Raw genomic sequence first — 52,705 nt, forward strand, 5'->3', positions numbered from 1 at the left:
CGGCTGCCACCCTTCTTCAAGCCGCCTTTTCCCGCTGTGCTCGACAGCCTTCTCCGCCGGTTGAGTTGGCGCAGGCGCGGAGCGCAAGACGCGTGCGCAGTAAGAGTGGAGGGGGGCGCTCTTCCTTTTTTCCCTTCTCTCATCTCGGCTCGCGGCTCTTTGGGCGTGCGGTCAGCCGCCTGCTCATTGGCTGTTCCGTTGTTAGAGTGTCTGGCTCGGTCGACGGTTGAGGCCTAAAGTTCTGCGCAGGCGCAGAACGCCGCTAAGGTAACAAGCCTCGCGCTCGTTCTGACGGGCCTCAAGAAAAAAAAGAAGGAAACCCGCCAACTCGCCGTTGCCAACGCGGTCGCCGCCGTCTCTGTGAGGGGGAAAAAAAGAGAAAAGAAGGCCGGGGAAGACCTGGAACGGCCGCCGCCGCCATCATGAGCGTGGAAGCCTACGGGCCCAGTTCGCAGACGTTGACTTTCCTCGACACCGAGGAGGCCGACCTGCTGGGCGCTGACACGCAAGGCTCCGAGTTCGAGTTCACCGACTTCACCTTGCCCAGCCAGACTCAAACGCCGCCCGGGGGAGGCTCCGGGAGCGGAGGAGGCGTCGTCGCGCCGGGGACCCCGGGACTCCCGGGGGTTGGCGTCGGAGTGGGCGCGGGGGGGCCGCCTTCCGTCGTCACGCCGGGGCAGCTAGACGCCCAGGTGAGGCCTGCGAAGTGGGAGAGAATTAGAACCGCCAGGCGGGGAGGGTGTTTAAGTTTAAAGGCCGGGATGTGTGTGGGGGGTGGGGGAAGGGACGAGTGGGAGGCGAACTTTTTAAGTCCACGTCTTGTCTGTGTGGCACTTGGCACTGGATAAAAGGGCCGCTTGCAGGTCCCGAGTAGGAGAGGCAAAGTGCTTCTATAACCTGTAAGTAAAGTAAGTGTAAGGTTTCCTGTCCAAGCAGGGGATTGGATTAGAAGACCTACCTCCAAGATCCCTTCCACGTTAACATTATTATCACTATTATCATCATTATTATATTCACACAAAAACAGTAATACATAGCAAACGAGATTCATATGCTGGATTTTATCACAATATCACAAGTCAAACACTACCCAAGTGTCTAGGACTGTGTGATTTCTATTATTGTTGTTGTTAGTATTATTATTAAAATTAAATTGCCCCACGAAGATATACAGAGTCTAGTAGGAAAACCTGTAACTTTTTAGCCTGATGCTTATTGAAAAGAATATGCCTGGTACATTTGTATTTTGTTGCTCAAGGTGGCCTTTTCTATGAAGGAAACAGATGGGGGACGTGGATGAAGCATTTATCTGCTCATTTATCTGCAAGCAACATGCATGGCAGAATTATAATGCCCATGCATGATATGATTACGTAATGAATTGCTTCCTGTTATGTTTGTGTGTGTGTATAGTTGTGAGTTTGGGGTTTTTTCCTGTAATATTTTGAGTGTCTTTATTACTCGGGGAATAACCCAAACTCACAACAATACATATACCCATGAAAAACTACAAAAACAAGCAAATATATATATATATTGCATAAAAGTCCAATAAATATATGTATGTATGTATGTATGTATGTATGTATGTATGTATGTATGTATAGTGTTTCAGTTGGGTAACTGATTATCAAAACAAAAGGGCCCAATGATACCTTGAACCTGTTTGCTGGGCCAGTGACTTTCAAACTCTTTCAAGCTACGGAAGTTGCTAAAAAATTTTTTTAAAAAAGCTGATTCAGAGGCAAAGTGAGAGAAAATGGGCTGTGTTCAAACTATCTGGAATAGGTTGATCAGATGCTAGAATTATAATGGCTTTTCGATGAGTCTTAGTGGCAGCTAAGTTTGATTTGAGGCTGGTGTGTTAAGTCATTTGTCTTCGAGCTGTTAATAACTAGTACCTTGGTACGCTTTAAAGTAGCATTGTCTGCACCTGTTTGACAGAAGACTGCATTGAAGTCAGTGAAGCATTGAATTTGCATAGTTGTTTCCAAGAAAGTGGTTTGAAAATTCTCAGTTTCTGTGACTTTCATGCATGGCCTTTTTAAGAGTTCCTGTAAAGATGACTTGTTGAATCATCTTTGTGACAGATTGTGAGATATGGGTTTAAATTCTAAACTTGTTAGTGCTTAAAGCAGTAAAAACACAATTGAGGATTTTGTATATATTTGGGAAATGGGAAAATGTATATGTATTGTGATTAAAGTATTTTATCATCCTAAGGAAAATGGGAGTATAAAGTGTGTTGGCTATCCTGGGTTGACCAAATTTTTTAAAAGGCAGAAAAATACAATTTTAGACAAGTGGCAGTAGAAGAGGTACCCACAGAAGCTCTTCATAGATTAAGGGAAGTTTTATATCTCAATTAAGGATAAGGTGTTCTATCATAGCAGGTATTAATTGTAGCTAGAACAGCATAAGATAGTACTTTAACTTCTGCGTAATTGGGTGGGGCCTCAACTGGGGGCCAAGGTGTGTACAGTATATGTATAATTAAACCTTTCCCAAAGAAATGCCATCCTGTTGATGATTCCTAGTCTGCATTTTTGTCTTTTCTACTTTAACAGTTGAGTGTAGTACTCCTCAGTTTTGCATCTTGGGTCAGGTTTCCTCCAGTGTGAGTCCATTAGGTGATTTAACTTTAATCCTCTTGTTCTGGACAAGTCATTTGAAGTTTTGCAAATATGCCTGTAAAGATATAATTCATTTTAGTATAGATGTGAATTTTCAGGATATGCCATAGGTTTGTGGTGCCTTTCTAAGAATTTCCTGTTCTTTAGTGTCACCGCTGTAATGAAGGACATTGCCTTATTTTCTTCACTATATTTTATTCTCAAATAGAAATAAAATAGGAATTGCGTTCAAAACATAGTATGGTTGCTCAGTTCCTCAGAAGAGAGTTTTCTTTCAAATGTATTGGGGACTTCAGAGTCAAGAAGAGATTATATGTAGCATATTCTATTTCTTGATTTTCTCTCTCTAAGATCAGTTTCATTATTGAAATTTAACCCATCATAAACTTAAAGCAGTTGTATGCTGTTTGTGGAAAGTCTGTTGCTATATTAATAAAAAGGGTCTTCAGGTTGGCTAATGATGAAAGATGTATTTTTAAAGTGTTAGCAACACAAGACGTGGTGGTGGAAATCACCTTTGTCTTCATTAAATAGTTTTCTTGGGCAGCCATACAGAAGTGGCTTGTCATTGCTTTTTTCCAGGATGTTTGTTTTACTTCCAAGGCTTGCCCTAGAGGACTGAGAGATGCTAGCCAAGCCTAACGCTGCTTGGTTTCTGTGTTGCCTCCTACCAAAACAAGAGTTTTTACTCTGTGAATTGGATGAAGGGACATATTGTCACAATATGGTTTCTGATGTTGATCTGAACAAATTTTCCCATCCCAATCTTAAAATCTCTTTATCTACTTACAAAATAGCTGAATATGGAAATAAGGAGGTCCCCTGCCTGGGCTGTCAGAACATTTGGAATGTGGAATTTGTTTGCATTTAAGTAATTTTTCAGTCATTCATTCTGGAAATGTAATTATCTCAAAGATGGGGGGGGCTTGGGGGGGCGGGGAGACATCTGTGAAGATTGAGAATTGGATCATTTCTGCTTTTGAAAGTCTTCAATCTATCTTTTCCAGTATTTTTTGATATGAGTACTCCAGACAAAGTTAGGAATGGGTTATGAATACTGTAATCTTAAAATAATTTAAAAAAATAGAACCTGGTTACTTTAGGGTGATAAACATACTGGTGTTTGATTTACCTAGCAACAGCTGTCTCTGCGAGATTCAGAAACTTAAAACTTCTGTTTTCTGTAACTACATCTTGTGTAAGTAACAGTACTTCTGCTTGTCCTCTGCCTTAACATGAAAAGAATTAAACATATTGTTATATTTGCTGGCTTATAAAAATGTGAATGGAAAACCCAGCAAGTAAAATACTTATGCACACTGCTTTCTATTCAACATGTTATATCAATATGTCTCTTGATCTTCTTCAGAATTTTTCAGTACTGGAAAATCAAGTAAAAAAACTACTTCAGTGGCTTTTTTATACTAATAGGCTAATATTCATGGTTAGGGGTAGGTTGGTGTAGGTCACTTCAGATGCTGAGGCTTTAAGGGATGGTTTTGACCAATTAGCTGTGTACTAAGGCATCTGATATAACCCTTTAAAAATCAGATGGCAATATTTTTACAAAATGTTCTTATTTTAAACTAAAAATATTACCCTGAATTGCATATTATACAACACTGCAATATTATGTGTATGACCAAGAAGAACTCTAATATTGCTCTCCACTCTCTTTACCTAACATAACAGGGAAAAATAATTAGGTTTTCAAGTTAGAATAGTTTTTTATTTTAGCTTTACATAAGATTAGAAAATTTGTTTCTAAGTATGGCTTTCTTAAACAGATGGGGGAAAGCAAGCAATTTTTATAGACTACTGTTCATCATGAAAGAAATAGGCAATCTGTGATACTGAATTCTTCTTTGTGGCCTAAAGAACCCAATCCAACATGGGCTACTCTACTATTTTGACAAGAAATTTAGATAAAATTTGTAACATGAATCTTAAAATAGACTTAATTATATTGGTAGAGTCAAAGTGATCCAAACATCCTGCCCACCATGTTTCTTAATACACTATCCAAAAATGTTAACTGCAATCTAGGATTACCAAAAAGTGTTCATCAACTATATACAGCAACACATTGGGAACCTGCTCACCAAAAACTAGATTTTAGTTTATTTTTCTTATTTGTATAAAAGGAAAAGAGTGAGCCCCATGTTTGAGCAGGTTTTTTCTTGCTCATGCATGTAATTATAGTTTATTTATAGAAATTATGTATGGAAATTAGAGTTACATATGCTTACATTTGTATTCTTCAAAATGGATTTGTCAGATTATTGTGTCTTCTGACTAAAGATTGGATGGGCTTGAGATATAATTTTGAACTTGTGAATTACCTAGTGAACCAGTAAAGTATCACTTGTTATTTTACAATGTATTTTGATTTTGTTTTGTGCCTGCAGACTTGTAGCTATTGCAGTTGCTAGAAATGGAGAGATTATTATTATTATTATTATTATCATCATCATCATCATCATCATTATTATTATTATTATTATTATTTATTAGATTGTATGCCACCCCTCTCTGAGGACTCGGAGCGCCATTCTGAATCTCCTGGATCACTCATTGTCTCCCTATATATGATTATGTATATTTCTATCTTATACCCAACTTTTGTGGTGCTGTCTTTTAGGTTTGCCTGCCCAAGGAACGATAAAGAGTTGCTCTATAAATTGTTCTTTCTTGCTTCTTTGCAAACTTAATATGCTGTAAGTGTTTGAGGAACATATTTATTTAGAAGATAGGTCAATTTTTTCCTAAGCAAATATGTGTTAATAATAATAACAACAACAACAACAACATTTATTAGGTTTGTATGCCGCCCCTCTAAGGATTCGGAGCGGCTCACAGCAACAATAAAATACAATAGAATACAAATCCAATATAAACTATATTAAAAAACACGTATTGTTCAAAACTAGCAATTCTAAAACAGTCACACTAATCTCAAGTGTTTAAATCAGAAAAGGTGAGGGGGGGAAATTAATTCCCCCATGCTTGGCAGCATAGATGGGTCTTCAACATATTGCGGAAGGCAAGGAGGGTGGGGGCAATTCGACTCTCACGGGGGGGAGTTGATTCCAGAGGGCTGGGGCTGCCACAGAGAAGGCTCTTCCCCTAGGTCCTGCCAGACGACATTGTTTAGTTGACAGGATCTGGAGAAGGTCAACTCTGTGGGACCTAATCGGTTGCAGCATTAACTTTTAGGAATTACTATTTTCTAATTCTATTGTAGTTTTATTCATAATGACATTTTTTTCCTAACTTACTTGAAATAGTCTGAAAAACATTGAACTTTGAAACTGCCAGATCTACATAATATATTTCAATTTGACAGCCATTTATTATTATTGATTTTCTTAATATTTTCCTGAATTGGGAAAACTTTGTTAAAAAAAAAAAAGCTATTGCACAATCCGCCTTGCCATAAGATTTTATGCACACCACCTTGTCCAGAACAGTAGTCCATGTTGGTTTTTAAATCTTCAGTAATCATGTTCTTGGGGAAGGTATTAGAAAATTTAATAGGACTAGAGTTATATATGTAATAAAGTAAAATGATATTTAAGTTCATGTAATTTGGTACTATTGCTGCGGCTTTGATTCTTAAAAGGATACTGTGCAGTGAATTTTTGCTACTTCCTTTTTTGAAGAACATATTTAAATGCTTCCCAGTATTATTAATGAATATATGTAGATTTGATCCTGCACACCTTAGTGTGACTTCATCTAATTGGTATTTACAAACAAGATTGATAACCATCACTTTTTAAAAATAATAATGCATATATAGCCTATATAGTACCTAGGGATATTTTACCACACAAATATGCTATTAATACTTGTTTAATTTCTTAAAAGATACATAAATATGGAGGGGTTTGGGCATTAAAGATGGCACATGTTGGCCTCACATTCAAGATATAACAATTTAAATGTGTGTGTGTGTGTGTGTGTGTGTGTGTGTGTGAGAGAGAGAGAGAGAGAGAGAGAGACGTTAATGCTTTAGCCTTTGCTTCAGTCCTGTTAACTCTGACTTACCAGACAAAAACAAATTACACCGGACAAATGTTTAAACAAATGCAGATGTTCCCATGCTTGTTTAGCAGGCAAAAATGTTCCCATCTATAAAATCTGTGGGTGGATTTCAGAATTTTCAGTGGTGTTATATCATTGCTTAGGAAACTTGTGAATTGAGGCTTTCCAGATAGCCTTGTGACTGGGGTAGATCAAAGCAATAGAATTAAGGTAGAACCTGGTGAAGTTTCATTCTGTGATTTTAGAGAAGGATGGGTGTTTGAAGAGACTGTTTTTATTTTAGTGCCATAGCTCTTAGTGTATTGTGGATACTTTAAGAAAAGGTATGATTTGAAACTGCTGATAGAAGAGGAAATACAGCAAAGGGGTAGTGATCAGAACCAGATGTGGCTACTGTACAGAAAACTTTTTTACTTGTTTAAAAAATAGCATTCTTAAAAAGTCATCACAATTCAAGATTCTGTACCTGTGCTTGTAAAGTGGTATTGATGTATGATGTATCCTTTTTTTAAAAAACCTGTACGACTTGCTTTAAAAAAAAATTAGTTGCATATGTGACTTTTTTAAAAATAAATTCCAGGTAAATGGACCAGATGGCATCCTCCAGAATGGGGCAGTGGATGATAATGTGCCTAAAACCAGCCAACTCCTTGCTGAGCTCAATTTTGAAGAAGATGAGGAAGACACTTACTACACCAAGGACCTTCCTGTGCATGCCTGCAGGTGAGATAGTAGAGCCTGATGTTATGAGAACAGAGCATCAATTTAATAGACTGGTGAAGCTTTCTCCCTGTGGCTAGGGAGTGATTTACTTTTTCATTTCCCATGCCATTTTGCCATCCTAAAATAATGGCATAGGACCAGATTATCTCCGAGACCGCCTTCTGCCGCACGAATCCCAGCGTCCGGTGAAGTCCCACAGAGTTGGTCTCCTCAGGGTCCTGTCAACCAAACAATGCCGGCTGGTGGGACCTAGGGGAAGAGCCTTCTCTGTGGTGGGTGGGGGGGCTCTCTGGAATCAGCTCCCCCCAGAGATTCGCACTGCCCCCACCCTCCTTGCCTTCCGAAATAGTTTAAAAACTCATCTTTGTCGCCAGGCCTGGGGTCATTAGATCTTTCCCCCGACCGAGTGTTTTTAGTGTGATTTATTGAGTGAATGTTAATGAATGTTTTAAAGTTAGAATTTTTAAAGATTTTTAATTATATTAATTGGATCAATTGCATTATTATGTCTTTTATATATGCTGTGAGCCGCCCCGAGTCCTCCAAGAGGGGTGGCATACAAATCCAATTAAACTAAACCAAACTAAAATCAGTATCTAGTGACTCTTCTTAGGCTTCTGGGATATATTTATGGCCTCACATAGAACCTGGGCAAGTATGCTGGGATTGAGAGAATGGTTTTTATCAATTGATTAAACGATTTACAATAGGTTCCTGTTAGATATATTAAAATTAATGATCTTGTATGAGGTCCAGTCTTTTTATCAGATGGGATTGCTGTTGCTTTTTCTTGGATCTAAAAGCTTTTATCCCATATTTTATGTACTTCTGTATCTGACTGTTTAAGGTTCCTTAATACATCAGATCAGTTTTTTAACATGTTGCTTCTGACTCCCTAAGAATATTGCATTTATGCTTTTCTGCCTGCAGAAGTTGTGAATGCTCTAACACTGGAGATTTTTCAGAAGAGAATGAATAACCATTTGTCTGAAATGGATGGCATAGAGCAGTGATGGCGAACCTTTTTTTGGCTCGGGTGCCAAAAGGATGCGCATGCATGCCCACAACCATAATGCAGCGCCTTCTCCCTCTATACTTACAACTCCCAGGCTGCCCCACCTCACGTGTGCACAATGCCCACCCCCCGCGCATACGCACAGGCCTTACTGAAGACTCTGGACATCTGCTAGGGCCATTGGGCTGTTTTTCGCTCTTCCCCAGGCTTCAGGAAAGCCTCCTGAAGCCTGGGGACGGTGAAAATGGGCCAGCCGGAAGTTTCATATTTCATTTCATTTCATTTTATTGGATTTGTATGCCGCCCCTCTCCGTAGACTCGGGGCAGCTAACAACAGTGGTAAAAACAACATGCGACAATCCAATACGTAGCTAAAAACCTTTATTTTAAAACCAATCATACATAACAGACGTACCATACATAAGTTGTAGAAGCCTAGGGGGAAAGAATATCTTAATTCCCCCATGCCTGATGACAGAGGTGGGTTTTAAGAAGCTTACGAAAGGCAAGAAGGGTGGGGGCTATTCTAATCTCTGGGGGGAGTTGGTTCCAGAGGGTCGGGGCCGCCACAGAGAAGGCTCTTCCCCTAGGTCCCGCCAAATGGCATTGTTTAGTTGACGGGACCTGGAGAAGATCCACTCTGTGGGACCTAATTGGTCGCTGGGATTCGGGCGGCAGAAGGCGGTCCCGGAGATAACCTGGCCCGGTGCTATGAAGGGCTTTATAGGTCATTACCAACACTTTGAATTGTGACCGGAAACTGATCGGCAACCAATGCAGACTGCAGAGTGTTGGTGTGACATGGGCATATTTAGGGAAGCCCATGATTGCTCTCGCAGCTGCATTCTGCACGATCTGAAGTTTCCGAACACTTTTCAAAGGTAGCCCCATGTAGAGAGCATTACAGTAGTCGAGCCTCGAGGTGATGAGGGCATGAGTGACTGTGAGCAGTGATTCCCGATCCAAATAGGGCCGCAACTGGTGCACCAGGCGAACCTGGGCAAACGCCCCCCTCGCCACCGCTGAAAGATGTTTCTGAACTTCCAGTTGGCCTGTTGAGTCATTTTTTGCCATCCTGGTGAGAGCAAAAGTGGCCTAAAAGAAGGCTGAAAACCAGCTGGCCAGTGCGTGCATACTCAGTGCCTCGCGTGCCCTCAGATATGGCTCCGCATGCCACCTGTGCCATGCGTACCATAGGTTCGCCATCACTAGTATAGACTTTCCTACTAAAAGACCTTCAAGGCCCACTCTGTTTTTCTGCCATATTTTTTCTTCCCTAAAAGAGCCTGACAATTTGGGTGCGTCTTTTACTCCAAATGTAGCTTTTTGGAAGCTTTTTCCCCCCAGCCCTAACTAGGTGCTAACTATCTTCCTGGCTTCCTACTCTCCCTGAAGAAGGCTTTTTCAGCCTTAGCTGTGCTAATGAACTTCCTGGTTTGCAAGCATTTATTTTTATTCCTATTCCCCATGAAGCAGTTTTTCCTTTCCTAAGTCTTTGCAGGCTTGTTTTCATTCCTACTCCCTCTGAAAAAGGCTTTTTCAGCCCTAACCAGGGGAAAAAATAATGTGCTGAAGCTGAACAGACTAAGGACACTAGCCAGTTGAATGATTGGTAGATAGACCCCCCCCCCCACACCTATTTTCCACCTCCCAAAATATATACTCTGGAAAATACGGTAAATTGATTTGATCATGCCATACTCTGCAGTGTTTAGCTGAATAAATTGTATTATCTAACAATGCATTGTGAATGTTTGAACATACTTTTTAAGCTGCAGTGCTTACATTGGCTGTATTGCTACTATTCTTCTCATCCTTCCTATTACCTATCTCCTACTTATGCCTATAATCCTGTTGCTTGTATCTTTACAATTTATATTGTTTTATTTACTTTCCTAGTATGATTTGATTGCTTATTTATGTCTATCACTATGTTGTATCTTATGATTCTTGATGAATGTATTTTTTATATACACTGAGAGCTTATACACCGAAGACAAATTCCTTGCGTGTCCAGTTACAATTGGTCAATAAAGTACAGTGGAACCTTGCCTAGCGAACGCCTTCGATGACGAACATTTCGGATAATAACCAAAACTTTGATTAAAAATTTGCACCGGATACCGAACAAAAATTTGGATACCGAACAACCACGTCCATTCTCCGTCACTTCCACCCTCTCTCTTTACCTTTTGCCTTCTCTGGCCAACTTCCCAGCGACTGGCTGGAGGCACTGGGTGTTTTGGGGGATGGCTGCTCAAGAGCCCCTCAGCCGGGCTGGGCCTATTTCGGGTAACGATTGTGGTCGTTAGCAGAGATTCCACTGTATTCTATTCTTTCCCATTCCCTATTCTATTGTATTTGACATTGATCACAAGGGGCTATATTGTCACACATGGCATGTTGTGATAGTATAAAGTCCAGAAAGTTAGTAATGCTTCTGCCAGCTTTCAGAAGCAGTGACATAGTAGTCTTTGTAATTCTTTAATCAGTTTGTATGGTAGGTGAGTGTCATTGATTTCCTATCCTTGAAATGGAATTGATTTACAGCTATGATCCCTCTTTGTTTTCCTTAGCTATTGTGGCATCCACGACCCAGCTTGCGTGGTCTATTGTAACACCAGCAAGAAGTGGTTCTGCAATGGACGTGGGAATACCTCTGGCAGGTAAATATTCACATCCACAAAGAAATCATATTTCACTTCTGTTAAATGTATGAACATAGAAAGTTTTCAGGTGCTAATTCAAATTTGCTGTTAGCAACTATCTAAAATATTGAGGGAGAACTTGTGCCAATTGAGCTCAGGTCTCTGCTGAATAGAAGTGCTTGTATTCTATTGTTGAATTATGGGACTTTCTGTTTCTTCAAAAATTCAGTCTCACTTGAAAAATGCTTTCTACAATGTGGCTTAAATCTTACCAACATTTTAGTAGGGCAGACGTGTCAGATCTAAGTCCACATAAAGTATTTTCTATTATGTACACAAAAGTCTTAGCATTTCATAAAATACAATCCCTTAATGTACACTTCTCAAAAGAATAAAGGGAACACTTAAACAACACAATATAACTCCAGGTAAATCAAACTGTCCAAGCAACACTGATTGACAATCAATTTCACCTGCTGTTGTACACATTCTAGCATGGTATGTTTGTGTGAATGTTTTGCTTTTAAATAAGGGGTTCTTAGATATTTTTAAATATTAGATTTGTTACTGTATATTGTTTTTATTATTGCTGTGAGCCGCCCCGAGTCTGCGGAGAGGGGCAGCATACAAATCTAATTAATAATAATAATAATAATAATAATAATAAATAACATTCAACTTGGTACAGAACAAAGTATTCAATGAGAATATTTCATTCATTCAGATCTAGGATGTGTTGCTTGAGTGATCCCCTTATTTTTTTGAGGAGTATATTATGAATACAATATAGGGAAATAACAATAGCAATAAGAATTAGTAATGAATACTATTTGACTTAAATACAGGTAGTCCTTGACCTATGACCATTTAGCAGCTGTTTGAAGCTACAGCGGCATTGAAAAAAATGACGTGACTGCTCATTGTCCTTATAAACTATTGCTGTGTCCACATGGTCACTTAATCAAAATTTGAGCACTTGGCAACTGGCATATATTTATGACAGTTGCAACATGTCAGGTCAGGTTGCCATTTGTGACCTTCCCAGCTGGCTTCTGACAAGCAAATCTAGGGAGGAAGCTGGATTGAATTAATAACTGTGATTCATTTAAAGACCATAGTGAAATGGTGGTAAAATTGAGCATGACTCACTTAACAATTGCCTCATTTAATAATTCCAGACCCAATTGTGATCACTTGTGTCATGAAACAAGTTAAAATTAGCAACTTAACAGACTATATGTATCATGTAGTAGTCAAGAAACAACACAAAGCAAATAGTTTTTTGCAACTATTGAAAACTTTGCAGAGATGGGGGAACATACCAGTTTGTACTAGAGCATGGGAATTACATTAAAAAGCCTCTTTTTTTCAACGCTATCAAATTGCTAGTATTAGCACTCTACAAGGGCCTTTGTGAAGGTTCTTAAGAGCAAGACACTTGATACAAATGTAGATGGCCTGAGTAAGCTGGGTCCAGGCAGTTATGGTTCTAAAGATCAAAAACTTTGAATTGGGTCTGAAGATACATGGATAACCAATGCAATTGATACTGCATTAGGTGTCACACAGTTTAGCTGCTAGTTTTCCATGAACAGCTGAGCTAATTGCATTATGCATGATGATGAATGTTTTAAAATCATATTAGAGGTTTCTAAAGTCTTTTTAGCCATATTAATTGGATTTTAGATGTATTTGTTATATTGTTTCTGATATGTTGTGAGCTGCCCCAGTCCTCGGACAGGGGCAGCATACAAATCAAACAAACAAACAAATAAATAAATATTATGCACTACTTCCAAAGGCATTTGCAAGTAAATTCTGTTAAATAATCTGACTTGAATGGTGGTAGTGAAAAAGCACCTGAGGAAAAGTATATCTCTGGAAGGTTTCACCTGCCACATTTTGTTTGTTTATATTCTGGCATTATTTTTATAAATAACTCAAGGTGTTGAATATCCAGTATACCCCTCACTTCTATTTCCCCACAATAGCAACCCTGTGAGGTGGGTTGGTCTGAGAGAGTGTTACTGACTCAGCTGGCTTTCATGGGTAAAGCAGGACTAGAACATGGAGAATCAGCTGACTGATATATTTTGCTGATATAGTCCTATCTGCCAGGAAGTTCAGTAAGACCTTCACATTGTTTCTAGTGTTACCCAGAATGGATGGGTTACCTAACTCCACTGTTTATTTGCTGCCCTGAGTTAATTCGTAAAAATTACAAAGACAGGATAATATCCTCTTTACTTGAATTCTAGTGAAAAGAAGAAAGTCTGCTGAAAAGAAGGACTGGGGTGCTATGATAGCAATCTTCCAATATTTGAGAGGCTGCTACACAGAAAGGGGGGGGGGGGTCAACCTATTTCCCAAAGTACCAGAAAGCAAGACAAGAAACAATGGATACTAATCAAGGAGACAAGTAACTTAGAACTAATGAGAAGTTTCCTAACAGCACAATTCATTGGTGGAATGGTTTGCCTTCAAAAGTTGAGGCTGCTCCATTACTGAAGGCTTTTAAGAAGAGACTGGACAGCTGTTTGTCTGAAATGGCATAGAGTCTCCTGCATAAGCAGGAAGTAGGTCTAGAAGACCTCCAAGGTCCTTTCCAATTCTTTTATTTTGAATTGCACTTCATTTTGTTTTTCCAGTATGAATAAGGGGTTTTGTGTTTACATTTCAAAGGAAACTTTTGTTGTGCAAAAATCATTGTTTTTGCAATGTTTCTGTCTTTTGTCAGTCACATTGTGAACCATCTTGTGAGAGCCAAGTGCAAAGAAGTGACTCTTCATAAGGATGGTCCTCTGGGCGAGACCGTCTTGGAATGCTACAATTGTGGCTGTCGCAATGTGTTTCTTCTTGGTTTCATCCCAGCCAAAGCTGACTCCGTGGTTGTTTTGTTATGCAGGTAAGAGAATTGTTGCTTTTTAGAAATAAATGATTTGAATGAGGATCACAAGAAACTATTAAGTATATATTTTAATGTAGTTTTTAATTGAGTAATGGTTTTTGTGTTTGTCTAATATACTTCTCTCGTATCCTGATTGTGCAGGCAGCCTTGTGCCAGCCAGAGCAGCTTAAAGGACATCAATTGGGACAGCTCACAGTGGCAGCCATTGATTCAGGATCGCTGCTTCCTTTCCTGGCTAGTCAAAATTCCTTCAGAACAGGAACAACTGAGGGCCCGGCAGATCACAGCTCAGCAAATTAACAAACTAGAAGAACTGTGGAAGGTGTGTTTGAGAGATTCAGGCTGTCCATGGAGATAAAACGGGAGCTAGAAGATGTCTCTATGTTGGTTGAGGCAGGCAGGATTCCCTTGGGTACCGTTTGTTGGGGGTCAAGGGAAAGGGAGGGTTTTGCCTCCTCTTTCTACTCAAGATCCCCATAGTACATAGGTGGGCCACTGTGTAACACAGAATGCTGGACTCGATGGGCTTTGGCCTAATTCAGCATGGCTCTTCTTAGGTTCTTATGTCATCTAGACATAAGCAGATATATTTGGGACAGACAGACAATATTCAATTCAGAATTCAGCTTCCTGAGTATCCTTGGTTTCTTTCTAAATCAAGTTTTTTAACTGTGAAGATACTCCTAAAGTTTTGAATACTAAAGCCAGCAAGGTGGTTGAATAAGATGACCAATTGTTGGGGGTTGAAGCTTTGTCTAGATTCATACCTTCCTCCTAATTGACAAAAGATGAATTATGTAAATTGAGCGGAATTTGCACAATCTCTACAACAGTATTTCTTTCCCATAGTATATACTTAGGATTTCTGGGTTATTTTGACCGAAGGTGAATATGGTCTGTTATTATTTGCGGTATCCTTACATTTAGTAATTTAAATGGTCATGCTTTGCATTTCATTGTTTTGTGACTTAAAATATGTGATGAGATATTCCTAGTATTTAGTTCCCTCATCTTGAAAGGATTCCCAGAAACCAGCAGGAGAAGTTGGGTTTAGCATCCCGTTGTCTGTGATTGCAGGAGAACCCATCTGCCACTTTGGAGGACCTGGAAAAGCCTGGGGTTGATGAAGAGCCACAGCACGTCCTCCTTAGATATGAAGATGCTTATCAGTACCAGAACATCTTTGGTCCTCTGGTCAAGCTTGAAGCAGACTATGACAAGAAATTGAAGGAATCTCAGGTAAAATGGATAAAAGGAAGCAACCCCTTGAAATAATTTGGATTGGTGAAACTGAACAGTATGCTCGTGGTAGGAGAGGTTGTGAGAGTAAGCTTCTGAAAGACACTATAATTCATAAGTTTGGAAGGCATTTGAAATATAGTTGATACAAATATTTTAAAGCATTTGAACCGTATCCATAGTTCCATTAGTCATTCAGTTCTGGAGTTGGTGTTGGGTACTTAACTATGTTTCTCCGATATAATTTTTAAGCAGAAGACTGTTTAGTTACTAAGTTATGTCCGATTCTTCATGACCTCTTCCAGAGTTTGCCTCCATTCATGTTCATTGCATCAATGACACTATCTAACAATCTCCTCCTCTGCTGCCCCTTTCTCCTTTTCTCTTCCATCTCTCCCAATATCAGAGTCTTTTCCAATGAATCCTAATTTAGTGGCCAAAGCATCTGAACTTCAGCTTCGGTATCTGTCCTTCCAAAGGACAGTCAGGGTTGATTTCTCTTAGGATTGATTGATTTCATCTCCTTGCAGTCCAAAGGACGCTCAAGAGTCTTCTCCAAAACCCCAGTTCAGAAGCATCAGTTCTTTGGTGCTCTGCACTTCCTTAGGGTCCAAATCTCACAGCCAAACATTACTGCTAAGAAAATAATAGCTTTGACTATACAGCAAGTACTTTTAAACTTATAGCCTGATAGATGGATATGTCAACTTAGAAACATAGAAGATTGACGGCAGGAAAAGACCTCATGGTCCATCTAGTCTGCCCTTATCCTATTTCCTGTATTTTATCTTAGGATGGATATATGTTTATCCCAGGTGTGTTTAAATTCAGTTACTGTGGATTTACCAACCATATCTGCTTGCACTGGGCATTGTAAATGATTACATGTCCATTTCAGCATCATGAATACATGGGCTTCTATTGGTAGCATCAGCGTTATATTTTCTACAGATTATTTTTGTTAAAGTTGAGCTGCTTTCAATAAGTGATTTGTTGTGAGAGTTATTCTGCATTCTTTGAAGATTTTTTTCCGAATTATTGAATTTGTATTCTGTTCTATCTTAAAGTCTCTGAGTACAGAGAGAGTGATATATGCATGTATTGTTCTTCAGTAGAAAGCAACAGGCATGGCAGCAAATATAATCTGGCAAAATAGGTGGGCTATTAATAGATTAGAAGTGGGCGGTCTGATAGTTCTATAGCTGCATGTGGATTCTGTGTGTTTGCAATAATCATATGAGACAACAACTAGATGGTGAATAGGGAAAAAAACAGTTGTCTACCAATCAGAAACAACTCCACTGAATTAATCAGATTAATCAGTCCCCTTAGTATTGTTGTAACCCAGTGTTTCCCAACCTTGGCAACTCAAAGATATCTGGACTTCAACTCCCAGAATTTCCCAGCCAGCATTCGCTGGCTGGGGAATTCTGGGAGTTGAAGTCCAAATATCTTCAACTTGCCAAGGTTGGGAACCACTGTTGTAACCGATGCATTTTAAATCTTCCAGGAAGCACTGAATTGAACATATTTCTACAAAAAAGTCAGCAAAGACAATTACAAATCTGTTTATATAAGTGATCGATCCACTGGAATAAAATAGGAGTTAAAAGGCCAGATCAGCTTTGATTTTAGTTAAATAATCAAAAAGCAAAGAATTACTTATCTTTATTTTAGACTCAAGACAACATTACTGTGAGATGGGATCTTGGTTTGAACAAGAAAAGGATTGCTTACTTCACCCTGCCAAAGACTGATTCAGGTAAGACTGGAATTAGCAATATCAATAAGTTTAAAATAGTAGACTGGGTTAATAAAAATCAGTAGGCAGATGATACCATAATATAGTGCTATCTTCAAAAAATATTCCAAGTTATTTACTGTCTCCTCAGATATGCGTTTGATGCAAGGGGATGAGATCTGCCTGAGATACAAAGGGGACCTGGCCCCACTGTGGAAAGGAATTGGCCATGTGATTAAAGTTCCTGACAGTATCCTTTTTAATTCCACAAGATGGAGGAAGATGCAGAATGAGAATGTACTAGCTGGCAAATGGATTTACTGCCAGATTTTTGCAGTAATTATGAATAACTATCTTTTTGCTTAACTTTTTAGTTTTGTCTCTGTTAACATTCAATTTACCCATAATTCCCTCCCTGGTTATCTTTGCAGGCCATTAATAGTGGTAGCAGATTCTAGTAGTATACTATGAGCCTTCATGTAAATAAATTAAATAAACTTAATTTTATTGGTTGGTAAACTTCTGTAACATTATGTACCAATCTATGTGCAGCAACGAGAAGGCACATAGTGCCTTAGATTTTCCTGAAATTACTGCTTAACAAGCTTTTGTAGATTACGGTGATGAAATTGCCATTGAGTTGAGAAGTAGTGTCGGTGCTCCTGTGGAAGTGACTCACAATTTCCAAGTGGATTTTGTATGGAAATCAACATCCTTTGATAGGTTGGTGGAGTTTTATTTAGGGATAGCTCTTGATTTTGCTTTTTTTGGGGGGTGGGGGAGACAGTGCCAAAGTGCACACGTGTGCCTCTCTTTTTCAGAATGCAGAGTGCGCTAAAAACATTTGCGGTGGATGAAACATCAGTTTCTGGCTACATCTATCATAAACTTCTGGGTCATGAGGTGGAAGATGTTATAATTAAATGTCAGTTGCCAAAGCGCTTCACAGCTCAAGGACTTCCGGATCTCAACCATTCTCAGGTTTGTCCTGTTCCACAGCAAATCCAGGAATTGAAATGAGAGTTTCAGGTGTTGGGTTTGCAATCTGCTTGACTTCACGGTCTTCTTTAACTTTGTTCTCAGGTGTATGCAGTGAAGACTGTTTTGCAGCGTCCCTTGAGTCTTATCCAGGGGCCCCCTGGCACAGGCAAGACTGTGACATCAGCCACAATTGTGTATCACCTGGCAAGGCAAGGAAATGGGTAAGAGAGAAAGGGCACGTCAGCTCACAACCCAGAGGGCAGAATAGATTTACTGCAATCTGTGATTAAAGGTTTGTCCTTTGGAATGTGGATGTGACACTGGTAAAAGGATCTGGGACTTTGACCATGCAGCTGCCATCTCTGACACCCTATCAGAACTTTCAAAAAGTCTAATGTTTCTTTCCAGATTTTAGCAACTGTTAAGAAGTCAGAGATGGGCTAAGACCATAGTTCCCTCTAAGCTGAGCAGTGAGCAATCGCTCACTTAAAGATCATCATCAACTCAGACTTTTCCAAACCTGCCCAGAAGCCGAGAGGGAAAGAGTGAGAGGGAAGGAGAGAGAGAGGAAGAGAGAGAAACAGATAGAAAAAAGAGAGGAAGGAAAAGAAAAAGAAAAAGAATGGGAGTAAGGAAGAGAGAAAGAAAATCAAAATCTAGTTTGAAAGTAGCTCAACTATTTAAGTGGCATTTTGATATTGATAGAGTTGCCCTATTATGAGCTCACTGTTATAGACACACAGTACAGTATTTTATTTTGAAATTCTCTGAGGCAAAACAGGGTGGGTTTCTAATTTGTTTGTTTGTTTGTTTATTTATTTGTTTGTTTGTTTATTTAATATTTCTGTGCCGCCCAGTCTCGAAGGGACTGCCGCTCAGACACTATACTTTTCCGCCCACCCCCCAAAAAATTAGAGGGAACACTGGCTAAGACTGTAGTTCCTTTTTTTGCTCAACCATAAATCTGTCACTCTTCATTGTGGACGCTTGTGCTGTCTTTAATAAGAGCCAGTCATGTGTGCTGGTTTAGGAGCTGGCCTACAAATCAGGAAGTTTATTTATTTATTATTTATTTATTTATTAAATTTGTATGCCGCCCCTCTCCGCAGACTCGGGGCGGCTCACAACAGTAACAGAAAGCAATAATTAATACAAATTCAATAATTAGAAAGCTAAAAACCCATAGTTTAAAAAACAAAAACATGCACACAACATACCATACATAAACAGTATAGGCCTGGGGAAGATATTTCAGTTCCCCCATGCCTGACGGCAGAGGTGGGTTTTAAGGAGTTTGCTGAAGGCAAGGAGGGTAGGGGCAGTTCTAATCTCAGGGGGGAGCTGGTTCCAGAGGGTCGGGGCCGCCACAGAGAAGGCTCTTCCCCTGGGACTCGCCAAACGACATTGTTTAGTCGACGGGACCTGGAGAAGGCCAACTCTGTGGGACCTAATCGGTCGCTGGGATTCGTGCGGCAGAAGGCGGTCCCGGAGATATTCTGGTTGTGAGTTCTGGTTCCGTTATAGGCATGAATGTTGACCAGGTGACTTTGGGCCAGTCCCTCTGTCAGCACATCTCACAGGATAGTTGTGGGGGAAATAGAAGGAGGAAGAAATAGGATATACTTTTGCTGCCTTGCATTATTTATGAATTAATAAAGGCAGGGCGAAAAGCTAATATTGGCAGATCTGTTTTTTGTAATCTCTGTTATCCCTTTGTTTGCATTAATATTACAGTTTTCCAAGCCCTATTTCAAATGTAATAAAAGAGGTTTTGGTTGGATGGAATTACTTGCTCTCAGTTTTTCATCTAATTAGAGTTTTACACTGTTTTCAAAGGCCTGTGCTGGTTTGTGCCCCAAGTAACATTGCTGTGGACCAGCTGACAGAAAAAATACATCAGACGGGGCTGAAGGTGGTGCGCCTGTGTGCAAAGAGCCGCGAAGCCATTGATTCACCTGTCTCTTTCTTAGCCCTGCATAACCAGATCAGGAATATGGATAGGTAAGTTGTTACTGGAAATGGTCTCGCCGGTATTTTTTATTTTTGCATTCATTCTGATGGATCATAATTTCATATTTTCCACAACCTTAAGCTTTAGACATTATGCTAAGAGTTCTTTGCTCTAGGTTTGAGTTTATTAAAAGGAATGAAGTTCTTTGTGTCTGCAGGTTAACTTTGAGACAGAAGTTCACATTTATTTTTGTCTAATACTGCTTTTGTTTCCTGTTGTGGCTAATGCCTCAATGTTTGTTCTTGTTACCTTTGAATTGTGATACCTTAAAAGCAGGCTGCAGCTTGATGAAGCAAGGATAATTGTAACATTTCCTGCACTTACAGCATCCTAAGTAGTCCGTATTTTGTTTCTCAGCATGCCAGAGCTCCAGAAACTGCAGCAACTGAAAGATGAGACTGGGGAGCTGTCATCCGCTGATGAGAAGCGCTACCGAGCACTTAAACGGACAGCTGAGCGGGAATTGCTAATGGTAATCATTTCCTTGTACCTAGCTGCCGCCCTGGTTCCTCACAGTACTTGATACTCTGTGTTCAAGATTGCCCTGATGCAGGTAGTTGAGCTGTGTCCTTATTCATCTTCAGAGCAGCAAAAAACGAAGAGTGATCCTATCTCCAAACATTATTCGGCAATTAAACCCTGGTGGATACAGCACGCAAAGCAAGGAAGCCGTATCGTAGCTTAGTATAGAGAGTCAGGGGAGCAGTTGGTAGTAGCAGTGCCATATGTTCAACAATCCTGAAACTTTGTGGTTTTATCTCCCTTAGAATGCAGATGTCATTTGCTGCACCTGTGTTGGAGCCGGTGACCCAAGACTTGCTAAAATGCAGTTTCGTTCCATTTTGATCGATGAAAGCACACAGGCCACTGAGCCAGAGTGCATGGTGCCTGTTGTTCTTGGGGCAAAACAGGTAGGCTGGGGCTGCTTCAAAAATTACATTTTTTAACATTTTAAATCTTAAACTAAACTAAACAATGTCGTTGGGCGGGGCCCAGGGGAAGAGCCTTCTCTGTGGCGGCCCCGGCCCTCTGGAACCAACTCGCCCCGGAGATTAGAATTGCCCCCACCCTCCTCACCTTTCGTAAGCTCCTTAAAACCCACCTCTGCCTTCAGGCATGGGGGAACTGAGATACTCTTTCCCCCTAGGCCTTTACAATTTATGCATGGTATGTTTGCTTGTATGTATGATTAGTTTTACAATAAGGGTTTTTTAGTTGTTTTAGTATTGGATTTACATGCTGTTTTTTATTGTTGTTAGGCGCCCCGAGTCTACAGAGAGGGGCGGCATACAAATCCAATAAATAAATAAATAAAATTCAGTATTGCCATGAATAAATTGTATATCTCCCAGAGCCTATCTGCGAGGGAGATAGGCAGTTAAGAACTTTGAGTAAATATTTGGAAATTCCATATTTTTATTTTGAGTACTTTTCCTTTTGAATTTTTTTTGCACTGAGCAAGTTGGTTATGTGTGTGGGTTTTGTTTTTGTTTTTCAAATGGGGGCCTGCGTGAAGCTTCAGGAAGAGAATTCAGTTGGTTTGAAATGGAGATTTTTTAAAGATATGGAGGCACAATGTACAGTTGCTCACATGCAAATACTAGATTATTGTGTTTTAAAGTTTCTGTCTAAACTAAAATTTGGTGTGCTGCTTGAGAAGGCTTAGAAGGGGAACCCAGAATGAGGCAATGGATGAAGTCTGGAAAAAAAGTATGAAACTGGATAGAAAGGGGAGAAGAAAAACCTAAAAGCTATGGTAGAACTCAGATGGTTGTTTTGTTGTTGTTGTTGTTGTTGTTGTTATTATTATTATTTATTAGATTTGTATGCCGCCCCTCCTACAGTTGTAGGAGAAGAACAATAAGTAGCTTATTCTTTTAAAAAATTATATGCTGCCCGTGTCTGCACTAAGGTGACTCTGTATCTCTAAATCAGGAGATTAAACAGGCATAGGAGAATGCCATATAATCAATGGCTGAGGCATTGGCTGACTTACAACTATTAATTTAATGACTTCAAAATTACAACATCACGGGGAGAAAGTGATATTTCTGGACCTCACACAAGAGTTGCAGTCACTCCCAGGATCATGTGATCCCATTTGCGACCTTCCCAGCTGCCTTCCAACAAGCAAAGCGGACTGGGGAGAGGGGGAGCCAGATTTTGCTGAAACAGCTGAATGATTCACTTTAACACCTGCAGTGATTTGCTTAATATTGTAACAGAAAAGTCTGTGACTCACTTAATAGCCACCTTTCTTAACAGTGGAAATTTATTGATTTATTTATTTGTAGCATTTACATGCCGGCCAATTCCAAATGGGCTCTGGGCGGCTTGTAATAAAAATAATATACAGTACAGCTACTATCATAAACAAGAGTAGAAACACTATAAAAATTAATATCCCTACAAAGCATGCATACTCTCAATTATGGCTGCCTCAAGGAGACAACGGCCCCAGGCCGGCAGGAAAAACAAGGTTTTAACTGTTTCCCGGAAGACTGGCAGGGTGGAGATAGTACGAGTCTTTGGCGGCAGTTGGTTCTAAAGCATCGGGGCTGCCACAGAGAAGGCCCTTCCCTGCGGCCCTGCCAACCAACATTGTTTGGTAGACGGGACCTGGAGAAGGCCAACTCTGTGGGTCCTTATTGGTCGCAGGGAAGTACTGTATGAAGTAATTCTGGTCTCTGTTGTGGACAGAAATTGAGTACCACTTGTAAATCAAAAGGCAGACGAAAAGAAGCTCCTCCCTTTCCTAGTTACCGCTTGGAAACATGGACCATTCAAAGCTGTTTTCAGCCCTTGCCTTTCAATTTGCCACCTGATATTCAGTATCTAGGCTTTCTGCAGACGGCAGGTGTGTTGCGTGCATTGACCGGATCTCTGTTTCTTCTTAGTTGATCCTGGTGGGCGATCATTGCCAGCTCGGCCCTGTCGTAATGTGCAAGAAGGCAGCTAAAGCCGGCCTGTCGCAGTCCCTCTTTGAGCGACTGGTGGTGCTGGGCATTCGGCCCATTCGCCTGCAAGTCCAGTACCGCATGCACCCGGCCTTGAGTGCTTTTCCTTCCAACATCTTCTATGAAGGGTCTCTCCAGAATGGTGTCACTGCAGGTAAATGGTTTTTTTTTAATATTTTGGATGTTTGTTGAGAGGGGGTTTAGATTCCAGGCAATTTAGGTGTATTGGGCAGTCTTTAGTATCCAAGAAGCATCTCTGTCAATTGTATTTACCTGCGTTTCTCAACCGTGGAAACTTTTAAGAGGGGTGGACTTCAATTTCCAGCATTCCCCAGCCAGCTGTCAGTTGACGTTCATCCCTGTTAAAGTTCCCACGATTGAGAAACGTGGGTATTGACCTTGGGATACAGTTGATTATTGGAGGGAGGGGGTTGATGCAGCCGAGGTGCTTCTTTGAGATTGAAAAAACCTCCATTTTAATCAAAATAAATAGGATTCACTGAAGACCTTTATACTGACGAATGAGTCCCATCTTTCCTGCAGCAGACCGTGTGAAGAAGGGGTTTGACTTCCAATGGCCCCAGCCAGACAAGCCCATGTTTTTCTACGTGACCCAAGGGCAAGAAGAAATTGCAAGTTCTGGCACTTCTTATTTGAACAGGTAAAAAAGATCAGTAGCAGTCAATACGTGAGAAAGAAGGGGAGAAGTTCAGTTGATTTCTTGGTAGGCCAAGCAAGGCACATCTCTCTTTTAAAGTTTAAATAGAGTCCCTCTATTCAGAAATAGGAGCAAGTGGTTAAGTCAGTAGATAAAGATTAACATTATTAACAGCGAGAGCCAGTTTGGTCTCATGGTTAAGGTGTTAGATTAGGTTAAACTGCTGGACTAGAGGCCAGGGAGACTCTTGAGTTCTAGCCATGAAAGCTGGGTGGGTAACCTTGGGCAGGAGAATGTGTATTTTAATAGCAATAGCACTTAGAATAGAATAGAATAGAATTTTTATTGGCCAAGTGTGATTGGACACACAAGGAATTTGTCTTGGTGCATATGCCCTCAGCGTACATAAAATAAAATATACATTTGTCAAGAATCATGTGGTACAACACTTAATGATTGCCATAGGGGTCAAATAAGCAATGAAGAAGCAATATTAATAAAAATCTTAGGATATAAGCAACAAGTTACAGTCATACAGTCAACATGGGAGGAAATGGGTGAAAGGAATGATGAGAAAAACTAGTAGAATAGAAGTGCAGATTTAGTAGAAAGACTTAGACTTACATACTGCTTTACAGCCCTCTCAGCCTATTGCAGTGATGGCAAACCTATGGCACGAATGCCACAGGTGGTACGCGGAGCCATATCTGGTGGTACGTGAGCTGTTGATCTAGCTCAGCTCCAATGTGCATCTGTGTGCTGGCCAGCTGAATTTTGGCTCACACAGAGGCTTGGGGGGCGTTTTTTGTTTCCAGAGAGCCTCTTGGGGGATGTGTGTGTGTGTTTTTAACCTCCCCCAGCTCCAGGGAAGCCTTTGGAGTCTGCAGAAGGTGAAACATGAGCCTACTGGGCCCACCAGAAGTTAGAAAACAGGCCGTTTCTGGCTTCCAGAGAGTCTCTGGAGCAGGGGGAAACTGTTTTCCCCCTCCCCAGGCATTGAATTATGGGTGTGGGCACTCACGCATGCGCGATAGCACGCACCCACATTCTTTTGGCACCTGAGGAAAAAAAGGTTTGCCATCACTGGCCTATTGCCCCCAAAAGTCTACGTCTTAATTTTACCGACATCAGAAAAATGGAAGGCTGAGTCAACCTTGAGCCAGGTGAGATTTGAATTGCCAAATTGCAGTCAGTCAGCAGAAGTAGCCTGCAGTACTGCACTCTAACCACTGCGCCACTGAGGCTTAACCTATTTTAGGCATGAAAGCCAATGATTTTGGACCTCTTCCTCTCTCTTATCCCATCTTAAGTCACAGGATTGTTCTGGGGAAAATACGGTAAAATAAAATAAAAATAAAGTAAAGTAAAATAAAAGAGGGAAAATATAATAAATAAAATCTCGTCCCTTTCTCATTTTAATATTTGGGAAAATACTTGCCTATTTGAGTAAACATGCAAACTTTCTACGAGCTTAGATAAGAAATTGAGTTCACTCTTCTTTCCTCTCCTCCCTTGTCTTACAGAACAGAGGCAGCCAATGTGGAAAAAATAACCACGAAGCTACTGAAGGCTGGTGCAAAGCCCGATCAGATTGGTATCATCACACCCTATGAGGGCCAGCGTTCATATTTGGTGCAGTACATGCAGTTTAGTGGGTCTTTGCATACCAAGCTTTATCAGGTAGTTATGCTTTCCGTTCTTGATTCTTTGTATTCCCAGGCTTGCAGGAACTTGTTGGGGGAGAGTTTTGCGCATACGGAAGTTAATCCACCAAGTAGCCACAGTTAACCACTATACCTAATTGAAGTCTTCAGTGAAAAACACAGCAGCAGGGTTTCTTGTAAAAATATATTTTACTTTCCTTCTTATCAAGCTGCTTCTCTAAATGAAATTATCCACAATACTAGTACTGTATATAACTCTTATTACATCCACCACTGCAACCACTAAGCACTAACCATTAAACTACAAACCACTCTATAAGAAACAATTCTCTACTATAACAAACCACTCTAACAAACCACACCCATGCAAGGATGTTCCTCCTTATATAGGTTACAGCCAATCAGGTTGCAGCATAATTAGCAAACCCATGATTACATGCTGATTATGGCTTACATCAGCCTCTCCCATGGTTACAAACCATTTACTTGCATTGTAATATTACCTTCAGAAATAAACTTGTTTCTGACAGAACCAAGTTGGTCTATGTATTTGTTTCAAAATACAGTATGTGTACTATATTTACAAATATTTTTTATTTTATTTATTTATAATTTATTTATTTTATTTATTTATTAATAAAACAAATATTTTACTTGAAAGGTCATAGTTAGGAACTACCAAAAAAACACCCCTTACCTAGAAAAGATAACTATTTAAAGTCCGTAACTCTTATTTGCTTTGGAGATAAGGTGACTATGGCTTGTGACAAGTGAGAGAAAACTGGCCCATTCCCTCCATTTCAGGTTTATTTATTGAAATAAAACATTTTGTAATGTGAGTGTACTCACTTCCCCATCCCTAAAGATGAAATAAGATGATTTCAGGGATTCCACTGTGTTTTGAAATACTGACTCTAAAAGTTAGAATCCTGAAGAGGTGTTCCGTATGCCTGCAATATATACAGTGTTCCCTCAATTTTCGCGGGTTCGAACTTCGCAAAAATGTCTATACCACGGTTTTTCAAAAATATTAATTAAAAAATACTTTGCGGGTTTTTTCCCTATACAACGTTTTTTCCCGCCCAATGAATTTTTTTTTTAATAAACTGTAATAAATAAACATTGTGAGTAATAATCTAAATGGTTGCTAAGGGAATGGGAAATTGCAGTTTAGGGGTTTAAAGTGTTAAAGGAGGGCTTGTGATACTGTTCATAGCCAAAAATAGTGTATTTACTTCCACATCTCTACTTTGCAGAAATTCGACTTTCGTGGGCGGTCTTGGAACGCATCCCCCGTGAAAATCGAGGGAACACTGTACTGCTCAAAAAAATAAAGGGAACACTCAAATAACACATCCTAGATCTGAATGAATGAAATATTCTCACTGAATACTTTGTTCTGTAGAAAGTTGAATGTTCCCAACAGCATGTGAAATTGACTGTCAGTGTTGCTTCCTAAGTGGACAGTTTGATTTCACAGAAGTTTGATTTAATTGGAGTTATACTGTGTTGTTTAAGTGTTCCCTTTATTTTTTTGAGCAGTGTATAATAACTATAGCATTACTGAAATGTGGGAGAATGAGAAATTTGCTTTGAGAAATCTTTCTATCTTTTGCTCCCCCCCCCCCTTCACAGGAAGTTGAAATCGCTAGTGTTGATGCTTTCCAAGGGCGAGAGAAGGACTTCATTATCCTCTCCTGTGTTAGAGCCAACGAGCATCAAGGCATTGGCTTCCTGAATGACCCCCGGCGTCTCAACGTGGCCCTCACAAGAGCAAGGTTTGGGCTTCCCAGAATCATCCAAGATAGAATCTTTGCTTTCAGAATCACTTAATTATCCGTTTTGGATGGAGCCAGATTTGGGTGGGGATGGGGGACAACTTTTTAATCTAAAAAGATTTTTTTTCCAATCTGGCTCCAGCCAAACATTTGAAAAAAAAATGTTCATTAACTCAGGCAGCTATGAATTGTACTTGTACGGCTGTTAAAATGCTCTACCAAATTTTTAAAAACTTCAATTTATTATTGCATTTCATATTCATTTTAAGTAGGTACATTATTTAGACTATTATTTAGAGTCTTCGGAGAGGGGCGGCATACAAATCTAATAAATAAAATTATTTAGCTAAGAACTCCTGAGAGTTATTTCCAAAATCAAAGATAAAAGGACAAGGATGTATATGATAGGAAAGACCTAATTAACTCAATCTGTATAGTCTGGAGGACAGAAGGGAAAGGGGGGACATGATTGAAACATTTAAATATGTTAAATTTAAAGACCTCATGGTCCATCAAGTCTGCCCTTATACCCTTATACTATCTCCTGTATTTTATCTTAGGATGAATATATGTTTATCCCAGGCATGTTTAAATTCAGTTACTGTGGATTTACCAACCACATCTGCTGGAAGTTTGTTCTAAGCATCTACTACTCTCAGTAAAATAGTATTTTCTCACCTTGCTTCTGATCTTTCCCCCAACTAACCTCAGATTGTGTCCCCTTGTTCTTGTGTTCACTTTCCTATTAAAAACACTTCCCTCCTGAACCTTATTTAACCCTTTAATTAAAGCTAGGTAGTGTTAAAGCTACGGTGCTGAATGAATCTAAATTGAATTACAAAGAAAATAGTATGATAGGCCTATAAAAATGACAAAATCAAAGTACGTACTAAAACTAGGAGAAAGAATACTACCATTGCCAGCTTAGGTGATATTTCTGGAATGCCTGAGCAAAGAAAGTCCTGAAAGGATACTGACTAGGAAGGCATTTTCCATATATGATATTTGTATATACAGTGGTACCTCTACTTGCGAACTAAATTCGTTCCGTGACAAGGTTCTTAAGTAGAAAAGTTTGTAAGAAGAAGCAATTTTTCCCATAGGAATCGGTATAAAAGCATATAATGCGTGCGATTGGGGAAACCACAGGGTGGGTGGAGGCCCTGTTTCCTCCCAGGAGATTCCTAGAGAGGCCCCACGGAGACTTTCCCCTGCCGTTTCCGGCCCTGTTTCCTCCCAAGATATACTTAGAGAGGCCCCACGGGGGCTTCCTCCCACCTTTTCCGACCCTGTTTCCTCCCAGGAGATTCCTAGAGAGGCCCCACAGAGGCTTCTCCTTGCCTTTTCCGGTTACAGTTTCAGAGGCTCGTGTTTGTAAGTGGAAAATGGTTCTTGAGAAGAGGCAAAATAATCTTGAACACCCGGTTCTTAACCAGAAAAGTTCGTAAGTAGAGGTGTTTGTAGGTAGAGGTACCACTGTATCTGTAGTTATTAGCTGCCTGATTTAAAGGAAATACAATGGGCAATATGAAAGAGTGACTCATCCTTGCAGTAACATTAATAACAAGTGACTTCACATGTGAATGAGTAGGTAAGCAAGTAACCCTTCATAGGGTCTTCCTCTTGTCTTTTTAGATATGGGGTCATTATTGTTGGGAATCCGAAGGCACTCTCCAAGCAACCTCTTTGGAATCACCTTCTGAACTACTACAAGGAGCAAAAGGTCCTAGTGGAGGGACCATTGAACAATCTTCGTGAGAGCCTCATGCAGTTTAGCAAGCCTCGAAAACTGGTCAACACTATCAATCCAGTAAGTTTCATGCCGAGCAGTCTTCTTTTTTTGAGCTTACTGCAAAAAAAAATGTCTCATTTAGCAACAGAAATTTGGGGCTCAATTGTGTTTGTAAGTCGAGGACTACCTGTTTTATTCTACAGGCACCTTACAATAAATAATTAACTGCTTTAAGAACTGACTTTGGAGAAAGTGATTAAGACAATATTACCTTTGTGTTTATTTTTCCTGTGTAGTGCATTTATTATAAGAATGGTAGGGTTGAAAATAATGATAGCTAGAATCGAAGTAGGAATTCATATACAACTGTTGCATGGATGATACCACTTCACTGAAAGTGAGGAATGCATGTGAGCTCATGAAAGTAAAAACCGGGGGGGGTGAACATCTGGAATAATGTTAAATGTTAATACAAAAAAATAATTTCAACCTGTAGTTTTTCTGATTGTAAAAATGAGAGCAAACAAGTAAAAGTGACTGGTTTTGTAGGCTTAGGAATATAGGTAGTCTTCTCTTATTGGCCACAATTGAGACGGGCAACTCTGTCACTAAGTGACTCATCATAAAATCAAAAGTCATGTGACCGTGCCCGAGTTATGACTGTGGTCATTAGAGAATCATTTGTGATCATTCATTAAGTACAATGTCACATGACCATGAATTGTAAATTCCCTGTTGGCTTCATCTTTGACTTTGGTTGTTGGATGAAGCCCTGAAGGTCGCAAATGGCAATCATGTGAGTGTGGGATGCTGCAGCTGTTGTAAATATGTCCTAGTTGCCAAGCTACTGAATCCCAATCTTGTAACCGTAAAAAGTTGTGATGGCTGCAATTTAGAGGACTGGTTTTTCTTCAGTGCTGTTGTGATTTTGAATGCTCACTGAATGAATGGTTGGAAAGTGAGGTCTGTTTATAAAAGTTGGATAATATGCTGGAGAAATAGAGGCAATAAAGGGAAAGGTGATAATAAAGTTAAATAGGATTATTAAGAGTGATAATATTTCTCTTGACAAAAAATAGAATAAGCAGTGCTCATTCCAATAATAGCATATAGTTGTGAAAAACGGGGTTGTGGAGTTAACTGTTTTTATTGTTCTATATTAGGTTTTGGTTTTTCATAAGATGCCCAGAGTCACTGAGAGTGAGTGGGAAGCTATGCAAATTTTTTAAATCAATAAATATACAGTAATCAAACCCTGACAAGAAAACAAGAGAAGGAAGAGAGATTTCAAGAAGGCTGAATGGATGCAATCACTAGAGTTTAGGCTTAACACGAGGGAATCTTTACCTTTGCTAACATAACATTACCTGGACTGCAAGTCATTGAGCCCCAGATCAAATGGCGAAGGATGATACCTAACCTGTAGTGGTGTCCTTAGGCCAGTGATGGCGAAGCTATGGCACAAGTGCCACAGATGGCACACGGAGCCATATCTGAGGGCACGCGTAGCATTGCCCTGCGTCAGCTTCAGCACACATATGTGGGCGGGCAGCTGATTTTCGACCTTCTTTTTGGCCAGCTGATTTTCGGCCTTCCTGAAGCCTGGGGACAGCGAAAAACAGTCCAATGGCCCAACCAGAAGAAAGGAACTTCTGGTTGGTGCAATGGGCCATTTTCTGCCATTCCCAGGGTTCAGGAAAGCCTCTGAAGTCTGGGGAGAGTGAAAAACAGTCCAGTGGGTCTACCAGAAGTCCAGAGGCTTCAGTGGAGCCTGTGCATATGCAGGAGAGTGCAGCAGGAACAAAACCCATGTGTATTCCTTAGTGTCCGATGACAAGAGAGCAGTCAAACATAAAATTCAGCAAAAATCCTTCAACATGCAAATGTATGTATTTTGAAAGGCACCCTAGAGTTCTGTTTGTACAAGAGATAGGTAGTCCTTGACTTAGGTCCACAATTGAGTCCAGAATTTATGTTGCTAAGTGAGAAATTTGTTACATGAGTTTTGCCCCATTTTATGACTTTCCTTGCCACATTTCTTAAGTGAATCGCTGCAGTAATTAAATTGGCTGCTCCGCTTTATGTATGGTTTGTTTGGGTTGCAGCAATGTTTTTAATCAAGGGCTTTTTTAACTGTTCTGCTTTTTTAATCATTGGATTTGTATTTTGTGTTCCTGTTGTGAGCCGCTCCGATAGATAGATAGATAGATAGATAGATAGATAGATAGATAGATAGATAGATAGATAGATAGATAGATAGATAGATGATAGATTAGATAGATAGATTAGATAGATAGATTAGATAGATAGATTAGATAGATTAGATAGATTAGATAGATTAGATAGATAGATTAGATAGATTAGATTAGATAGATAGATAGATAGATAGATAGATAGATAGATAGATAGATATATTAGACAGACAGACAGACAGACAGACAGACACATGATAGATAGACAGACAGACAGACAGATTGTTAAGGTAAACCTGGCTTTCCCATTGATTTGCTTGTGAGAAGACCGCAAAAGGTGATTGCATGATCCCGGGACACTGCAACTGTCATAAATATGAACTGTTGTCAAACAGCCAAATGTAAATCATGTGACTATGAACATGCTGCAGTGGTCGTAAGTGTGAAGAATGGTCATTGGTCATAAGTCACTTTTTTCAGTGATGATGTCCCTAAGTGAACTCTTGTAAGTCAAGGACCACTTGTACAAGGGCATACAGAAGAGGGTACAGGCAACCTAAAGCTCACCAATAATACCGCACTGATGGTATTTGCTTTTACTCCACCTCACCAGTGCTAGAAATAGGCATAGGCATGTTTCATAATCATCTGTGTGCCAAAAGCCAGTATCCAGGCATGTGACACGGCAACCTCCAAAGCTTATCAAGCCTGCTGACCGTTATCCCTTCCTCTTAATCCTCTTAATCCATGGGAGACGCGCTGTGCTTCTGCTAGAACTCTGAAGATGGACGCTCAAGAACCTGGAAACATGGGTTGACATCTCCTCTTATCTTCCCTTTCCCTGGAAGAGAACCAAAAAGGGGATATTTGCAAATGAATGACTAGCTAGGCAGCTGATAAAAGAGGGTTTCCCAATATTGCCAAGTTTAAGACTCGTGGACTTCAAATCCCATAATTCCCCAATCTTAAAGTTGTCAAGTTAGAAGTTGGGCTACCTCATACAAATCAAAACTGATCAGCTTGAAGCCCAGTGAACTTGATTGAGAAGATTTAAAACTAACTGGTGTGGCTTAAAGGTGAAAATCTTGAAATAAGGAACTCGGATAAAACATGCAAGTGTTAAAGTGCTATTTTAATGAGGCTTGCCGAAAGACAGTAAAAATAGAGAATTGCTTATTAATTAAGAGAGTTGTTGGATTGAATTCTCCAAGTGGAATATGGCAGTTTACTGAAGTAGAAAGAGAGAATTGGAATGTATGTTAAAATAACCAGTCTTGCTCAGAAATCCAACTAAATAGGGATATGGGGAATATCTGGCCTACAACAAGAAGCAAATATAAGCCAGTCTGCTGTTTGTTTATTTATTTATTTATTTATTTATTTATTTATTAGATTTGTATGCCGCCCCTTTCCAGAGACTCGGGGCGGCTAACAGCGACAATAAAACAGTGTACAATAGTAATTTGGTATTGATGATTAAAAATCAATTAATATAAAAACCAAACATACATACATACATACCATGCATAGAATTGTAAAGGCCTAGGGGGAAAGAGGATCTCAATTCCCCCATGCCTGGCGGCAGAGGTGGGTTTTAAGTTGTTTACGAAAGGCAAGGAGGGTGGGGGCAGTTCTAATCTCTGGGGGGAGTTGGTTCCAGAGGGCCGGGGCCGCCACAGAGAAGGCTCTTCCCCTGGGTCCCGCCAGGCGACATTGCTTAGTTGACGGGAGCCGGAGAAGATCCACTCTGTGGGACCTAACTGGTCGCTGGGATTCGTGCAGCAGAAGGCAGTCCCTGAGGTAATCTGGTCCGGTGCCATGAAGGGCTTCATAGGTCATAACCAACACTTTGAATTGTGACCGGAAACTGATCGGCAACCAATGCAGATTGCGGAGTGTTGGTGTAACATGGGCATATTTGGGAAAGCCCATGATTGCTCTCGCAGCTGCATTCTGCACGATCTGAAGTTTCCGAACATTTTTCAGAGGTAGCCCCATGTAGAGAGCGTTACAGTAGTCAAGCCTCGAGGTGATGAGGGCATGAGTGATATTGTTAATGTTAATATTGATTTACACACACCATACTAGGGAGTGTTCCCCCCCCCCCAAATGCAGATTTTTCAAACAAACATGAATAGCAGTGAAAAGAGATCAAGTGGGTAAGCTAATTGGGATCTGATTCTAAGTTAATTAGGAGATTTGGCTGAAATGAAAATAATAGGAAGAGTGGGAGGGGGAACAACCATTTAATATATTTTAAGTATTATTAAAGTCAGATGCAGGATTTCATGACAGATAAAGCAAGTAGGAAAAGACTTGGCTTGGGGTGGAGACCGTATTATAAAGGAATATAATTACACAATGACAGTGATAATTTCATTGAGGGGGAAAAAGGGAGGACAATTGAAAGCGCAAATGTGGCTATGCAAAAATCTTTGTGAAGATCTTGCAAGAAAAAGGCTGCTTATGCACAAAGAATAATAGAAAGGCAAGTTACCATTAAGAGTGCTTGTTAAGTTACTTGGAAGAGTCATTTTGCAAGAATTAGAATATATGTAGTTCAGAATTAAATTTTTGAGGGTTGAGGCGATGCAATTTTCTCCTTACAACTCCTTCATTAGGGTAATATTTTCTTAATCACTCAGCCCAGTACAGCATAATTAACACAGAGTATGAAAAGGATAACACAATACATCAAAACCATCAACAGATTCTTACAAACAGATGGCATCACCATAGCATGCAAACCAACAACATCTTAAGGAAATCAAAAAGACCCAGTAGCCCAAGAAGATCATCTGCAACATAACATTGTAAGAACTGTCACAAATGCTATGTAGGACAAGCACTGTCAGAAAATAGGATGAAAATTTCCACATGGACAGATTCAACCATAGTTTCAGCTGGGAAACTATAGGCATCCTAAATGCAAAAATGCTAGGGAATTCAAGAAGTTTGGCATTCAGACAAATCAGTAGACACATAGAGGTAAGTCACACACATGCCATTAAAAAGAGACAATAAAAACACTAGGAACAAATACCCAGATAATCTGGGATTAACACTAGGCTCCTTTCATTCCCCTCTCCATTCCTGATCTTGCTTTTTGCCACTGGCAGGCAGTTTGTTTATTGATTGATTGATTGATTGATTGATTGGATTTGTATGCCGCCCCTCTCCGGAGACTCGGGTGGCTAACAGCAATAATAAGACAGCGTATAACAATAATCCAATACTAAAAACAATTAAAACCCATTATAATAAAAAACCAAACATACATACAAACATACCATGCATAGAATTGTAAAGGCCTAGGGGGAAAGGGTATCTCAATTCCCCCATGCCTGGTGGCAGAGGTGGGTTTTAAGTAGCTTACGAAAGGCAAGGAGGGTGGGAGCAATTCTAATCTCTGGAGGGAGTTGGTTCCAGAGGGTCGGGGCCACCACAGAGAACGCTCTTCCCCTGGGTTCTGCCAAGCGGCATTGTTTAGTTGACGGGACCCTGAGAAGACCCACTCTGTGGGACCTAACTGGTTGCTGGGATTCGTGCAGCAGAAGGCTGTTTGGCTGTTTTCCTCCCTCTCCCCATTTCTGGCCCTACCTTTTGCCACCAATGGGCAGGTAGGCTACTCCGCCCCCCTCCCATTTGTCCAAATTTACATGAATACTTGGAAGATCATCGTTTGTTGTACCATCGTTGGAGGAGTAATAATTCATTAAAAAACTTTGGTCCAGCTGGCCTGACTGGTAGCATCTTGTAAGGGCCCCTTTCCAGGGTTACTTGAGAAGATAGTCAACAGTTTTGAAGACGAAAGAGGGCTCTACGTCCCAACAGTAAATAAAGCGGCAAAATCATCTTCTAGGAGAAGGGAAACTCTGACTGCAAACCTCCACTGCCTTGCGGCTGTATCCATCATTGGAAAAGGCTTCAAGAGTAAACCTTGAAGCAAAATCTCGAACTGGAGTCCGGGAAGCAATTCATAACTGTGTACAGCCACGTTCTGATAACTCCTGCGAAGTAGCTGGAACCAATCGTACCAACTTTGCCGTTCCATTGGATTATTTCAGAGACGTGAAGAGGGGAGGATCTGCTACTTGGGTAACAGTCTATCCTCCATACTAACCTACCCGGGCCTCGTACTCTGGAGAGATTACTCCAGCTTTGCATACAGCATTTTAGGAACTCTTTCCGGAGCATGATACCATAGTCTTTCAAGACTGAAGGATGCCAATGATGAATGAACACCAGGAAAAACAATCCAGCAAAAAACTGTACCTTAATGAAGGAACTACCAGGGAGAAAACCCCACCCTCACCACCATTGGCAGGATAAGCTACTACATATAAACGGGGAGTAAACCCACACCTCCACTTATTAGCACTGATTATGTTCTCTAGTTGGGTAATGAAACATCTGCAAACAACCAAGCTCAGAGAGTATCAAGGACTCCACATTTTCACACAGTGAATTTGGACTTGGTGGCTTGGAGAATGTCTTCAATTTCTGTTACATTATACCAGGTGTCATTCTAGCCATGTAATCAGTAAATACGCTAATAATTAAGCATCTGTTTTAAACTGATTCAGATCATGAATCATCTTGCATAAAGCAGCAGCAGCAGCTTTGGATGGCATCTCCCATGTATCTTTCCCAGAAAAACTCTGAAAAACTAGGAGAAAAGCTGTATAGCAACATATTGTAAATGTATTCAATAGTCCTGTAAGGAAAATGTGTTTATTTATTAGACTTGCTTGCTGCCCACCTCGCTTAGAGGCAAAAGGTTAGTCTTCTCTGTGTAGCTATTACAGATGTTTGTGACAGAACAAAACTAGTTTTTATGTCCTCTTCACATATTTTAATTTGCATTTTGTTTTAGGGAGCCCGGTTTATGACAACTGCTATGTATGATGCCCGTGAAGCTATTATCCCTGGATCAGTTTATGATCGCAGCAGCCAAGGTAAGAGATGTTAAGACTTTCTGTAATCCAAATAACTGATACATTGGCTTTTGAGCACAAAATAGCTGCCAATTCCTAAACTAGTCATGGCCTGCCTTCTGTGGTTGTTAATTGTTTTGATTTAGTTTAGTGGGGTTGCTTGCCAAGAGCAACTCACCTTTACACAGTAGATTCGGTGGGATACATACTATGGATTTTCCATATGCCATTCCATATCAATAGTTTGGAGACAAATAATTCTTTATCCCATTTTGTGTTAAGAGAAAAAGATCTGGGTAAAATAAATATATTAAAGTAGCTTTCTCATCTTAAAACTATTCAACATCTTTCTCCACACGTTCTCAGGCCGGCCATCCAACATGTATTTCCAAACACACGATCAGATTGGGATGATCAGTGCTGGGCCCAGTCATGTCACCACCATGAACATTCCTATCCCATTCAACTTGGTGATGCCTCCCATGCCTCCACCAGGGTATTTTGGACAGGCCAATGGACCAGCTGCAGGTGGGATGTTTGCAGGTGCAAATTATTTTGTTACATGTCCAGTAAGTGAATGTGTGCATGGGGGATGGGATGGCAGCAGAGGGAGGCAGAAGGGATTGTAATTTGCAGCCTTTGGCAGATGTCATTAAATAGCATGTCTCTGGATTGGCGTGCATTCATCTTCAGTACACATATCTGTATTGATATACTGAATTTTTTAAAACTTACATCACAATCTGAATTCTCAGCAGTATACAATTTTTTTTTAAGTATAAAACAAAAATATATGAAAAGACAAGTAAAGACCATAAAGTGAGGTGTCCATCCTCATCAGCTTTAAAGACTGGTGGACTTCAACTCCCAGAATTCCCCAGCCAGCCTGGTCACAAGTGTTAAAGTTGCCAACATTGGATATGTCTGTCATAAATAATTGAAGGGAATCACAGCTTTGATGCTCTCCAGTAGTAGTAGAACAATGTGATATACAGTGTTCCCTCAATTTCCGTGGGGGATGCGTTCCGAGACTGCCCGCGAAAGTCGAATTTCCGCGAAGTAGAGATGCGGAAGTAAATACACCATTTTTGGCTATGGACAATATCACAAGCCATCCCTTAACACTTTAAACTCTTAAATTACCATTTCCCATTCCCTTAACAACCATTTACTCACCATTATTTCTGGTACTCACCATTGAATAGTGATCCTGATATTTATAAACATAATTATTTATTAACAATAATTATTTTTTTTTGTTATTTATTTGCAAAAATTATTAGTTTGGCGATGACGTATGATGTCATCGGATGGAAAAAACGTATAGGAAAAAAACTGCGAAGTATTTTTTAATTAATTTTTTTAAAAAACCGTGGTATGGGGCAGTGTTTTTCAACCAGTGTGCCGTGGCACACTAGTGTGCCGCGAGACATGGTCAGGTGTGCCGCGAAGCTCAGAGAGAGAAAAAGCAAGAGAGAGAAAAAAAGAGAAAGAAAGCAAGAGAGAGAGAGAAAGCAAGAGAGAGAGAAAGAGAACAAGAGAAAGAAAGCAAGAGAGAGAGAAAAAGACATAGAGGGAGGTAAGGAGGGAGAGAAAGAGAGCAAAAAAGAGAGGAAGGAAGAGAAAGAGGGATGGAGAGAAAAAGAAAGGGAGAGAGAATTTTTTCTCCAAACTTTTTTTAGCCCCCCCGCCCCCGCCCCGCTCAATGTGCCCCAGGGTTTCATAAATGTAAAAAATGTGCCGCGGCTCAAAAAAGGTTGAAAATCACTGGTATAGGGTATTCGCGAAGTTCGAACCCGCGAAAATCGAGGGAACACTGTATATGAAATAAAATACATTGTCAGTGAAAGAGGTTTGCTCCCAAGATTGCATCGTGCTCCATCAGCAGGCCTTGTAAATGAAGCCTATTAAGGAATGTGCAGAACCCTTGAGTTGTCAAGGACATGCATAGAGGAAAACATGGGATTTCAGCAGATATCCAGGAGATATGAGTAATTATTCAGTCATACAAGACGGATACATTAAAGTGTATAAAATAGTGTTTACTTTAGAAATAGTACAGTCCAGTTAAACAGTCCAGTCATACACATTCAAATCAGTCAATATCTCTTAATACAATAATAATATTACAAGCCTGTCTTCGTGTTACATATCAGACATACAGTACATTACATCTTACAAATCCATCAAACTATTATCCAATACACAGAGCTTACTACATCAGTTACAGTGAATCAGCACAAAGAGCAGAGAGAGCGAATCATGCTTTCTGGCTCCCTCTTATGGTAATTTGCAACACTACCTCTTAAAGCTTATAGTACTTCAATACAAACAAACATTCATTGTTTATATATTGCATTCATGGTTTATTGCAAGCCCAACTGTTTTGTACATAGAACTAACATCCTCCCCTTATGTGGTCAATATATAACTCTACATTTTCAGGTTATAACTTTCACAACATTCTTTATGCTGACTCTTAAATTTCTGTCTGCCTGACTTGTTCTGATCTTGCTTACTTCAGAACCAGAAAGCAACTCTTCCTTTTACCTATTTTAGACAAGCAGAATAAAATTATTGCTGACAATTAAAATTGCTGTCTGTAGGAGGGAGGTTAACACTCAGCAACATATTCTGCTTTGTGTATAACCTTTTAGCTAGAAAGGTAGATTTTTAGTTGGGAGTTTCTAGCACAGGTGGGCAATTAATTTTCCCAAACTGGGACTGTTTTGGAGGGCTGAGCCAAAAGGCCTACAAAGGTGCAGAGGTAGGTACACCCACACACACACATCTGTAAACTTAGGGGGAAAAATGCCTTCAAAATAAAAGCAATCCATGCAGGATGGGCAAGGAGAGTCAGCAAGCCAGATGTGCCCTAGGTCTATTGCAACATGATTAAGATTCCCTTCTGCCGCATGAGTCCCAGCGACCGGTTAGGTCCCACAAAGTCAGCCTTCTCCAGATCCCGTCAACTAGACAATGTCGCTTGGCGGGACCCAGGGGAAGAGCCTTCTCTGTGGGGGCCCCAGCCCTCTGGAATCAACTCCCCCTGGAGATTCGCACTGCCCCCACCTCCTCGCCTTCCATAAAAGCTTAAAGACGTATTTATGCCACCAGGCTTGGGGCCATTAGACTGTAGCCCCTTGGCCGACGAGTGTAGTCTGTTTTGCTGTGTGAATGGGAATGAATGCTTTTAAATCTTATTAGTGTTTTTAAAAGTTTTTTTAGTTATATTAATGGGATTTTTTAGATATATATATATGATATATTGTTTTTGATATGTTATGAGCCGCCCCAGGTCCTCGGAGAGGGACGGCATACAAATCCAATAAATAAATAAATAAAATATGTTTTGTAGTTTCTAGCACGTAGAATGTGATCTATCCCAGAGGTAGATAACACCTATCTTGCCCAGTCTTGCCAAACAGAAGTTTTGTGTCTGTCTGTGTACAGGTGGTCCTTTACTTACAGAGGTTCATTTAGTGACCCTTTGAAGTTACAACGGCAGTGAAAAAAGTGGCTTACAACCGTTTTTCACACTAGTGACTGTTGCAGCATCTGTGTGGTTGCCTGATCAAAATTCAGGTGCTTGGCAACTGACTCTCATTTATGACGGCTGCAGTGTCCCGGGGTCATGTGATCACTTTTTACAAACCTAACTTCTCAACTGCAGTGATTCACTTAACATCTGTGGCAAGAAAGGTTACAAAATGGGGCAAAATATCTCACTTAGCAACAGAAATGTTGAGCTCAACTGCAGTCATAGGCCGAGGATACCTGCGTTGAGATTTGGTTGTCCTTGCAGGACGTGGAAACCTGAAAGGCAAAACTGGCCGTGGCGGTCGACAGAAGAATCGTTTTGGGATTCCAGGAGCCAGCCAGTCGAACCTCCCCAACAGCCAGGCCAGCCAAGACGTGGTCTCCCAGCCTTTCTCTCAGGGCCCCTTGACTCAGGGTTACATCTCCATGAGCCAGCCCTCGCAGATGAGCCAGCCTGGCCTCTCCCAGCCGGAATTGTCACAGGTAACAACGTGGGTTGATTCTCAGCTGCTGCTTGGGGAAAGGATTCTGACGATGTTCTACAGAGATGGGGAATGATGGCTTCGGCCTGACTATATTTTTCGGAGTATAAGACGCATCTCCCCCATCCTCCAAAGAGGAGTTTTTCTGCAAAAATGGGGGGTGCAGAGAGTTTGGGAGGTTTGTAGAGTGCTCCTGGGGGCTGGGGGAAGGCAAAAACACCCCAGCTTTTGTGAAAAACCAGGGGTGTTGCCTTCCCTCAGGCCCCAGGAGCACTGTGCAAGCTTCCCAAACCCTCTGCGTGCCCCAGTTTTCACAAAAACAGGTCCCCTTTTGCGAAAAATGAAGTGCACAGGTTTGTGAGGGGTTGGGAGGCCTGCAAAGTGCTCCTGCGGGGCGGGGAGGACAAAAGCTTTTTTTTTTCTTACTTAACTTTTTGAAACTTGGTATGTCTTATACACCGGTATGTATTCTAGTCCGAAAAATACAGCAAGTAGTAGCACAATCTTCTTGGTTTAAGATCTAAGAGGTGTTTCCTCTAAAGGTCGAACATCTCTTGCTACCTGTTCTTTGCAAGATGCGTTAAGACTATTTACCCCCATTAATGCGTTTGTTGTAAACCTGACATTTGAAGAGTACAGGATTGGAAAACTGCTTCAAATTGACTTGTGCCTAGTGTTTAAAAACCTCCTCTGATCAATCTTTCATTTGAGAAACTGTGATGGTGTCAGAATTGGGAAATATCCTTCCAGTTATCTGCTCAGCTGGTTCTTAAACAGTTTTGAATCATCTATCAACAGTTTTTATTTTGAATTATTCTTTCTGAGTTGCTTGTTTCATCATTATTTCTGTAAAACGGTAGCTAGTAGCACATTTGGGTAAAGAAAACAAGGTACATCTTAGTTTTATCAGTGTCTCTCACCTCTGGCTCAGTAGATCTTTCTGGATGAAAAATAAATAAATGCTCATTTAAAATTTTGCTTTTTTCTCTCTCTCTTCAGGATAGTTACCTTGGTGATGAGTTTAAATCTCAGATTGACGTGGCCCTGTCTCAGGATTCAACTTACCAGGGGGAACGCGCATATCAACATGGAGTGACGGGGCTGTCACAGTATTAGAGTGTAAGGTGGTTTAAAGGGTAAAAAAAAAAAATGCTTGATAGTCTTCACCAGTATCTCTTGCCCTTCTCAGCTGCTCTGAATAATCAAGCCTCCCAGACATGAGAGGAGTCTGTAAATAGGTGTTCTTGGATTGTTTTGCTTCTTTTTCTTATTTAAGATTGCTAACTTAATGAAGGTCCTGATGAAGCTGAGGGCTATAAGGGAATAAGAATAACAGAGGTGGAAGGGACCTTGGTGGTCTTCTAGTCCAGTGTTTCCCAACTTTGGCAACTTGAAGATATCTGGACTTCAACTCCCAGAATTCCCCAGCCAGCATTTGCTGGCTGGGGAATTCTGGGAGTTGAAGTCCAAATATCTTCAAGTTGCCAAGGTTGGGAAACACTGTTCTAGTCCAACCTCTTGTTCAGGCAGTAAACCCTGTACCAGTGATGGCGAACCTATGGCATGGGGTGCCAGAGGTGGCACACGGAACCATATCTGCTGGCACATGAGCTGTTGGCCTAGCTCAGCTCCAACGTGCATGTGTGTGCCGGCCAGCTGATTTTTGGCTCGCAGAGGGTCTCAGAAGGCGTTTTTAGCTTCCAGACAGCCTCTGGAGGGATGGGGAAGAGTTTTTATCCTCCCCTTGGCTCCAGGAAAGCCTTTGGAGCCTGGGGAGAGTAAAACATGAGCCTACTAGCTTACCAGGAGTTGGGAAATAGGCATTTGCAGCCTCTGGAGGGAAGCCATACCATTTAATTGTTCTAATTGTTGGGAAATTTCTCCTTTGTTCTAGGCTAGTTCTCTACATTAGTTTCCAATTCGTTTTGAGTTTCCAAGATTACACCAAATTACACTCTCCTTTGTTTCTTCAGATGCAATGCAACCTTGAAATTAGATTCTGCTGAGAAAAACACCTTGCTTTTATAATATTTTTTTGAGATCTGGAAAAAAAACCTAAATGTTTTTCTCTGGCTCTTAAAAGTCCATTTGGGAATCCCCTGTGAAATTTAAATGAGTAAATTTAGATTTAAACAAATGAAGCACTTCATACAAGGCATCATTCTGTGGTGAAACTTCCTACCACAACATATATTCCATTGGAATTGACATAAATCAGTAAATGTCTTTGAAACTTTGAAAACCTTAATAGATAGGCAATTAATCAGTGGCTGTTGACTCAATCTGTCTGAATGGAATTATTATTATTATTATTATTATTATTATTATTATTTATTGGATTTGTGTGCCACCCCTCTCCGCAGACTCGGGGAAAGTGGCAGTTTCTTCCTCCATATTAAATCCAAGTAGAGGCAAGACTCACATATCAATTGTTTCTATCATTTTTGGGGTTTTAAATTCTTTACAACTGTGAAAACAAACATTCTACTAACAGCATAGTGTATGATTCACTTCTGGGTATATTTTGGCCTCTTGAAGAAAATCTGAATTGTGAGCCATCCCGAGTCCACGGAGAGGGTCGGCATATAAGTCCAATCAATCAATAAAATAAATAAAATAAAAATATAACTAAATAAAGAATGAATGAATGAATGCCAACATATGAGAAAGTGCTACTTTGGAAGTGGTTTCTTGGTTTAAATTTTAAATGTAGTTTTGCTAATTCGTTTACCGTGTTTTTCAGAGTATTAGACACACCTCCCCCCTACCCCAAAAGAGGCTCAAAATTTGGGTGCATCTTATACTTTGAATGTAGTTTTTACTGAAGCAATCTTCCCTGCTTTGCTAGCTAAGCGATCTTCCCTTTGCCTGCTTTTTTTCACTGCTGCTTCCTCCAGATAATCAACTGAGCCTTTTTTCAGCCCTAAGGAGATGCTAACCAGTGAAGCCATCGTCTCTTTGCCTGCTTTTCTCATTGTTTCTCTCTCTGAAGAGAGAGAGGGAGAGGAGTGAAGTGTTTTAGAAACTGTTTTTTATCCCAACCAGGGGATAAAAAAGAAAGCATGCATGCTCAAACTAGCAAACTAATGTGCTGAAGCTGACCAGACTAAGGGCACCAGCTAGATGAATACCTAGTAGGCAAATTATTTTCCCCCTATTTTCCTCCCAAAAAGCTAAGGTGCATCTTATTCTCTGAAAAGTACGATATAACATTTATAGTCCATTGTGGCTCTGGGCAGTGTTATGGCAGTGATGGCTATGCCCATTCATTGAACTATTTTTGTTGAGGAAAGTGTTCAGAAATTTAATCCAGACCTTGTGATGTGAATAGAAAATAGAATAGAATAGAATTCTTTATTGCCCAAGTGTGATTGGACACACAAGGAATTTGTCTTGCTCTCGGTGTACTGTACATAAAAGAAAATATAGATTTGTCAAGAATCATGTGTTACAACACTTAATGATTGTCACAGGAGTCAGATAAGCAATGAAGAAACAATATTAATAAAAATCTTAGGATACAAGCAACAAGTTACAGTCATACAGCCCTAAGTGGGAGGAAATGAGTGATAGGAATGATGAGAAAAAACTAGTAGAAATAGAAGTGGAGACTTGATAAAAAGTTTGACAGTGTTGAGAGAATTATTTGTTTAGTAGAGTGATGATGTTCGTGAAAAAACTGTTCTTGTGTCTAGTTGTCTTGGTGTGCAGTGCTCTATTGTGACGTTTTGAGGGTAGGAGTTAAAACAGTTTAAGTCCAGGATGCAAGGGGACAGTAAATATTTTCACCGCCTTCTTTTTGACTCATGACTTAATGACCTCTTTCTCTTCCCTCTAGGTTGAAGGAGAAGAGCTAAGCTTATGTGGAGCTTAGTTCAACAGCAATTTATTCAGGGTAATAAAATTAAAATAAAATGGATACCTGTTTTCCACTGCTAAAACTGAAGCGACTCTGTGAGAGCAACAGGAGAGAGAGGGATAAAAAGAGAGAAACCAACGGAGAGGAGAAAGAAGAGCGAGAGAGAGCGAAAGAGAAAGAAGAGAGCCCACTGCTAGCTCACTGAGGCAAGGAGACTGACCGGAGATGGGAAGAGAAGCACCGGAGGACCAACTGGCACCTCACTGGGAGAGGGAGAACTAACTCGCCCTGGAAGAACTGAGTGGTCAGCGAAGTTCCCTGTCCCCTCCCCTGCCACCAACACACCCACTGAGGAAGAGAGGAAGGGTCTTAGAAGAATCATTTCATTCCGTTCGTATTGCAAGCAGGGTTTTCACAGTTAGAACAGGTGGGGAGAGGAAAACACCCATCTCAGAGTTGTTCATGTACCAATCGCTCCGTTTTTCGTTTTCAAGAGAAGGAAAGAAGGAAGGAAGGGAGACCTTGAAGGCCTTTTTTAGGAACAAGCACACCATCCAAGAGAAAAATGTCCTGACGCTTGTGGGGAAGCCAGCTGTGACTGGTACTCGACTCTGAGATGTGTGGGTTTTGCTGTCCAAGATCAGGCCTTGAGCCTCGTGCGGCTTCACCCACAGTCCGAATGGCAAGATGGGTTGGTTCTTTTTTTTTTTTTTTTAAGAAATTCAAAGAAGCACTGGATTTTTTTAAAAAAAGAAGTTTGTCTCTGAAATTTAGTAGTGGACCTGGAGGAAAATCCTTGTTTTGAGATGCTTAAAAACCAACCAACCAACCAAGCATAAAAGATACATATATATATATATCTTATATATCTATATCTGTACGTTTTTAACGCAAGTTAGAATACCAATCTCTTCTGTGTGATTTCAGTCAATCAAACTCTTCTTCTTGGGGTATCTTGCAAGGAAGCCGATTGCATCCTGCCAGTGCAGTGGAAAAATCAGAACGGTGATGTGTGAGTTTGAAATTGGTTCCTGCCTGGGCTCTTCTCTGGGCTGTTGGTTTAAAGGTAACTGCTTTGCAAAAAGAAGAGGAGGAGTATCTTGTGCCCTTTGGCCCCTGAGAAAGAAGAATGCTGGGATTGACCTGCTTTTTTTATTAGTTGCTGCCGACATTGGGAAAACTGTAGTGGAAACAGGGGATTATTTTGGTTTTGAAGTAAAGCTTCTCTGATGATATATTGAGATAAGTTTGTCTGGGGAAGAAGAGCAGGCAGATGTTTTAAGGGTGGCCACTCTGGGGCAAAAAATCTTAATTTTTGGCACGGAGGGTATTTTTTTCTTGACATTCAGCTGTGGGATGAGCATCAGAAGTTTAAACGAAGCTGGAGACCACGGGAAGGTGCAGGACCCTCAATTAGGCTCATTTGATTTATCATTTCAAATCCCCACCAGAAAAGGGCAATTTATGAAAAAAGGGGGGGGGGGGAACCCACGAAAAACTCACCTTGGCTCCCAGCACAAACTATGCATATCTGCATTAAAGAAATATTGGGAACGCTGGCCTGTTAGCCTATGATTGGTTTGATTTTTCTTGCCACCAAGGGTGGAGTTCCTTTACCTGAGACAGTTTGACCAACTGCCCAGTTGTGCGATTTAAAAAAATAATTAATTTAGCCTCTTTTTTCCAATCAAAGGGCTCTAAGCGTCCATTTTAACTTTTTTGTACATGTGGGAAAAACCTGCCTAGCTTTACATGAACTTTAGAACCACCTTTTTATTTCAAAAATTTGAACATTTTTTATAATGTTCATTCCCACTTCTGCCCTACTGCCCTGCCCTCCCCAAACCCAAAACAGCCCTCTCCACCGTTATGCAAGAAAGCCTATGTGGCTTCTTTTGCCCACCACTTGGCATTCACTGGGCCTTGCTTTATATTGCAGGTTTTGGAAGAGGGGAAACACGTGAATTGCAAATCTGTAATTCTTATTAATTGAAAACGTCTCCAGAGTTTAGACTTCTAACCATGTGCATGGGAAAGGGAGACAGGCCACCTTCCTGCCTGAAACGTGGAATTTTTATTCCGACTGTTGGAGAACTGCTTGTTAATTTCTTTTCTTCTGCCATCCCCTTCGCTGTGTGGCTGTGTAGATTTTTGAGCTAGACGAAACGCTAAACCTCTTTGTGCAATGCAATCCACTAAGTAAATGTAGCCCCCTCATCCTTCCACTGTCTTCCCACCTTCCCCTGCCCTCCTCACATTTCACTTAGGTAGCATAGCTTGCCTCTTCGTGTTGATTTCCCCTGCCCCCCCCCACCCTTTTGTAGCGGTTATAAAATGCTGAGTTTCAGTGCAAAACCCCCAGCAGAACATCAGTGCTAGCGCGGTGCTGATTTTTTTTTCTGTCTCAGTTTGTTTTAAAATCTGTTTCTCATCAAATTAATAAAAACGCTTGCATTCTGTGCCTGGGGACTCAAAATTCTGGTGTTTAGTTATTAAGATGTGTAGCAATCAACCTACAAGGAGCCTTTCCAATATAACACAGAGAGAGTCATACGTCTTATACAGTGATACCTTGTCTTACAAACTTAATTGGTTCCGGGACGAGGTTCTTAAGGTGAAAAGTTTGTAAGACGAAACAATGTTTCCCATAGGAATCAATGGAAAAGCGATTAATGCGTGCAAGCCCAAAACTCACCCCTTTTGCCTCGAAACCCCACCTCTGGACCTCTGTGTTTTTGCGATGCTGCGATTTCACTGAGGTTCCCCTCGCTGGGAAACCCCACCTCCGGACTTCTGTTGCACCGTTTTTGCACTGCTGGGATTCCCATGCTGGGATTCCCCTGCAGCATCACAAAAACACGGAAGTCCGGAGGTGGGGTTTCCCATGGAGGGGGGGAGCCTCAGTGAAATCCCAGCAGCGCAAAAATGGGTGCTTCGCTGGCAACGGAAGTCCGGAGGCGGGGCATCCCAGCGGCGGCGGTGGGTTTGTAAGGTGAAAATAGTTTGTAAGAAGAGGCAAAAAAATCTTAAACCCCGGGTTTGTATGTCGAAAAGTTTGTATGACGAGGCGTTTGTAAGATGAGGTATCACTGTATTTTTAAAATTGAATCGGCTTTTGCCAATTACCCTCAAAGATTTTACAAGAGCAAACCCATATTCCTGAAACCAGTACTCAGGAGCAAATGAATAAGTTTCTCTTGGAATTTCTTATACGGTATTATGCTTCTTCAATCTGTATCAAATATACATACAGGAATAATTTGTAGTATTTTTTACTGGAGGCATTCGCCACACCTGACTTTTTTAACTAGGGCAACTACAGCATATGCCATGCTTCCATTTAATATCACAATTTTAAAATCCAGTCGTATCTCTTCAGCAAATGTATTTAGTATTTATTTATTTATTTATTTGACTTCTATGCCGCCCAGTCCTGAAGGACTCGGGGCGGCTTACAACAGCAGTACAAATATAAGAATAAATATAAAACAGTAAAAGAAGTCGAATAGCTACCTGAGGTTAAAACATAACAAACTAAAACAACCATTTAAAAGTTATTTGAAAAAAACCACTCACATACATACAAATCTAATAATAATAATAATACACACCCTTCTTACAGTTGGCCATCAAGCTGTGAATTTATGACCCCCAGGCCTGTCGGCAAAACTAGGTCTTTGTAGCTTTGCGAAAGGCCAGCAGGGTGGGAACAGTACGGATATTGGGGATGGGGGGGAGTTGTTTCCATAGAGCTGGTACGGCCACAGAGAAGGCCCTCCCCCGTGGTCCTGCCCACCTGCATTGCTTAGTCGACAGGACCCGGAGGAGGCCAACTCTGTGAGCTCTTATTGGTCTCTGGGAGGTAGGAGACAGTCCCGTAGATAGTCTGGCCCTGAACCATGTAGGGCTTTATAGGTGATAACCAACACCTTGTGTTATATGGGTTTACCAAGGTACACCCATAACAGCTCTCGCGGCTGCATTCTGGACTATTTGCAGTCTCCAAGCACTTTTCAAGGGTAGTAGTTAATAAAAGGTGAAGATTCGGAATCCAAAATGCAACTTTGCATTCCTTAGTATCTCTTCACACTTAGCGTTGATATTTCAGAATTTTCATGTCAGATTATGGTGGCTACTAGCTTTAAAAAGGCATGCAGGACTCCTGGATGGCAGCATCAGCCTTGTTTGCAGAAGTCACATAACTGCAAATATCATATATTACGGATATGCCCAATACAGAAAAATATTTTGTCTTATCTGCTACACAAGAGTAACTGGTTGGCTATATGCTGTAAAATAAAATGTATTAGACACTTTAGCCTAGCAGATTCTCCCCATGCTCTTTTGATAAGCATATGCTTGGTGTTTGGTCTTATTTTAGATATCAATCAAATTCAATGCAATTTGGTTTGAAGGAAGATCCTGAACAAATAACACAAGCTTCACAAATCAGTTTTTATTTATTTATTAACCAAAGTCGTTGATAAAGGAATTCTAAAATCAGTCGTACAGCAGTTTAAAATATATTACTTTTGTAAAACCAATTCTGGTGATTTTGATCCTAGGAACCATCAAATTACTTTGCTCACATTTTTTAAAAATAGATTAATGGTGGTGTAAGAGGTAGCTTCCCCATAGATTGTACACAACTCCAGCAGTTTTTGACAAAAGCATTTTGCATCCCACCTTTTAAGATCCCATAACTACGCGGCTCCTCTATCCACCCAAAAGGAGTTAATTATCTTAACTGAACATCTGGTGGCTCAACTAAAGATACAGCAGGAAGAGGCTGATGAAATAGCAACCTGTTGGTCAAGGAGGCAGTGGTGAATCATCGACAGCCGCATTCGTCCACCACCATATCCTCATAATGTCTCAACACGACATTATCATTGTTGTCGTAGTACAGGACGGAGATGGGGGAAAGGCGGACGGGGACGCAGCAAGGCTGAGGGGTCCCAGTGGGGTCAAGGGAATGCACAATGGTTTGCAAGATGGCATGGTTGGTACTGTTGAGTTCCTCGGTCAGGGGAAAGGGGCATTCGCCGAGACAGTAGTTGGCCAGGTAACCCTGTGGAGCAATGATCCAATTCTCCCAACCGACTTCGTTAAAGCTGATGTACAACCGGCGGGGTTTGCAAATGTTGCTGGCAGAGACTGGCATGTAGTAAGCGCTACGCCTTTTCCTGGTGCTTTTGCACTGCCCAGGAGTGAGGGAAACCACCAACAGGGAGGTGCTGAGTATGGTATCAAGCTTGGAACATAAGCTGCGCTCTGGTGACGCCGGGAGGCTGATTTCAAGGAGCAAGCCCAAGTTCTTGGAGGGAGTCTGCCACTCCTTCGCCACCTCCGTCAGGTTGAAGGCAAAGGACTTTTGCAAGTGGACGAAGGATCGCTCCACCAAGAGTTGGCGACTGTAAGTATGGGTTGGCATCCCATGCAGGCTGATCTGGGGAGCCCGATACAGGCTTAACTCAAAGGGGTGAACCGAATTGGAACCCTGGTATTGGTTGTGGCTGAACTGGATCTCCAGCTGGGCCAGGGTCAACTCTTCTCCTTCCTCCAGTGCGGCGAAATTAAAATATAGCCGTTTTTGTAGACATATCCAACTCCGGGGTTCTTCTTGGTGGATAAAGTGTCCTAGAATGGGGGTAGAAATCAAAAGCAGTTTAGGACCATTAAAATGTAACCAGACGGTATCTGGGGTATGGGGAGAAGGGAACAGCCATCAGACAAAACGACAATGCCACTCACTAAACATTTCAGTCTAAAAGAATTCAATTTCTTTTTAGTGCCTTAACATTTTTAATCAGTCTTTTACCCCAACCTTCCACGGAGGCAAAGTCATTCCTGAAAAACGAGAGGAAGAAGAATTTCATTGTAAATATACATATAATCCTTGTTTAGTGATTGTCTCGTTTATTTATAAAATTTATAGCCAACCAACTTACTTCAAGGTAGCTTGAGGGGTTAGTGACCATTTACAGCTACAATGGTGATGAAAAAGCAACAAGAAAGTGCCTTTGTAACTTTTGAATGGTCACTAAGTGAGCTGTTGTCCTAGTTCCACTGTTACATAGAAATATAGAAGATTGACGGCAGAAAAAGACCTCATGGTTCATTCTAGTCTGCCCTTATACTATTTCCTGTATTTTATCTTAGGATGGATAAAATACAGAAAATAGTATAAGGGCAGACTTACATAATCTGTATGGCCACCAAGGTCATTCAGCCAAGCAAACCTCCATGGGTTTGAATTTGGTTTGGTTGCTCTGGTCTTTCCTGGGATAAAGTTGGATGCCCATTCCACAATGCTGGAAACCTTTGAAATGAGGCAATAAGACCACCTACTTTGCTTCTGCTATGAATCGAATTGGCCAAGAAAAGGGGGGGGGGGGAAGGAAACCCAACCAACTTGGGAAAAATACCAACTGATCATTTTTCTTTTAATCCATTCATTAATTGGATTAATTAAGGCTACTCTAATAGAGATTTCAGGAGCTGTGTTTAGCAGCAATTAGAAATGTACAGTACCTACAACTTTTTTATCCTCCAAAAATAATTTTATTTCTTGGTTTATGTATTTATTAAATTTATATGCCACCCAACTCGCTTAAGTGATTAGGGGCTTACCACCAAATACAAACAAACGATAAAACATTTAAATTATAAATATTAACGTTAACATTGACTTTTAAAAAGACAGCAAGGGCAAGGCGCACGCTGGGAGACAGTGGGAGATTTTTTTTTACTATCTGGATCCCAACGTGGGTAAGGGGAGAAACAACTATTGCATCTTCCAAGTATGCAATATTTCTCTGTATGTTTAAAAAATATCGGTAGAAATCCTTATTTAGAAGACTTATTTTGAAATGTGGATTAATTTAAGTTTTAATTTTCCACCCCCTTCCCCATCTTCTCATTCAAACGGCTCAAAATATTAGCAGTTCGATCGTGACGCGCAGAAATATATTGTGGGTTTCCCTTTGCCCACTTGCTCCCACGCCTTGTTTTTCTCCGTGTTAACCTCCGTGTTCAAACAAATGGCCCATGCCCACGGCCGTTTCATTCCGCTTCCCCCCCCCTCCCCAAGTTGCAATCGAGTTACGCCCATTCAAGCGGACACGTTTCCAAATCCAGTCGTTTCTCCCATAAGCCGCCAACTTGATTGGAAACAACTTGCTGCAACCCAAACTGTTGGTTTTTTAAAAACTTGGATTTAAATTGTTTTTAGATATTTGTATGTTTTATTTTGGGTTGTGACCTTAGAGTCCCTAGGGAGTTGGGCGGCATACATATTGAATAAATAGATAAAATAAACTCCCGAGAAACAAGGGACTAGTCCATATGCGCATCTGTGCCATCGATTAAGGGCAAGCGACCCTCAATATTTTGCTGGCCGTCGATTTCCCAATTTTCATTTCTTTCAATAAGCGTTTATTATTTTTTATGACTGGACGGCTGGGATAACGAAGCGGATTCCTGGTTAAGAAAGAGGAGAAACCAGAAAGAAGAGGGGCCAAACCGGGCGGCGCGTAAAGTTCATAAATAAGGAGCTAACTTTTTTTTGCAAACGCCTCTAAAATAAAATAAAAACCGCCGAAACGGTTGCCAAGTCGTTAATGCTCCTCCTCGAGGTTAACCCTGGGTCAAATTTCTGGGTGATCCCCGCACGGATTCGGGGGTTCAATGAGATTTAATTTTTTTAAATCCCCAAACCAGATTCACACGCGCCGGAGCGCATTGCGCGCGCGCGCCCAAACGCTCCTGCTTGGATTAAAAAAAACCCCAAAAAGGGCCGGTTACAAATAAGGATTGAACGCACGTTTTTAGCCTCATTTCCCCACATGCCGCCTTAGCTTACCTTGGTCGGGGAATACCCGAATGACGTTTCCGGGGACTTGAAATTCCTCCACCCAACACGGGTCCCTGGATTCCCTGGACGACGCTTCGCTTCTTTTCTGGAACATCTTCCAAAGCCAGGGCGGCACCGGCGCGGGCGATCTGGGGCTGGGCCTGGTTTTCAGGCCCAGAGATCTCAAGAGCACCGTTTCCTGAGGGTGCAAGGCCGACCCGACGCCTGGGAAGATCCAGAGCAGCACCCCGAGCCCCACCAGGATTCCCAGGCCCAGAGTCCCCATGAGGAAGGAAAGGAAGAGCCGGTGCGTCTTTCTCGGTTGGAGAGGAAAAGGGGCCCCCGGTGCGCTTGGCCTGCCCGGGAAATAGGAAGGAAGCCGACCTGAGAAAGCCAAGAGGTGAGGGGGGAGAGCCGGCCTTTTAAGTACTGGAGGTGGATTCCCCCCTCGTGAGCCAAAGGGTCTCTGGGGAGGGGCAGACTAGGCCCTGAGGCCTGAGGCAATGATGGGCGGGCCTCCCTCCCCAGCAGGGATGGCTTTCAGGTGAGAGGGGGGAAGGGAAAGTGAGGCTGTGGCCTTTCTGTGATGCCCTCAGGCTACAAGCCACCAACCCATCATTTTACTTACTTATTCATTAAATAAATATTTATTTTTTATTATTACATACCCTCAAGCTACCAAGGGTAAAAAAAATACCCTATTATTTTAGAATAGAATAGAATTTTATTGGCCAAGTGTGACAGGACAACCAAGGAATTTGTCTTGGTGCATATGCTCTCAGCGTACATAAAAGAAAAAGAGACATTTGTCAAGAATCATGAGGTACAGCACTTAGTAATTGTCATAGGGGTCAAATAAGCAATGAGGAAACAATATTAATAAAAATCTTAGGATACAAGCAACAAGTTACAATCATACAGTCCTAAGTGGGAGGAAAAGGATGATAGGAAAGATGAGGAAAAAACTAGTAGAAATAGAAGTGCAGATTTAGTAAAAAGTCTGACAGTATTGAGGGAATTATTTGTTTAGTAGAGTGATGGCGTTCAGGAAAAACCTGTTCTTGTGTCTATTTGTCTTGGTGTGCAGTGCTCTGTAGCGACATTT

At 40.9% G+C, this 52,705-nt stretch overlaps 2 protein-coding genes across 10 annotated transcripts; one reads left to right on the top strand and one right to left on the bottom strand.

Moving 5' to 3' along the window:
* Window positions 1-287: 287 nt before the first annotated feature.
* Window positions 288-46,221, top strand: UPF1 (UPF1 RNA helicase and ATPase). Of its 9 annotated transcripts, none has more exons than XM_070745849.1 (24): window positions 288-692; window positions 7,261-7,403; window positions 10,995-11,084; window positions 13,804-13,971; window positions 14,116-14,296; window positions 15,052-15,213; window positions 16,891-16,975; window positions 17,106-17,204; window positions 17,569-17,677; window positions 17,776-17,935; window positions 18,038-18,156; window positions 19,772-19,936; window positions 20,304-20,418; window positions 20,714-20,857; window positions 22,844-23,057; window positions 23,447-23,564; window positions 25,085-25,241; window positions 26,861-27,003; window positions 28,639-28,813; window positions 35,804-35,885; window positions 36,231-36,407; window positions 39,670-39,887; window positions 40,886-41,005; window positions 43,725-46,221. In XM_070745849.1, exons 1-23 carry the CDS (start codon window positions 423-425, stop codon window positions 41,000-41,002), a joined length of 3,411 nt encoding a protein of 1,136 aa, XP_070601950.1. In that variant the 5' UTR covers window positions 288-422; the 3' UTR covers window positions 41,003-41,005; window positions 43,725-46,221. The 9 variants fall into 9 exon arrangements, with proteins under 9 accessions (XP_070601950.1, XP_070601934.1, XP_070601943.1 ...); XM_070745833.1 differs by having other exon boundaries at window positions 341-692; window positions 17,560-17,677; window positions 40,886-41,022; XM_070745842.1 differs by having other exon boundaries at window positions 341-692; window positions 17,560-17,677; window positions 40,886-41,010.
* Window positions 46,222-48,194: 1,973 nt separating this feature from the next.
* On the bottom strand, window positions 48,195-52,100 carry GDF1 (growth differentiation factor 1). The gene is made up of 2 exons (XM_070732416.1): window positions 51,610-52,100; window positions 48,195-49,385 (listed from the first exon to the last, which is right to left on the bottom strand). Exons 1-2 carry the CDS (start codon window positions 51,884-51,886, stop codon window positions 48,577-48,579), a joined length of 1,086 nt encoding a protein of 361 aa, XP_070588517.1. The 5' UTR covers window positions 51,887-52,100; the 3' UTR covers window positions 48,195-48,576.
* Window positions 52,101-52,705: the final 605 nt, after the last annotated feature.

This window comes from Erythrolamprus reginae, chromosome 1 (genome assembly GCF_031021105.1).
Source record: "Erythrolamprus reginae isolate rEryReg1 chromosome 1, rEryReg1.hap1, whole genome shotgun sequence".
Classification (NCBI taxonomy): Eukaryota; Metazoa; Chordata; class Lepidosauria; order Squamata; family Dipsadidae; genus Erythrolamprus; species Erythrolamprus reginae.

Bases quoted from the DNA above. Each gene is read 5' to 3' on its own strand.
- GDF1 (XM_070732416.1), bottom strand. From the start codon at position 51,886: ATGGGGACTCTGGGCCTGGGAATCCTGGTGGGGCTCGGGGTGCTGCTC. The intron at 49,386-51,609 runs GTAAGCTAAGGC...CCCCCATTCTAG, and splicing joins TCGGGTATTCCCCGACCAAG to GACACTTTATCCACCAAGAA.
- UPF1 (XM_070745833.1), top strand. From the start codon at position 423: ATGAGCGTGGAAGCCTACGGGCCCAGTTCGCAGACGTTGACTTTCCTC. The intron at 15,214-16,890 runs GTAAAATGGATA...TCTTTATTTTAG, and splicing joins AGAAATTGAAGGAATCTCAG to ACTCAAGACAACATTACTGT. The intron at 35,886-36,230 runs GTAAGAGATGTT...ACACGTTCTCAG, and splicing joins TTATGATCGCAGCAGCCAAG to GCCGGCCATCCAACATGTAT.